This window comes from Streptopelia decaocto, assembly GCF_964273445.1.
Source record: "Streptopelia decaocto genome assembly, chromosome: 7".
Taxonomy (NCBI): Eukaryota; Metazoa; Chordata; class Aves; order Columbiformes; family Columbidae; genus Streptopelia; species Streptopelia decaocto.
The window spans coordinates 41,132,398-41,202,372 of NC_138661.1; the positions used below are offsets into that span (position 1 = coordinate 41,132,398).

Consider the following 69,975-nt stretch of genomic DNA (forward strand, 5'->3'; position numbering starts at 1 on the left):
CCATGTGAGGGGGCATCTGCTGTTAATTCCTGTCAGTGGCATCTTTGTACCTTTGTATATTTGAAAGGCATGAAGGTGTTATCTGGCGATATTTTGGTACCTGACCCCAGCCACATTAGTAAGGGCATATTCCCCTACAGGTAAGTTGATTCTTTAACCCTTTGATTTTCCAGCCGAGGGAATCTCCCCATGGGGAGATGCAGCTGCTCATTTGCAGCAAGAGCCATCACAGAACAGGGAAACTGTGGTTTTCTCTAGTCTATTATCCTTGAAACATGGACCCACCATTAATTAGTGGTAAATTCAGTTGTTTCAGTTAGTTTTCACTTCATCACTCAGGTCCTGAGGCAGGTAATACAGATAGGTACAGTGATCTGCCAGTGCGGAGGCAGCTGGTAACCAGAGGACTCAGAAGGGCAGCAGCGCAGTGCCCAGTGCACCAGGCAGAAGAGAAATCACCATCCCCCACGCTGCAGTCAGCAGGTCTGGCTGGGGTGGCACCTTCCTGTCCTTTCACTATTACTTCTTGGAACCAGCAGTGCCAAGTTACACTCAGAACAAGAATCCTTCCACCTGCCAAGGGAGAATTACACTTCTGTGCCTGCCCTGTACAGTCAGGATGGCCGGCTTGTGTCTGCTGCCAGCACCAGCGCTCCAGAATCAACAAGAGCAGGAAGCTGGGAAGAGACAAGTCTCAAAGGGAGAGAGTCAATGAGTTTCTTCCAGTAGCTCAGCAGTGAGGTTGCTTTTTTTTTTTTCCTCTTTTTGGCCACAAAAACACACAAAAACTAGAACAGCATTATCTGGTAAGGTTTTCCTTTGTTTTTGCTTTTAAAAAATAAAATTAAAAAAGAATCAGTTTGAACTAAGTAACAAAAAAGACCAACACCAAAGTACAGAAGACTAACTTTGTCAGTTTATTACTGGGCACAGCGCAGTACCACTTCATATACATACAAGCCACAGTAATAGAAACAGTCCCTATCCTTTTTTTGTTTTTAATAGTAAAAAAGACATGATATTTGGGAGGAGTCAAATGTCCCAAGGGTCAGCTCTCAAGAGCTATTTTGCTGCGGTTGCAGTAGCAGCAGTTTTCTTACTAAATACTATGGGTTTTCATGCTGTTAATATGTGAAGCTGAAGAGTCTGAGCTTGCAGCAGTGGCTCTGCTTAGTACAATCAAGGCAGGCTTTGCAGTAGCTCAAAGGCTTGCAAATATGCTCAGTCATGGTTCTTTGCAGCCAAATAAAAGCGTGACAGACTCCCAGGTGTGGAACTAGAACCCTCCAACGCTTCTGCAGAAACCCACATCATCCTGAAGCACCAGACATTTGTCCAGCACAGGGCTAGTTAAAGTGCTGCTGCATCCAGACAGCCTCCCTGCAGACAGCACAGGCTGCCCACACAGGCAGGGCCATTTCTTATGGAGTCAGCCGAGTCTGTAGCAGCACAAGGTCAGGGAAGCTCGGAGAAAAGCTTCCATCATTAAAGCAGGCTTAACTCCTCAGAAAACTAATTTAAAACTAGAAGGCACAAATGCAAGGTTGAATATGGGCTACATACCACTGTGGCATGTGAGCAGTTCAGCTACCCCTCCTAAAGGTAAATACAACACATAATAAATACAACATTTTAGAAAATAAGTGCATTACTATGATCCTTCACAACATAAGGAAGTAGGATCTAAAGAGCCCACAGAAACTGGTTCACTTCATATTGCACAGAAGTCCTGAAATTTAGTGTCAGGTTCTACGATTTTATACTCCTTTCAGTCATTGTACTGGAGGTGAGACATGGCAGGGGAAAAAAGGTCTTATTTGGCAGACCCTGCCCAAGTCTCCAGCACCACACAACTTTTTGCCAGTCTGAGGTAGAATTACATACATACTGCTTAAACCCAGTCAAGTCCTGCTCAACTAGCTTTCAAATTATTTAAAAAAAAAAAAAGTGCACAGAATAGATGAGCCTCATTCTTCTCTAAAGAAAATTAGTGCTTCAAGTTTGACCCCTGGAAGCAAGTCTTACAGAGCAAAGTTCCAGTGAAGATCCCCGCTCCCCACCTGGAAAGCGGTGACGGCTATCGTGGTACTACAGGTAAGTAGCGTAACAGGTACTAATCAAGTCCTACAGCAAGTGCATTTTACTCCACTTCCTCCCTCCCCTACTACTTGCTAATTCTCCCTTTATTCGCTCAGTCCAGTATATTTTATCAGGGTTGACTGTCCCCCTTGCTTTCTCCCTTATGTCCCTTCTACTGGGACCCTGCAAAAACAACTTTCTGCTTCAACCCTTAGACTTCTGAGGGACACTTGCAGTTTCTTCTGGAGACTCCTCTGTGCAGTATAGGCATGGAAGGATGGAAATAAGAGCCTCTTCAATGGAGAAGAGATGTTTATCCTCTGCTTGAGGACAAAAGTAACGCATAAAGTCTGCCAGTCTCAGCAAGTACTCAATGTTGTGACCAGCACAACCACTTGAGACAATGATTTGAGCTGCAATGTCTTCTTCAGACGCTGGGCCAAGGTAAGAAGGGTTCTGCGGTGTTGCAATGTAAACAAGAGCCAGGATGGGTTCCTCTACATCTTTCTCCTGAGGGTGGAACTTCACCAATTTGGTGTCGTAGCCTCCCAGGACAGCTTCTCGCATGTTGAGATACTCGAGCGAGGCAGCAATCTGCTCCCCACGGACTTCATAGGCTACACCCCACGTGCATGCCTAAAAATGAAAGAGCAAGGTGGTTACCAGATGCTGTAGCTGCAGGGGACGAGTCCAGTGGTATTTCAAAGCCCACCTGCCCCGCTTTGGGGTCTCTGCACAGCTGGTGCCAGGGCAGAGGGGGGCAACGCGCGCCCCCGCGACCCCGGCGGGCAGCGGAGCACTCGGCTGCTCAGACCCGGGTGCAGCTGCTGATGCGGCCGCCCCCGCCCCGGTCCCGGTACTCACCCCGCGATCCTCCAGCAGCGTCACCACCCGGCCGGGCTGTGCGGGAGACAAGGGGACACCCGTTAGAGGCCGAGCCCGCGCCAGCCCGCGCCCCCCCAGCGGCCGCCCCCGCGCTCACCATCCTCTCGCTGCCGCGGTGGAACGTGTCTCCCTGCCAGAAGCGCCGGCTGTACCCGCGGATGAAGCCCACCTTGCGCGACGTGAACTCGAAGCCCGGCCTCCACACCAGCGAGCCGTACCCGAAGATCCACACCGGCTGCGCCAGCTCCGCGCCGCCCGGCTCCCCCGGGACCATGGCGGAGAGAAGCGGCGCGGGCGGCTCGGGCCGTTCCTCCAGGGGCAGCGGGTCTCGCTTCATGGCGCGCTCGGTGCCGGGCCGGGGGATCGCGGGCCGCTTTAAAGGGCGCCGGCCCGCCGGCCCCGCCCCCGCCCGGCGCGGGGGGCGCGGCTCGCGCCGGGTGATGCAACGCGGACGGGATGTTTCGCCGCGCGTGGGGCAGAGCGGGCGTGGGTTGCGTCAGGCGGGCGCTCGCGGCGTGAGGAGACCCCGGCCCCTGGTCGGGGACAGGGCGGCAGGGCCCGCGGTGGCAGCCGAGGGGTCGGCCGGTCCTGCCAGCGCTCGGGGAAAGCTGCCGGGGGAACTCCGCGGGATTCCCGCCCGGTGACCCCAGGGGACCAGCCGCTGTCAGATCCCTGTGCACGGGGGGCAGCGGCTGCTCGTCCCCGGCCCGGCCAGCGCCGCGGTGCTGGAGTGGACGGAGCAGACCGCACCGTGCCCGAAGCGAGTGGGATGCGCGGGCAGCCCCGCCTCGGGGGCCCCACGCTGCCGGGTTAGGCTTCATCCGAGAACGTGAACTGCTGCGCTTGAAAACCAAGCAGTTAATATTAAACTGGGTGAAGCGGCAGCTCCTGACGTCAACAGGGCTGGGGCGTGAGGCATACAGGCAAAACAGAGCAATAAAAATCCACACAAATGCAAGGAAATGGTGCTGCATCCAGCCAGCTGAGTGAATTTTCCCTGGTACTAAACCCAGGCTGGAGTGCGAGCTTGTAGTACGTAACATGTTTTATGTACATGGGTCCAAGAGCTGTCTGTGTATGAGATGGAAACTCGTCTGTAAATCAGCTTTAAGCAGGTTGTGTCCGCTAAAGAGCCATCTAAAGAGGTGGGCTCAGATTACAAAGTTGTTCATTTTGGTAGCAGAAGAAAGAAGGGTGGAAAGAATGAGAAGCAAAACCATTGAGATATTTTTATAGAAGTATTTCTCATTATTGTTCTTGTCCTCTGCATCTAATCACTCCAAACAATCTATTTACAGTCTTTTCTTTAGTTTCCTGTTGGGTCCCATCCAACCAGCACCCACCTCTCCATTTCACTTGACTGGGCATTCCAGCTGCAATGCACACAGAGTACGGTGGGTGCTCCCTGTACTTTGGCACTATCACCACAGTGATATCAACAGCCTGCATGGCTCTCACTTCTGTCCTGCATGCCTGTCTCTCCTTCCCTGTGTGACGGACTCTCTGACTTGTTGCCTTGGATGACCCTTCGCAAGGTCAAACTTAACAGAGCTCCTTAATTTTCCTCTCCACTTGCGCTTTTCCCAATCACCTTCTCTGTCTTACTCAGGCTCAAAGGTCAGCTCTGCATCCTCCCAGCCCTTCACACCACACACCCATCCTATTACAGGCTCACAGCCTCTTGCTCCTTCCCCACCAGTCCCTTTCCACAGGCGGAATGTGAATCCATCCCCTCTTTGTACAGCTGCCGTACTCGGAGGCCTTAGTCACAGACAAGAAAGTGCTCTAGGAAGTGTTCTTCATAGCAGCTGTCTGTATCAAAGCTCTTCTTGGCAAAACAAGAAATAAATCTCTTGTCTTACATTTTCAGTCTTGCGGATCCTGGCTACTAAGATACAAGACTCCTGCCTTATCTGTGTGGTGTGTCAATGCTAAAATAATGTGGCCTTTCAATCAAATGAAACCAGTTCAATCTGGGAATTAAGCCAGTCCTCTGTGCCTCATTGCAGCAAGCTTACATTTTTCATATTTAGTTCTTTATTTTTTTCCTGCTAAAATCAAGGCCATCTGAACAGAACCCCAGTATGTAGGTGTTAAAAGCATTTAAACATTTGGCTGTAATGGCATCATCTTTATCGGGCAAGGGCACAAACAGTGACGGACAAATCAGTGTCTAAGAAATAAGCTGAAGAAGCCTTTGCTAGGTCCTGGTCTTAGTGATACCAGTAAAGAAATCTACTGTAGCCTCTTTCTTCAGCTTTCCCCAGGATGTGAATTTCCTTCATCTGAGAAATGCACTGGATTATGCATGTCTTACGAATGAAGAACTAGACATCTGCTGGTACAAGCTAAGGAAAACTGGATGAAAAAATAAGGAATAGAGTACTGGAAAGTGGCTGATGGGGGAGAAAAATTGCCCCTTTCTGTTGCAGAGCTGTCTGGGCTGCACATCTTAGCTGGCCAAAGCACTCTGCTACACAGCTTGGCCAGATTTGCAGTGGAGAGCCAATGCCAAAAGCAAAGCCTTAGGGGACCAGCTTCAGATCCCACACCAGTTAAACATGGCAGATCTCTGGTCCCTTCAGTGCTGTTACACCCAGATCAATTAGGTATGAGGTTAGAAGCTCCTTTTGAAGTCAAGCGCCATTTTTCTTATGTAAAGGCATTGGGATGTTGCTCCATCATTAGGAGCACAGCCTGGGGGAAGGCTGTTACTGAAGTTGTGACATACACAGCAAGAGGTTAGGAATTTTTTCAGTTTCAAGCTTTCATTAATCCATTTCTTGTTTCTGACTGTACTTCTATTGTACTTCAGTTAAATAAACCAAAGGGCATGAAGATCACCAGAGGTGAAGGATTGAGCAGAGGAAGTGTCTGATAGATGCCATAGATGTGGCTACACAGGTAAAGCAGGTGGATACCAAGGAGAGGGTTTAGTGTCTGTTAGTGGTGTTGGAGCTGGCGCTCATAAGGCAAGGAGAACAGTCTGCCAACTAAACCGCAGGAAATGTTCAAATAGGTGTGAGGGAGGATGTGGAGCAGCAATGGATTTAACTGTTAAGGAACATGTTGTAGATTCAGGAGTATTACAAAACAAGATTAAAAAGTGAACAAACAAACAAAACAACAAAACAACAAAAAAAACCCCAAACAAACAAACATAGGACTTCAACAGTTTAAAAGTGACAAAAGCAAAAAGGAATGGAAGATAAGGGTCATGCTCTGTTAATTAAAAAAAAAACGCTTAGCAGCAGTAGGAATATTTCTTTTGACCTGGAAACCTTTAGGAAGGAGAAAAGGCTACTGTAGCTTTATTTGTTACATCCTGAAAGTAGTTTTTCCAGGTTCCGGGAAGAAGAGGAGCTAGCTTCTCTCCAGCCGTAGGTGCTCTGCTTCCCCAGATGAGTGTTCCCATTTCAGTGCTGGGTGACTAACCCATTGCCAGAGCTGCCTGTTTTTCAGGATAGTGGTGAATCACCCCAGAGCCATCACTCCGTCACCCCATCACTCCGTCACCCCATCACCAGGCCTGGCATGACACGTAGCAGTGGGTTGAAACTGTCAGTAGCTTCATTGTGTGTTTCAGGCTCTTGCTTCAGTAAGCTGAGGGTACACACTGGCTTTTACCAAAAGTTGTTCTATTCAGAAAATATTGACTGGGGAGAGGAGGATTGCCAGTCCATTTCCAGGTACTGCCACATCTTACTCCAAAAGCTTGGCACTGCTTTCCTCTCTTGATAGTGAGCAGACGGGAGAATCTAAAAAATAAATCTGCCCCTTTTCCCTAAGACTTCAGTAAAAATTACAGCTACTGAAATTGGAGGCGAAGGTCAAACAATGCCACAGATGTTTTAAAGTGATGTAAATCAGTACTATGCCCCTGCTATTCATGATGCCATATCCATGTGCATCACCAAGGGTCTTTCTTACTCATGTTTGGTGAATCCAATTCTTGTGGCATTTACAAATCTCTCATATAAATATGCAGTCACCCTTGTTTCAAACGCGGAATTATAGAAATAGCGTTGTCAAAGCGTGGGGATTGGGAATAATGTGTGGAAGAGTAGGCAGGGATGTATTTGGCATTGTTTGCTACATTCAAAGGGAATGCATTTTGTTGTTAAGCATTTTAATTCATTGGGTTAAATAAAGTCCCAAGCAAACAAAAGAGAGAAAATGCCAAAGGACATTCCGGCAGTTTAAGGAGAATGACCCTAAACACTAATGCTAAGGGTGCAGTGCTGTAAGGACACCAGACTGAAAAACAAAAGCCTGCATATCTAGGACAACATGGAAACTGTGCATACAAAGGACCATTCACATGGAAATCAAACAAAGCAGTGAAAACAGTCTCCATGTTTAGGTGGCCTGCCTGTCAACACTAATAATAGGTTTAATAATTGGGGAGGTCCTTCTGCAAGACAGAACGTTGGCTGCTGCTGCCCCACTGCAGGTTCAGTCTGTTTATCCCTATGGCTGCTGCAGTTCTGAGTGCTGTCAGCTGTGCTGGCAGTTTTTGCAGTGTGCCCAATTCATATCCCAATGACTACTGAGTGCCCACAGATGCGAATGACAAACTTGACTTGAGCCATGACAAATTTGATTTGTATTTGAACTAGTTACTTAAGGGGCAAAAAAGGTAATCATGGATCCAAAGGACATCAATCTCTAGTGGCCTGGGTAGTCAACTGAGAAGTTCTCTGAAGAAAACTCAGCATTATCTTTTTGTCTTTTGAGTCTTGTCCACCAAAGTGATCTGCTGCACTATGCTTTTTGCCAACTTCCCTTCCCATTCTCACTTCAAATGGTTGGGCAGTTTTGATGCTGCTGGCACGAGCTGGTCTCTGGTGCTCTGGTCACCCCACCCCTCTGTCACATTCCATGTTGCTGACTGATACTGAGGCCCCCCCCCGCACTGGCACATAAAAAGTTTCTCCATAAAGGATCAGAACTCAAATTTCAGACTGGATTTTACCTTGGTTAAAGGCAGATACAGTGAGCAGAGACTGAGGAGACAGTGTGGAGGGTTTCAGCAGGAGCTTAGGGAATTTTGTCTTTTCTTCTTTTAGAGTAGGAAAGCTCAAAGACTTCCTACTAGCACAGCCTGAGGGCTAAGCCAATTGGATACTGAATATAAAAGCTGAATACAGACCTGCTGGAAACCCCTTCTGCGTGAGCTCACAGCATCCCAGTGCTAGGAGCTCACCTGTTTGCCAGGCTGTGAGCTGTGAACTGACTTGGCTCATCCTTTGGTGCAGCCTAAGTCTCTGCTCTTCACTCCCCAGGGCCTTACTCTGCTGCCCCAACACTGTGCTGTCATCTGGAAGGGTGTTTTGAGGAGTCATGTGGATGTCCACGTTGGCATCTTCAGGGTGAGACATAGACAGAGGTGGCATGGGCTTCCATGTCTTGGGCTGGGAACCTCAGCCTTCTCTGGCAATGTCAGCACCTTATCTGGGCTGATTTAACATTGTCACTTAGTTTCTCTTCAGGAGGTGATTTAGTTTCACTTCCAGTATAAAGAGAAGAAAAATGGTTTACAGCTAAAATTTTAACAATGTGGATTTGAGAAAAACCTGAAGGAACTGTTTGATGCAAGCAGGTAGGCTGAAGAATCCAAAGATGGAAATGTGGAAGACCTTCAGAATTTTAAGTTGAAGGTAGAAAGCAATCTACAATTTGCTTCCTAAGCACAGAAGGAAAAGTGTTTAGGTAAGTAACCAGCTGATTTCAAAAAGGGTTGAAGAAGTAACAGGGAGCTCATACAGGATAGAAAAGGGATAATGCAACAGAGAAACCTGTTTTGGCACTTTGCTATGCAATGAAGGAAGAGCTGCAGAAGTTAGGAGTAATTTACACATTGCAAAGAGTTGAAAACTCAATACGAAGCTTTCTAGTCAAATAAAAAGAGCATCAAGAAAGAAGTGAGATAACAGGCAGTGACATGACTCAAGAATAAAGATAGCTTAGATGCAAACCAATACAAGGATGGTGATTGTTATGAAGCTTTAAAAAAATTGCCACATCTGAAGCAAAACCACAGTTCTAAAACCTCCTGGTGCTTGTGTCAAGGGAGATGAAAAACCAGACACAAATGAAGAGTTTATTAGCAAGGAATGTAAATATATCTAAGTGGGACAGGTACCACATGACTGGAAAATAGCAAATAGTGCCTGTATTTGAGACATGAAGAATAAAATGCAAGGTAGCAAACTGAGGACCTGTTAGACTGGCCTCAACAACACACAAATCATTCTATTATGTGCTTTCACAGAAAGAATAACTCAGGATGCAAATATAGTTGAAATACGCAATGGGCTTAATAAAACACATCACTGCAGAGTGACTTCAGAGCTGTCTTCAATAGCTGACATTTGCAGAGAAGAGAATGTGCAGTAGATACAGTTTCTCCAGGCTTCAGCGAAATGTTTATTAGTGTAATGTACAACAGTTTATTAGGCAAGATGCAGACAGGAACTGTAAAGGGGACGTGACTGGTACTGTTATTTGGAGACACTCCAGTGTGGCTCTAGGCTTCATGAGGACAACACCTGCCAAATCAACAAGAGTCAATGCTGTTGCACAATTCTGTGCTGAAGGCACAACTGAAAGACTGTTTACAGTTCAAAAGAGAGACAAAAGTATGGACAGAACAGGGAAGAGCCATTAGGCTGATCAAGGGGATGAAGAGCCTTGCCTCCAGGAGGATGCTGGACTTGCTTAGTCTGGACATTTGTAAACATGGAGATAGGACTGGTTTACATCATGGGGTTTATTCTGGTGACTGGGGGAAAGAGAAGGAGAAGGGAACTGTTATTCAAACTGAACTGGCACAAAACCACATGCGCATTAATTGGACGTGAGTGGCATAGCCTGGAGATTGAAAAGAATGTCCTAACTTGCAGGACAGCAAGTTTGTAAAATTGCACCCCTGATTCTTCCAGAGGAAGAACCAACAACAGACAAATAACTACTTTATGTAGACTTAGATGCAACAGAGATTGTGTGATGTAATTATATCTATTACCTACAGTACCTTTCCACGCAATGCTCTTGTTTGAAGAACAGAAAGTTTCCATTTCAAGAGCATCACGGGAAATAACTAGAGAGTAGCCTCAGTCAGCTGGAGCCAAGCCCCAGAATTTCTTCAGATTTGTGGTGTCAGAAAGAGTTCATCAGTTGGCAATGATAACATTTTGTCCTGACTTGCTTGCAGCTGTTCTTGGCCACATCGTCACAGCTTTTTCATACCAAGCATTGCTTCTCCGTGGCCTAGATGTTACAGATTCATTTTCTACTAAGCCCAAGACACAGCTAGCAAGAGAATGACCACAAAGCCCCAAACAGGCACAAAACAAGTGACCTGACATATCTGATTGATGTACTAACAGCAAAGCAAAAGCTGCAGAACCAATGCAAACCCTGAAGCACCGTCTTAACCCTTGTCTCTGAGAAAGCCTAAACACAGTGACATTACAGCATGTTCTGGAATTTTGAAGGGTCGACGGTGGCTGAAATTCACATTCTAGTTGCCAGCAGAGAAATGAGCTACAACAAGATCTGTCACCAAGCTTTAAAAAAGGATGAGAAATAGCTGGAACACTCTGAAGACAAGAAGCAGCAGGTTCCCAAGCGTAATAACAGCACGAGAGGCTTCTCTGTGGGAACAAAGTCCATAAACCACAGATCTAAAAAGACCTGAGAGAGGCCCATAGTGAGAGAGGAAGGGTGAAGTCTGGAATGAGACTGAGCAGCACCAAGAGGAACCAAATTGTCCCTCTCTCAGCCAGCACTGCTGTAAAGAGAGCAGCTGGTCCCCAGCAGCCCCGTCCCTCCTTGCCACAGCCAGAAGGAAGGATTTACCCCTGCAGCAGCCACTGAGAGTCTTCATCTGAGAGAGACCTGCTACACTCTCATCTAAATCCTTAACAAGGCAAAAAGGGAGGGTAGCAGCAGTGCTTCTGTTTAGACTCTTGATTGCCACAGGACAGGAGGATGTGTGTGTTGCCTGTCTCATCAGAGAAATAAACCAACCACTCACCATGTGGGTCTTGAGGATTAGTGTGGTGAAAGAGACATAAGCAGCTACCTTGATGAGAAGCTGCTCCTTCACCAGATCCTTTCTCCCTTACAGTTTCTGATGTGTAACTATGCCTCTCTTATGTTGCACTTCACTCTCTTGAACATTTGATTGTTGCTGTAAGCAACCGAGCTGGTTAACGTGATGCTTAATACAGAGGAAGACAAAACGTTTTATGCTGTTGTATCAGCAAAGGAGATATGCTTATTTCTCAAATTACCAAAAGTCTGGTTGCTGTGAAAAAGCCTCTAAATTGTCCTGAAGTTGTGGCTTATACGAAAGAGTTTATTGTTAGTGACAAATACTGAAAGACTGTGCTTTAAAGATGGCCACACTGGGCAGATTTTTGTGTTCTGATGTTAGAACCGTCCCCCTGTCTGAAGGGAATTTGCAGTCCTGGAGAGAATTCCTACAATAAACAACTGAAAATGTTTGTCTTTAGATTTTAGTACCTCCGGCACCTATATAGAGAACTGTTTGAAGTTTGAAAAATAGATGTGTTTTTGTGTGAGCTAACATGTTTGGTTTTGTAGTATTATTAAGACTTAGGTTTTGGGCCCTTGGTTCTCATCTGTTACAAAATAAACCCCTGCTTTCTTCTCCCTTTAGTTTGGTAACTTAGGTCTGCAGTTTCTGTTGCTGCATCTTTTTGTGATTAGCCAAGCAGATCCGAAGATCTGCTGTTAATAATTCCAGGTGCCCTTCCCAAAGACGAGGAGCAGAATGCACTAATGATCACCACTTTCCTTAAAGCATAATGCTATTTATTTAGAACAAAATGTTATGAAAAAAACACTTAATAAGCCAAAAAATAACTTGCACACCTGCTAAGCATTGCCTGTCTTCCTTGTGGTGCCCTGGCAAATATGATAAGTAAGTTCTGCCAGCTCTTTAATTCAGAGAGAGCATCTGTGTGTCAAATCAGGCTGCCTCTCTGCCCCAGAAGACAAAGCTGAATGCCAGAATAACAGGCATGGAGGACTTGTGTGAATACGTGCAGGTTCCATAGAAATGCTCTCGTTCAGCCAGGAGCACAAATGCACAAGTAATGTGCTGCTCAGCTGTCTGTCCAGACCATCCTTTCCATGCTGTGGGCCAGTGGTCAGTTCTTGAGCATTTCTCCAAAGCTGGATATGCTCCTGCCTGTAACCTGCATGCCAGTCATGCTGTTCCATGTGCTTCAAGTGCCTGCCACCTTCTTGCATGGTGGGACAGCAAGAACTTGTACGGCTGGACAGCTGAGAGTATTCAAAAGTAATCAGTAGTTGTTGAACTTTCTGTATGGCCAGTAATGGGTATTGTCCTCCTACGCTCAACCACATGCAAGATCAAAACAGGAAAAGCATCGGCCTGGGCAGAGCTTTTGCACATGTTGGCTGTGACCCATCCTGGGTGGTCCTGGTGTGTTCCGTGCTTCATAACCTTTGTGGCAGTTCTCTGGAGCAGCATTTGAAAGCTTGGTGTTATCACTTCCATCATGGGCTGTATCATGACACTCAAATACTAAAAAACTATTAAAGATAAAATGATTTCAACAGAAACCTTTTTCAGTTCAGTTTAGGAGATATGTTGCTTCTAAGCCCTCTGGAATGAGAGGTCAGAGAGTGCAGCCCATGTGGGAACAGAATTTTTCTAGTGATATAAAATTTATTTTCTTTTTAAGAGAAGCCATGATTTTTGTGGTTTCTTACCAGATTGGCAATGGCTCTGGTCATAGCCTCTTTGAAGTCTGGGTTTGGCTTTGAAAAGAAAAACAGCCATACTTGTGTCTTACTGTGCTCTTTTTTGGGGAGGAAATGTTTTCTTTCAGTTCTGTATGAAAAACCTGGGCCATGTGGCAGAATGGTTGTGCTGTCCTGCACTAAGATGGAAACAGAAGGCTTGGGAGGGCATATTGCATCAAGTCACAGGCTGTGATGGTAACAGAAGGCAGGTAGGAGGAACACCCATGGCCAGGCTTCAGGCACTTGCCTGCCTGGCCAAGATGGCTGTTGTAGTGGCTGCAAAGAGAGAGGCTGATCAGCAGGGTGAGTCAGAACATTGTCATAAATTGGGGTGAATTCCCTGTGGCCACACTGCACAAGGGGGTGTGTTTCGGGGAAGGTGACTCCAGGCACGTATGAAGACTGGTAGCAGCTGGGCTGTTCCACCTCTACTGCTCGTGACTCACGGCACATTCAGAGCAAAGAGCCTTGGCCTGTGTGGCTGTACCAGCTGGGCTTACTGTGATCACTGGCGTTGCTGCCCTAGCTTTGTGTCATCATGATGTGCCTGCACCTGGAGGCACTGTCTTCCCTTCTCCAGGCAGAAACAAAAAGTCATTACCCAGAGGCAGTGTCCTTTGCCTTTTTAGCCTGGGCATAATAAGGCACAGGTGCATTTTGCATGAAATGGTAGCTGTGTTGCCATGCTGGGTCTGAATGCCTGAGCAAGCAGGGCTCCTGCAGCCCGAGCAGCCAGCCCGTTAATCAGTCACAGCTTCCTGCTCTCAGTGCAAATGGGAGAAGGCCACTGCCAGACTCTTGGTCAAATGCATGATAAGGAATGGTAACTCAACAGCTTTCCTCGGTGCAGCAAACATGTTCCTGCTGCACCTCCTCCCCATGTAAGCTGTGTGTGGGAAGTGTTGACAGTTCAGATCTGTGGTCCGTGCTCCTCATTGGGAGGCAACAGGAAAGTGACGCATGTGACATTGCGCAGGGAACATGGTGACTCAAGGGACAGGCACTGGGCCACAAAGTAGCTGTGAGATTGACAGCAAAATGATATAGGTTGGCAGAGACCAAGCTCTTGGCTTGTTAAGATCACTAGTGAAGGCACTGAGTTCCACCTAGGAGTTCCTCAGCTATCAATAGCCTGTGGGCACCAGCAAATAGAGTTCTGCTCCATCAAGAACTGTCATGCTTTGCCAGTGTTTTAATTCCTGTGACTGAAAACAGCATCCAGTGTTCAGAGAACAAGGTATTTACTGTTAGCCAACTCTCATGTCTGCTTGGGTCACTCCTCCATGCATGTATCTGCAGTGGCATAGTCTGAACTTTTTCCTGCACTAACTGACCATGTCTTGGCGTTGCTCCTCTCTTGGCTGACTCTTATCCATCCATATTCCCTATGAGATTGTTTTTCTTCAGCTGCTCTGGTTTTGCTATTGAACCTGACCTGGCACTAGCCTTTTCCAGCTCTGCCATGACATCTCTCCATTGCAGATTTTAATTCTTCTCATGCTCCTAACTTTATCTTATCTCAGGCTCTGCTACATACTGAGCTTTTTGAAACTGACCTAAGAGCAGAAGCTAAACTTAGCCATGCTGAATTTGGGAGTTCATCTATTCATACTAAGGACAGAGTTTTCCTCGTTTCTCTTCCCCCTCTAAAGTCAGCTCTCAGCAGCTCTTCAGTAGTTTGAGGTGCTGTGGTATCTTCCCATTGCCAAATACCCTGCTTAGTTACATCTGTCTGTGCGTGGTGATAGTGACAATGTCACCAGATTGGAATGTAAGTGCAGTTTATCTGCCTTGTCTGGAGTCAAGGGTAGTGTGGGATACAGACATCTGGTCCTATTGGGCTCTTGAAAGCAACAAGACTTTTTTGAGAGGAGGTGGAGAAGAGGGAGAAGTGAGGTTCATATGGCTTATGTGCTTTTTGCAAGTAATCTGCATAAGTAATTCCACCTGTAGCTCATCTGTAGCACTCATTGCCCAGAGCCACCCAGCAGTCATAACAACACAGGGTGAAATGTGATGTAGTTTGGATGAATCTGCATCCAGATTTTACCAGGGCACCCTCCCTGTTTAATGGCCAGCATGGGATCTGGCAGTGAGGTGTATGGTGCTGACTATGGGGTATCTTCTCCGGTGGCGGGCTGAAGCTGCGGGCACGCTGCTCGCACGGACGCTGGAGGCTGGTGACTGGTGTCAGTGGAATATCAAAGTCATAACCTGAGTGATTGGTACATGATGTAGTGATTGGACTGGAATGTTGTACACAAGCAGAGGCATCGTCACCACCTGTTTACTAACTCCGATGTTACACTTAGCCTGAGGTTACACCAGGCCAAGGGGAGCACTGCCAGATTTTTGTGAGGTGGGAACACTAGACTGGTGCCAGGACAGCAGCTGACAACCTCAGCTTTTTTTTATAGGTATTTTCCTCCTCTCGTTTCAAGGAAAAGCCTTGAAATGTTCCCTTGATGGTATCCTTCATATAAGATTTCAGAACTCTCAGCTAACACATGTATCTCAAACCCTCAAAGATGCATGAACCTCACCTTGGTACAGATTGCACTGTTAGGGAGAGACTCTCTGCCCTGTTACCTGTGTGCATGGGATAGAAGCCAGTTCCTTGAGTCCATGTAAGAATATAAATAAACTCTCACCCCATAGCCCCCAGACAATCATAACAAAGTGGTTGTAGGGCTGCTTGCATTCCGGGTTCTGATGAATGTGAAATTGCTCTCGACAGTGCTGGGACATGCACAACCACTTCTTAATTTTGTGGCATACAACATGTCATGTTGCAGTGCAATGGGGGCTTTCCAATATATGTTAGGTTTCTCTAGTAGAAGTCCCATTTTAGGAAATCAATGCCAGCTAAGATATGAAGGCTATTGCCTTGTAGCCCTTTAAGAGGCTAGTGGTTCTTTAGGATAATTGTTTCCTCTTTTTAAAATTGCTCTCTAATCTCACAGCCTCCAATCCCATAGCGCTTGGCTACCAGACCCCAGGACCTGTCGAGCCCCAGCCTCTGGCAGCAGGTTGCTTGCCATGTCAGCTGGAGCACCTGGGCACTGCCCAGGGAAGAAGGGCTTCGTGTGGAGGTGGATGCAGGGTGAGAGGACAGGACTGTTCTGCTCTTTAGGATCTTGGTGGGTGGAGGCTTATTCCTAAACTCTGTTACTGCATGCTAATGCCAAAATCTTTAGCTTTATTCCATATTCACCTGCTTCCAACAGGAATGGACAGTCACTGTTCTGCCTACTCATGGACTGGCCTTCTGCGCAGATATTGTCAAGATAAGACCCCCTTATGTTTTAAAGCTTACACAAGAAAATAAGTATCTTACCAAAGCAAGACTTGATCAAAATTATCAGTGGTTCCTGGGTGAAGACTGTTAAGAATGTGTTTAAATCAGTTGATGCTGAACTTAATCATGTGCTTAAGATCAAGCAGTTAGTGATTCCTTTAATTTGAGTGAGTCTATGCATAACAGGTGTCTTCAGAGTCAGAGGTATGAAGAATCCCTCCAAATCTGCCAGCACCTTTTCTCGACAATCCTGGAGATGGCCAAGGTGATCAAACTGTTGTCCAGGGACCATTTAATGCTGCATCTCTAGTTTACTCTTTGGCCGCCTACTCCTATCCCCTGCTTCATTACCTTCTGTACTGAAATGGGAGCCTATAATTATGAAATCTCTTTGAACAAAGGCTGTGGATGGCTGTTGTCTTCTAGATGAAGCTGGTGGGAAAGTTCACCACACTCAGTCTGTCTCAGCTTGTACTCACTGCCTCTCCAGACTTGCTGGAAGAGTTGAGCGTATACATTTTGGCCTAAATGAGCAGGGCAAGCAAACTTACCTCCAAGCATTCATCTTGCCCCTTAGCTGCCTCATTAAACTTTCCAAGTTGGTACTGCCACGTAGTGCAAAGCAGCACAGCAGAGCCCTGGGATTTCTTAGCCCTCGGATTTCCATGGGTGAGCAGACAGAGGGGAGGGGAGCAAACAGCTCCTTCATGTCAAGGGTTTGGCTATGAGTAAGTAATTGTGGATGGATATATGGATAGGCAGGTTAAATGCAAGTGCAGGAAGGACTTCGATTTTGCTGCAAGGTGATCAAGTGGCCCAAAGCAGTGGTGGATGTAATTCATCTAATGCAAAGCCTACATACTGCACTTCTTGCAGTCAAGTGATACAAGGAGAGAGCAAATCTAAGCCAAGAACTGGGTCTCTTCCTCCCTTCAAACCAGGGTGATTTTGGTGCATGTTGAACATAAACGTAGTTCTGTCGTGCGTCTTCTTTCAAATATCAGCTGAAGCGAGGTCTTCTAGATCTGTCATGATAATGAGTTCTGCATCAAAGAAGGGTCAAAACTAGACTCCATAGCATCCTCTGTGAAACCTTCTGCCTGAGAAGTAAACTCTCTGTTGAACTTCAGCCACTTTCCCATAACAGAATTTGCCTATTTTCCTTGAGCTATTTTTGGATATTCTTTAGTTATATATGTGGTAGAGGAAGATTATGAGAGCAATTAAAAAGGAATTGCAAGGCGCTGTGCTGGCGGTAATGGAAGAAAGGTGTCATGGTATGGTTGTGCAATAACTTCGTGTTTTCCATATTGCTCATGCTGGAATGCACTGTGAGGCGAGAGGACTCAGTACCTGAGCGGAAGGGTCATTGTGGCATGTTGCAGTATTGGTGATATATGTAGCAAAGGTTGCATCAGATGGCTGAGCATTAGCAGTGAAGAACATTTAAAGAGCCCTAAAGTGGGAGAAATCAATGTGGGAAGGCCAGCTGGTAGCTACATGTGCCTTTTCCCAGAAGGCATTGGATCAAAATAGTTACAAGCCGAATCCCTCTGCTTTTTTGTGCTGTTTGCTGAGAACCTAGTGCAGTAGATGTGAAAACAAATAATTTCATACTCTGTGACCAGGCTAGTCAAAAAAGCAGCTATAAGTGAAAAACTGAGAGACAATGGCAGGGCAGAAAACAGCATTGAGCTCTCAATATGACCCTTTAAACTGAAAAAGCTAAAAAAGGCTGGCATAGATTTCATAAACAAGGGAGCTGGGGACAAACACAGTTTGAGAGCATTGTTGGTTTTCATCAATTTTTTATTGACAAATCTTTTTCCTGGTATGTTGCCTCTATATGAGAGAATTTAAAACAACTGCTCATATACTGTTCTTTGTCAAATGTTGTACCTATGAATCGTTTAAGAAAACTGAGCTGGCAAATTGCTCTGCTTCCCGTGCAGGGTTCTCACTTACCAGTTTTTTTTTTTCCTCTGCTAACCTTTAATTTTCCTCATTCATTTCCAAGGACCCTAAGCAGAACCATTTGCCTCTCAGCAAGTCTAATCTGTGTATGGAGAGATGATGTGAAAGATGCCGATAACCATGACACCTGAAATGATTTTATGCCTTCAGTAGACCACAAGTACCATGGAACCATGGCACCAACCTCGCTGTATTCATTGCCTCTAGCCTGAGCATACCTCTTGCCTGAGCAGGCTCAGACATTGCATCAGTGTCCTCTAGTAATGCGCAGAACTCGTCTTACTCCAGCTAATTGGGGCTAACTATCCCTCTCAGAGGCAGATGAGTGTTAACCCCACTCTGCACCTAGGAAGAGTGGGAGGGGAAAGTGGCTTTGCCAAATTTAAGTGGCAACTGGTGTGAGTGATGTCAGAGTATCCTGTTTGCCTGCATCTGAGCCCTGTGCATGCAGAAATTGTGAAGTTCCTTATGGAACATGGGAGATGAGTTAAGTGTTAGATGTTCCACAGCTTGCTGGGCACTGGGTAATGTATTGAGAAAGGCATGAGGGGAGCAGGCTCAGAGGCACAAGGTGCACTGCCAAGCAGAATGACACTATTAGTGACATGGTGGCAACAGGCCTGCCCTGGCCTGCTGGGCGCTGGCAGGAGAACAGCCTGGGTAGTCTGATGGCAAAAGGCATGCTGGCCTCATTTCAACTGCTCAGTCTGGCTGTATCAGTGCCCTGGTTGGAATTTCCTGCCTTCTTCTCTAGAGAAAAGACAAGATAATTTGAAGTGCAAAACCAAGACTTTGCCCTCTGGAGGGATTCCAGAGTTGCAGATGGACTGGGCTCTTTGCAGTGCTGCGGGAAAGCAATTACATTTGCGGTTCAGGGGAAGGGAAGAGGAGGAGGGAGAGTCACTGAACTGACAGCAGGGATAAGAAGGTAGCTCATTAGCACATCATCTTTTCTGCACCCTTCTGTGTGGGAGCAGATCTCCATATGATGACATTCAGAGTCTGGCAGGAATGTCATCGTGAGCTAGTAGGAATTTCTCTGCAAGAAAGTGACAGTGAGTAGGTTTAAAGAGATCAAAAGTGAACTCCTCTGTGGTCTGAAAAGCGTAAGAGTTCATCCTTCATAGTCGTTCTCAAACTTCACGATCAGCTGCTGACCTGGAATATAAAGAGGAAGCATGGAAGTAATGAAATATTAATTAAAAAGAAAAACAAAACATAAAACAATGACAACCACAAAATATCCTTCTGCTGTGCATCTCATCCACTTTTCTTGCTCTAGCCTTGGAGTGCTCTCCAAGAAATACCTATTTATTGCACCGTGTCCATGGTAAGTTGTAGCTGGGAAAGATGGTGTCTCCCTTTACCCTGTGAACATCCTTTATGGCAGATAAATGTTTAAGTGAACATTGGAAGTAGAGAGCTGATCATGTACCGAGCAGTGACTTGTGCTTGGAGAATCCCAGCAGGAGCTGCGCAGGAGACCTTGCTGTCTCTGTACGGCATTCATAGTGATTTGAAGAGCCTAAGTCCTGTGGCAGTGACAATGGCCTGTTGGAAACCCACAGTACACCAGTAATAAAGATATAATACACTTAATTATGAGCTGAAGAGTGAATTCCTCACAGACTTATTCAAAAGACTCATGTGACGCCTAGCAGTGCTAAGTTGTACATTGTCTCATCCCCTGAGCAGTCCCCACAGCCCCAGAGGAAAATGTCAGTGAAAGCTTAACTGTTTCCTGAAGGAGGTAGTTGTGAGTGGGAAACCTGTGTGTGTCTCACCTGCCAGGCAAGCAGAAATGGCCATGCACTGAAACAGTCCTCCATGGCATGGCTTGTGTCTCTTTTATGAAGATGTCTGTGTTACATGTGAAAATACCTGTGTGAGGATCTTGAGTCCTTTTTTTTGAGATGGAGGGAGGAAGAGGCAAAAAATGAACTCATGCTGAAACCTTTTGAACCCAGTGGAGCACCAGGTAAAGGCCAACCCTTCTTATTTTCTCTTAATTCTTTTGTCTCCTCAGTATAAATGTTTTTCAGCTAGAGTGGGAGAACTGGAGTGCCTATAGGACCCACAGCGCCATGGTGTGGTAGCACCTCTTTGGACAGGCAATCTGCTCTGGCAGTATGGTTTTGCAGCCAGAAGGAGGCTCTCAGTATTTCCTTCAGCTTGTGTCAGTCTAGGAACTGTGCCATTCACTTGGACACATCCTGCAAGGTGACAGTGACAGCAAGGTGGAGGGCAGAACTGAGGAGAGGTGTTTGTCTTTAATGGTAACGTGGCCTCCACTGACAGAGGATCCCAAAGCACTGTACAAACACCTGCTGTAACCCACAGTGATACCTGATAGAGAATGTGAGGGACAGAGGAAGGGCAAGGTTTGCAGAGCCAGAACAGTAGGAGCTGGGAGAGGAGGGAGGGAATAGCTGCCTTACCCTGAATTTCTGTGATCCGGATTTATGCCTATGTAACTCTGTTGGAGTCAGTACAGTTACATTAGTAGGAAAGCTGGCTCAGAAATAAAAAATGAGCTCCAGGTCTCATCAGCACTTGTTCTTTGTACTATTAGCACAAGCTTTCTTCACACTCCAGAACATGCTTCATCCCGGTTATAGGAAAACTGCATGCTGCAACTGTTCAGCAATGCTTTTTATATATTAAAAAAACAGAGAACAAGAGGAAAACACAAGATGTGTGCATCAAATACTGCCCAGGTTACTGCAAAGGCATTTTGGACCTAATCATCCAGCCCTAGAAAATTACAGCTGGGGCTATTCAGCACCCTCAAGACAGGTGTGTGCTTGCATAAAGACATGTTCCCTTTCATTTGGCAACTGCAGCCCTGCGGCATTAACGGCCACAGGACACAGCGGGGTGGCTGGACTAACAGCATTAGGATGAAGGTGGTGTTTATGGAAGTGAACAATTAGGTGAGAAAGGTATAAAGGGTGGCATCCACCTTTCTGTGAAATTGCTGATCTCTGCGAGTCTGGTGTGGGGTCTTTGCCTGTGGTATCCTGTGTGGTTGCACATCCATTCCTTGCATGCCATTTGCCTCTCTGGAAAGTGAAAGCTTGGAGAGCTGCAGTTCATTATTCTCAGGAAGGAGGTGGCAGGGCCTGAAGAAATGAAATGGGAGCTGGAGTGAAAGAAGAGCAGAGGTGGACAGTGAGGAATCCTCTTCAAAGTAAGTGTGCACAATGCAGCTGCTTGCCATGACATGCTGATGCCTTGTATTGTAGACTTGCAAATATCCCTTAAAATACTCTAAATGCCCCTTCACTGGTATAATTTCTAGCGTGAGTGCGAGCCTGAGAAAAATAAATCAAAAGCCAACCAGCCATACTCCAAAACATCAATGCTGCAGAAGTGACCATGCTGGTGTCTCAGGGGACATGGTGACATCTTCAAGCAAACCCAGAGAAGCACATGGCCTGCTTTCCCCACCCACCTTCAAGCTGCCTTGGGAGCCAGGCTTTTGAGCCTGTGGTCCCATTGACACCCGTGCTGCCTCTCCTGGAAACCTGCAAAAGCCCTGGCCCCTCTTCCTTTGTGCCCTGTGGCGGTGATTAAATATTGACATGTTAATGAACAGGAAGAAACCCAAGGCTGCGAGGTGGAGGCTGCCACAGGCAGCTGGAGCTGGGTACCAGGGACCCCACTGATGCTGCTGAGCCACATGGCCACATGTACAGGTGTCTCCTAAACCAATGAGACAACTGAGAAAACCAGAAAGCTTTCTGCCCCCTCAAAGCACAGACCAGAGGGTGGCTGCTCCACAGCCTTCTAGTCCAGCTATTTTCAGTCAGTTTTGTGATAGCAGGCTGGGGAGAGATACAATGTGGTGTCTTCCACACAGGCCTCTTCCTCTGTTATCTTGTTTGTTGCCACCGAAAAGCTCCTCCTGGTGTGACAGCTGCAGCCCAGGAATCCCGCTTGTGACTGGGGGAGCAGAGTGGAGGAGGGTCCTGGGGTGGAAATCTGATACTAAGGGGAAACGATGCTGTTTCCTGCTGCCCCTTGTGCAGAGCCACAGTCTGAAGCTGAAACGTGAACAGTGACTGTCAGAGAGATGCCCTTCCTGGCACTGAACCCTGGCACTGACTTAATGTGTGTTACCTGGTGTGCTGCATCATGTGCCATGCAACAATAAGTCACTGAAGGCCAGGGTATAAATTCCCCGATCTCTGTGGGTTTCTCTAAGGGTGGAGTTTCTTCCATTTCTTACAGCTGCAGGAAAGGGCATTAGGTTACAGTCTCATTGGAAATGCCCAAGTTGCCTCCTTTGGCTGCAGGGGCCCATTCTTGTACCTCACCCACGCTGTGGAGTGGGTTTCAGTGCCATCAACCCTCTTCCGGTGACTCCAACCTGGCTCCAACCTGGCAACTATCCTTCCAGACAGCATTTTGCAATGCCTCAGTGCACTTCCCATGGTGATACAGTTTTCTTATTTACAGGGACACTTGTGACCTTGCTGTTTCTGTCCCAGAGCTGTGCAAAACCTTCTAACTCTGTTAAAAAAGTATTTTGGCCAGACTTCTTCAATCTGTGACCGTGCAAAAATGCACCCATAGTCTCCACATTAGTAAACTTTCCCTGCTGCCACAAAACTTGCTCACAGCAACAGTACAAGCCTGTGGCCATGCAGCACAGGACTATTTACTCTCTGTTTGCCTCACAGCTCTATCCCTCACTAAGCAGAGTGCACGATGACAAAGCACTGCTGTGTCTTCTCTTACAAGACTCTCTGACAGAGCTATTCAGCTAAGATGCCTCTTGTGATGGGCAGACACAGTCTGCCGCCTATCCTGGACCTTCACAGCCTCCGAGCTGTCCTCACAGCCTCTGAGCTGCCGTCTCAGCCTGTGGCTACCCTACAGACCTCTGCTGGCTATGCAGCGTGGGTCAGGGATGCTCAATTCTGGCTCCGAGGGAATGTGTGTGCACATGCGTGTGTGAGGCTTTTGGAACTGGTGCAAATACTTATTCCCCTTTCCTGCTGCTCTCCCTGTCCCCCGGCACAGGTGGACGTACTTGGCTTTCCAAAGATAAAATGCGAGAGCAATAGCTGATGTATGGTAAGAGCTGCTTCAACACCAGAGCTCTCACCCACTCCTACATGTTGCCAGTTTGGATTCGCGTGGTATGATCTGTTCCTCTCCAGCCTGTTGCCAGCATCATGCTCCACAGTTACTCAAGGTAGGGTCCATAACGAAGTTAATGTCCAGAAAATGCCCTGCTACTTTGCTCAGATTTCTGACAAATGCACTCAAATGGAAGTCATAAAGCTGTGTGCTACCATCAGACCACTAATAGTGGTATACTCTCATTTCCTTGTGTTTTAGTAAGAAAACAGCTAGTTCAAAGCATGCATATGTCATGTTCATTTAGGGTCAGATAGGGAAATCAGTTTCCATTGTTTTTTGGTCATAGCTCAGTTATTGCCACTTTGCTGTCTTCATTCTGCAGTTCAGGATGTCCAGGGTCTTTCCTGTGCTGCATCTCAGAAGCACCTGAATATTATGAAAACTGCAGCAAAGGACATTTCCTTCCTCGAATAGTTTACAATTTAAATAGGACAGGCAAAAGGTGAAGGAACGGGGTACGTTTTTTTCTTTTCCTACTGTACGTGAGATGTGAGGAAATAAAGTGCCAGCTCATGGTTTCACTGGCATTCTGCTAAGCTTAAATAGGCACGTGACTCTGGCATATGTCTGGAAAGGCTATTTATTTTTCTCCTTATTTGAAAGGTAGTGACCTGACTCAGTAAGTAACTGGTAATATGTATTAGCTGGGTCAAGCCCTCAAATGGGTACTGGATGCTAAAGAGGATTCACTTAATCTAGCTGTGACAGGTTATTTGGTGGTGACTGATTTGGTGGGAGGAGTGGCTGACACGCCAGAAGGCTGTGCTGCCATCCAGCGGGACCTGGACAGGCTGGAGAGTTGGGCGGGGAATAACCTAATGAAATTTAACAAGGGAAAGTGTAGAGTCCTGCATCTGGGCAGGAACAACCCCAGGTTCCAGTATAGGTTGGGAAATTACATATTAGAGAGCAGTGTAGGGGAAAGGGACCTGGGGGTCCTGGTGGACAACAGGATGACCATGAGCCAGCACTGTGCCCTTGTGGCCAGGAAGGCCAATGGCATCCTGGGGTGTATTGAAGGGGGGTGGTTAGTAGATCGAGAGAGGTCCTCCTTCCCCTCTACTCCGCCCTGGTGAGACCACATCTGGAATATTGTGTCCAGTTCTGGGCCCCTCAGTTCAAGAAGGACAGGGAACTGCTGGAGAGGGTCCAGCATAGGGCAACAAAGATGATTAAGGGAGTGGAGCATCTCCCTTATGAAGAAAGGCTGAGGGAGCTGGGTCTCTTTAGTTTGGAGAAGAGGAGACTAAGGGGGGACCTTATTAATGTTTATAAATATATAAAGGGTGAGTGCCATGAGGATGGAGCCAGGCTCTTCTCAGTGGCAAACAATGATAGGACAAGGGGTAATGGGATCAAGCTGGAACACAAGAGGTTCCACTTAAATTTGAGAAAAAACTTCTTCTCAGTAAGGGTGACAGACACTGGAACAGGCTGCCCAGAGAGATTGTGGAGTCTCCTTCTCTGGAGACATTCAAAACCCGCCTGGACATGTTCCTGTGTGACCTCATTTAGGCGTTCCTGCTCCAGCAGGGGGATTGGACTAGATGATCTTTTGAGGTCCCTTCCAATCCCAAACATATTGTGATACTGTGATACTGTGACTCCAGGAGAGCAGGGAAAAGCAGGGACTGGAGCTACGTAACAGCTCCTAGGAAGCTCCTGCATGCTTTACTGTGAACAACTATTAAATGCAGGTTGCTCTTCCGTGTGTCCTACCCCCCAGCCCTTTAAAAATCGAAATGTAGAGTGTTTGCTTTCTGCCAGCCTTCTCTACAGGATCCTGTTAGGACTTCAGATACACCATCATATGACTGGTAAGAAAACCTCAGTCTTCCAGGGGTTTAGGAAAGGGATCCTTTTGTGGGTCCACATGGTCCTTGAGTGCTTAAACAAGGGTGTAGAGAGTAGGAGGAGAAGTTGTTCCTCCCACCAGAACCAGGCAGCTCACCTCAGAGTTACAGATTCTGATGTTCAGGGAGAGACTGAAACAGCTCAGCTGCCTCAGGTGCTGAAACAGTACAAGTACTGAGAGAAAATACCACATGCTAAAAGGCCCTAAATAGAGCAGAGAAAGACATAACCAGAAGTGGCTGGATGCTGAAAGCAAACTGAGCTATGAAAGTGTCTGCTGTGACGGTGATGAATCACCGGGACTAGCTACTGGATACCACATTAATTCCCTGTACTTTGATGCCTTAATGTGTTTTCCCACTGCATTTGCTTTAGCCAGCACAGCGCTGGGTTGCTGAGTAAATGGAAAGCCCTGTGACATACATGTCCCTCAGATCATCGCCTTCTCTGTCCACCTCCCTCCCATGTTACAGGGCACCATGCTGCCATGTGCTTACTTGTAGTCAAACCCCAGGAGTTGCCAGCACCTCATTTATTTTACAGAGTATGTGAGATTTGCTTGGGACTGAACACCCAAGCATGGAAAGTGCCGGTGGAGGGAGGGAGCTGTGCTTCACGTGGCAGCCAGCAGCACGCCCGCCACCAGGCCTGTGTCCATGGTGGTATTTTTGCGTGAGCCAAAAAGGGGGGTGCTGGGAAGCTGGTTCAGGCTTGGGAAAAACAGTTGGCATGGTCGTAATCGGGCAGGAAGCAGGAAATGGTGTCACGAGGTAACAAACAGGAAGCGATGATGGCAGCACAACGTGGCCGCTTTGAGCGCAAACTCAAGGAAAGCGCTGCTGCCCTGTGAGGGGAGGTGGCGAGGCCATGTCTGCCTCCGTCCTGCCTGCTTTGCCCAGATGCTGTTTATGCTGAGTGGCTATTTAAATAGTAACACCAGGCTGGTAAAGGTTTATTTGCACTTCTGCAGCTGTGAGGACTCTGAAGGAGATGAATGAGCCCTTGCAGCATCCTTCTGAGTCATGTTAGCATTATTAATGCCATCCTGGATTATTAATGGCATCTCCTGTGTCAGGAGAGGGGAACAGGCAGTGGTCAAAGGGGAGGCTTTCTCAAGGAAAAGTAGGGGTTAAGCATCCATGTCTCGCTCCCTTCAGAGGACCATTGCCTGCTCCTCACATTCACACCTAAGGATGCCTCTTGCACAACCCGAACCATCTTAAAGGTAGTTGTCAGGTTTCAGTTAGTGGTGTTGGCCCTTCCAAGAGCCACCCTTTGCTCTCAGTCACTTCAGGTGCCTCTCCACGGGAGAATGCTGGAAGGGCCCACCTTTCTCTGTGAACCCTAGATAAGCTGCATGGTTGGCTTAAACAAGATGCTTCACGCTTGGATGGCTGCGGTGAGGTGAGAGGAACCTGCATCTGCTGAAGATGACTGAGAGCAGTTTGTGGAGCAACTGCCAGAATAGCAAGGAAATCCTTCCTTGCTGCATATGAAAAATGTGTATCTGATGTAAGGGCTTCTTAACTTCGCTGTCTCCATTAAAAAAAAAAAGGCAATTTTCATAATGGTAAGCACATGGGCATTTCTACCTATTCCTGTGTGTGAACTCTGTCTCCAGAAACCTGGCCATGCGCTGTGATTGTATCTGGGGTTTTGGAGAACTTCGAAAACCTCCTCCTAAGCAACTTATGACAAAACTTACATACCATTGACAGAGTGAAAAATCCGTGTAATCTTAATGAAGGGAGGGGGTCTGGAGGAAGAAAAGAGCCTCTGTGCTATAAGGAGACAGAAGAGGAGGAGAAGTTATTGATGAACAAGTAACACCAGGACGCAGTGTGCTGAACTGAAAGAATGGATTAGAGCAAGGCCACTACTTCTGTAATTATCACACTTTTGTCCTGTGTGTGTTCTGCAACCCCCCTCCTCCAATACATTTTGTAGAGATTGTCTTGTGTTTCTTTGCTGACAATCTTCCAGAGAGCAAGTGAGTTTATGGACAGGAACAAAAATGCTTTGGCAATAGTTCGGCATTTTCTGCCAAAGCAGAAAATGTAAGGCAAATATTAAACAGTGAAAAGGAATCTCACATTCACAGTGTTTCATATTTGCATCAGGAATTTTGACACTGCTCACAAACCACGATGGGAGCCATGTGCCCAAGCACAGGGATCATCAGAGCTCTTGCATGTGCCAGGAATGTTCGTCCTGTTCTGGTTGGTGATGGCCTCTCCAGCTATAAACCCAACTCTCAGCAGATCTGTTTGGATGTTAAATAAGAGTTGTTTTAATTTAATTTGTAAAAACAAACATAGTGCCTTTGTGACGTTCTAGGCAGTTAGCTAAAAACATAATCAATAAAACATCGTGAAGCCAGCAACAACTCAATAAGCCATAAAGCACAGATAAAAGATGCCATCATCAAACAGCCTCTTCTCCAACTGCATGCTTTCCTCATTTATCTGTGTATTTGCAAAACATGACTATGGACAAGGTGCTGTTTTGTACCTTGAGACTCTTCCTAGGAATGATCTGGTCCTCCTGCAGAGCAGCCTGCAGGGTGGGTCAGCTGCAGGGGCAGATAGAGCCTGAGCACTGTCTCCATCTTGCTTGGCAGGAGGAAAGGCACGATGCCCACAGAGGTACTGAAGAAGGATTAAGCCTCTCTGTGGTAGTTATGTACTGTACTACTACCTATGTGAGAGGCAAGTCCATCACTATTCTACAGCATATGGAAGAGATAAAGTCATCCTTGGATCACCTGTCTTATGCAGGTCACATAATATCCAGGGTTACGTTAGCTCCAGATGCAGACCACTCAATTTACCTTAGCTGTCAAGTCTTCCCTCTCACATGACATGTGAACCATAAGCCCCAAGTGACCCAGTCAGAGGGGAGGACGATGAGATGGAGACTTGGGGAGCAGCAGTTATTTTCCAGCCCACTCCATGCCCTGCACTTTTCAAATTTACCTGCTTTTCTTCCTGCCCAGGGGTGCAGCCCAGCAGCTTGGAGAGTTGCACAGAGCCTGTCACCACCGAGTCCCTCAGCGACCTGCATGGTGGGTTGCTGGAAGGCAATGAAGACCTCAGGGTGGCAGTGATTGCTGGGTGAGTCTTGTAAGGAGATCAATGTTGTGTGTCTTCTTCTTTGCATTTCCCAAGGGCTGAAGAGCACATTGAAGGAGATGGCTGATCTGTCTGTGGAGAAGGGAGCACCTCATGGCAAAGGTACATGTTGGTCCCCAGAATCAAATGCTGTGCATGGAACAATTGCTCTAACACCTGAAATTATTGCTCTGTACATGATCGTTTACCTGGTGAATCAGAGAGTCCTGTCCTAACCCTGCTGCATGACAGACTACCATGCTGCAGAAATATGCCCCAAAGCTGCACAGGGGAAGAAGAGTGAGGATGGCAGTGGTGGTAAGACCAGGGGAGGGAGGAGAAAGAGAAAGGGTAGTTTTACAGTGCTGAGTCATGCTCTTGCCCAGACAAGGTCTGAGAGCAGAGTGGGCAGAGACAGAGCAGGAGCAAGAGTGACCAAGAAGAAATGTCACTGCTTTGGGTGTTACCATCCAGCAGTCACTGCCTGTGAGCCCTGGGAGCTGAGCTGGCACAACCTAAACAGAGTATGGAGCAGGGGAGGAATCTTGATGTTGACTTTCCAGAGAGGCTGTAAAATTGAAGTTATGAAAACAGTGAAGGGTGGCACAGGGCCGCTGAATTATGTCAGTTCTCCACAACAGGAGTTTGGATTATCAGCAGAATGTGCTGGGAGTGTCGTATCTACTGTGTAAAATCAATATGTATTTGTGGATCAGGTATGTGAGATAAGGGAATGACCGGCAAACATAGATACGTAACTGTCACTTAAGCCACTGCAGTACAGGCTTGTTAGTGACCTGCTGTGCCTTACTCACTTTAGCACGAACTAATAAAAAAAGACTGGGGAGCAATGAAAATACTTGAACTGTGTTTTTACAGAGATAGTTTCATCTGTTGGACTAGATGTTTGCAGTTGCACCGTAACTAATTTAGGCATTCTCATCAGCTCTTTCAACAGTGAGAGCTGTTGCTGGACAAGTATTGTGCATAATAAAATCCATTCTGCATTGTAACCCATTTTAGGCTCGTCCTATATCAAGCTTAATTTCTACAAGCATCCCTCATCAACACTAATTTAACTGAACTCCGTGCCCTTTGCTGTGTTTGCATCAGCACAGTCCTGCTGCATGTTGTCTCAGCACCAGTGGGTGCTGTAGGTACGGGTATATCCCGGCATCGATTCCCCTGATCAGTGGAGTGCTTAAAGAGGTAAGTGATGACGGGCTGAAGCTCTACGTGGAACAACTCCAGCAAAGCACTGCACGGAGCAACACCCCTGTCACTCGATCCAGCTCAGAATTGTTTAGACTGAGGTGCCCTGCATGGCTGTGAAATAGCTTCTGTCAGGTGCTAACACAAGGAAACATCAAAGAGTTTCTCGGGGTCAGGAGTCCATTCTTAAAACTGTTATTTTCTCACATTGCTTTTAAGTGAGTTTGTGCAATCTTTTAAAACTGAAAGCCAAGTTTAGGTGCAGTTCTTGAGCCAAATCTGTAATCTTGCCGTAGCTGGTGCAAATGATGCTGAGAGAAGTCAGTTGTACGGTTGGGTCTGAGAATTCTATAAGCTTGTAATGAGAAAAGTAATGATTTGTGAGTACATTTATGGTCCTGGCATTATCTGTGGTCCTCAAGAGGAATCTATGAAATTCAGTTTGAGTCTTTACAGCCCAGAAGGATCTCAGAGCTCCTCCTAGTGAGTTTGTCCACTGTGGCTCTGAGATGCACTTGCTGGGGAGGTGGGGCAGACCGGTGAGCAGTCAGTGCACAGCAGCCCTCTGTGAGGAAATATTTGGCCAAAGATGTGGGTTAGATCCAGGTCATGTTATGAGTTCAGCTAATTTGCTTGTAGCTTCTTTGGCAAGGACTTGGGGATGTGCACACGTGCACAGATTCACATATGCTTTCCATCTCCTCCTGTGTGGAAGCAGGCACCGCTCCTGTTTTTCCTGTGTAGGATCTGTGATCTATTCTGGTAGCTGCATAGTGCGGTCCTGCCTCCAGTAAATATTCACAGATTTCCTTGTAAGCTGATGCTTTTTTTTTTTTCCTCTCTCCTGTGTGGATACACAAAGGCATGTGTTGTACCTGCTTTACCCTGTGGGATCTACATAATCAGGTCCACGGGTTTTAATGGATTTCAACTCCCTTCTGTCTACCGATACGGTTTCCTGTCTAGTTTTGAGCAGGAAGAGCTGAGTATTTTTTGATCTTAGCATTCCTGCTTGCCTAGGCTTTGGGAAGAGTTCTCTGGCTATTTTCCTGTTTAATTTTTGTGTGTGTTTTGTTTTAAGCAGGACAGAGTGCATGTGTGTATGTAATCCATGTGCTCAATTAAGAGAGGCATCTGTTGGGTTTATTTCACATTGCCGAGGAAGGACTGCAAGCAGGGAGCATCTGCTCGGCTTTTTGTCAATGGCTTGTTTTTCATAATTTGCTCTACAGGGTGAATGTTTGGGGAGGGGGAGGTGGCTTTTTATTTCTGAGTTTCATCTTAAATTTATTTTTATGGTAGCTGGGGAAATTGGCTGGGATTTGAAAGTTAATTTGGCTAAGAAAAGAACTGAAGAGGGAGAAATAAAACCATCTAAAGGAAATAGTCTTTATGTAATCTCTATAATAGACTCGGAAGGACCCTTATAACCCATTATTTGTAGTATTTTAATGACAAAGTAAAAATAATTTGTTACGGTGCATTTTTAATGCCAGTGTTGGTTTTGCGGTTGGTTCGTTGTTTTGCTTTTTTTTTTTTCTTTTTTAAACCAGCAAATTTTGGTTAGATTTCATTTTGGGGAAAGATAGGAAAGGCATCCAACACCAAGATGCTTTTCTGGCGTTTTGTCAGCAACAACAACAACAAAAAGCCTGGGTTTAAAATAGAGCAGCAGTGGTTTCCTGTTCTTATAGTTTTCTGCTTTTGTGCATTCAGATGTTGGTTGTATTGCACCTGACTGATCTAGTGAGAGACTTAATTGTCTGTACATGTATACACTTCAAAGGCTACTAAACCTGCTGGGAGTGTTTTGTGCAAGTGTGCTTTTTACACTTCTTTTGGTGGAGAAGTCCTCCCAAAGGGCTGTGGAGGATAATGACTTTGCGATGTCCTGGGAGCACATGGCTGCTGGTGCAGCATAGGGAACTTGGGAGGAGAAAGCCTGGAACTCCCCCTAATCCCACAAGTGAAAGACAAGTCTTACCCATCGCAATCAAACAAACAAGGACACGATCTTGCAGGCGTTGATGTAGCTGCTGACCTGAGTAGGGCAAAACTGGGTCTTACTGAAAGTATTTAAAGAAATGGGATTACAAAAATAGTAATCATCTACAAGTGAGCCCCAGGCCAGCACATTTATTAAGCCGCAAGCCACTTTGAAATGGTATTAAATCAGTATTTTCCATGTCACAAGTTGCCACGGAAGAGTGAAATGTTAATAAAAATAACTGCCCTGGCAGGTCAGTCCCACTCCATAGCAAGAGAATATATATTTGTATATATACAATTTCAATATTATATAATATATCACTGTAAATATGTATAACTTTTCTGTCAGATGAATGCCACTCATCTGAACAAATTTGTTGACAGCAGTAAATGGTTATAAAAGCAGCCGACAGCAGTTGTCATGCAAAATGTAAGTGTGGGGCTGACTGCAGGGAGCAGGCAGACAAGCTCACTTCTGGGGCTTCACATAACCCTGGCTGTCACAGAATCATGGAACCTGAAGTGTAAAAGGACAAACCACAGTAAACGTTGTAGTAGCAGGAAAGTATTTTCATTGCTTGAAAAAAAAAATAAAATTCAAACTTTGTCATCACATTAAAAACATTACATGAGAAGTAATAAACATATTTACACTTCTGTTTTGATTATAAATATACATTATATACAAAATAATGTTATAAAAAGTAGAAAGTTCAGTGCTTCTGATTTTTTTAAATTACTGAAATACTAGTCTTCAAAATAAACTACAAACAGACAAACTAAAACCCATATTATTGATTTCTGAAGGTCATCTTCACAATGGTCCTACGTGGTCAGAGCAGAAGGTCAGTAGCGGACATTATGAAGGGGTCTTGTCTGCACAGTTCATGGCAGTAGATGGGCTAGTCCAACAACAGGATTTACAAGGGCAGGAATATTGCTGTCTGAGAGAGCACGGTCCAGGTTTCTTCGAAGAGATCTTGTTTCCTCCCTCCTCATTCTGCCCCACGCCACAGTCTCATTTCATCAGTGTCACAGCACTTTCCATTAGGTGTCCGATATTATTGCTGTAAGTCTGTATATAAGAAAAGAGCTTCTGCACACCCCTGGTTTCCAGGGGCGAGCTTCCCCTTCTCCATGTAGTGGTGGATGGGTATGAAAGAAACAGGACGAGCCTTGAACCTTCTAACTCTAATCTCCACCTGTCTTGCCAGAGGGCATCTCAGTGGGTGCTTCGCTATTGGGCATTTGGAACCGAGATGAAGGACAGGAGTTGGAGTTTTGCAAAGAGATGGAGAAATTGGGGGTGTCACTTCTTTAGAAAATAACAGCTGCAACTTTGAGACTACTTGCAGTAGAAGGTGGCACCTAATTCAAAAACATGACATAACCCCCCAAATTTATGTCAAAATAAGGGGTGGGGAGAGAATGAGGAAGGAGAAGAAATAGTAATGTCTATTCACAATCACTGGTAGTGCAAAGGGCATGAAAACAGCTGATGCAGCTCAGCACATATAAATTCTAGGAGCCGATTGATTTTAAACGCATTTGTAAGGCTTTAAACAGAGCTGGGATCATGCCTCTCCTCCTTATCAATGGGGAAGAGGCAGTACACATTCCTCATCACAACTTCTCCTTCTCGAATGTTTAAATCCACAAAAATTCTGTCTCATATTGTGGCTTGGGTCAATCAGTTCTCCAAAGCATCACCAAATGAGATGACACATAAATTCAATATTCCTCTTTCCTTCCTTCTCTTGCCCCTTACACTGTCTCCAGCACATGCAGCAGGACAGAGGAGACCCAAATAGATGTGTGGCAGAAGTATCAACCACCCCTGCCCAATACTGTTCAGGTAACTGCAAAAGGAGCAGTCAAGTCTCTGTTTGGGCTTGTTAGATTCTCTTGACACATTTTAGGCACTTTTAAACCCAGAAAAAAATTCAGACCTCGTTTATACTGTATCCATTATCTGCATAGCAATGTGTCTTTCTTTACACCTTCCATGGCAACATCCGTGATAGTTAAGTGCCTGCTCGTCTACTGGCACATCCCATAACCAGAGTTCTGGAAAGCCAGGGGTCTGTCCATGAGGAACTGGCCTCAGTATCTTTTAAAAATGAATTTAAACAACAACATTTTAACCCCTCTCTCTTCCCTCTGCCTCCCCTCTTCTACAGCCAATCAGATTTCTGGTATCAAACTTCAAACAAGGGCAGTAAGAACAAAAAGGTGTATTGCATCTTTCAGTAAATTCACAGTCTGTCCAGTTCACCCAGTTCCATCCTCCGCCTGAGAGCAGCAAGTTGCATGTAATTAAAAACAGTCCACTCCAGTTCTGAATTGTAAACAATGCAGCAGGAACGTCCATCTACTGGCATTACCAAATCTGAGGTGCAAATGGGCTGATCTTCAGTCTTATACCTGTCAGGAGATAAAATATCAGGAATGAGAAGGAAGCATAACGTACAGAGTACTGCAGAATTAACACATTATGATTCAAGTATGTTAAACCAAAGTAATTTAACCCAGACATTACTGGAGTTTAACTATCAGCATTCTATGCTTTTGGCTGGGTCCAGAGACAGAGAATCACCAGGAAACCCGTCATCTGTATAACGAGTGGCCTTTCTACCTGGCCTGAAGGGAAGAATGCTTAGGGTAAAGCTTACAAATCTGAGTGCTTAACATTAGGTCTCTGAAAAAAGCATATGGCATAGTTAAATGGCTTGTGTTCAGAAGCATTAAGCCTGAATGATGTGCAAAGAGGTTTCAGGAGCTGTCACGATGAAAATAAAAATACTGCTGGACATGCCTGATATAAATCTGGGAGTCTAGCTTTCATCAGCAAGCTCTTCAAAGGAAGATACAGTATCTAGGTCAGTTAATGGGAATGAAGCGTCTAGCTGTCATTTGTATCTTTGAATATCCTTTTAGTTAGTCTTAAACTTCTAATATTGTTGGTTGACTTGTGTTCCAGCTTGCCTTCAAGAGGAAATCTGATATCCACGCTGGCAACGGAGAGAGAATCCTGCAGATCTGACTTCACAGATCACTGCTATATGGTACAGAGAGCTTATCTTTCTTGGAGTCTGAAACTACCTGACGCTAGTCCTACAGATGGCTACACTGAAGAAGGCAGATATTGGATAATGTTAAATTGCCTTTAACTGCCATTAGGCCTTTTTCCAACGGGTCGGTAATTCTTCAGGAACTGGTCAATTCCTCAATAGCTGCTTTTAAAATTCTTTGGATTGTACAATGCTCGGCCCTTCCTTTTTTACATTTTGTCCTCTGACTTTTCGAAATAACATTAAAATCTAGACAGGTTTATCATTAACATATGAAACAGAATTAACTTCTGTTAGAGAATATATAGCTGGAGTGTAAATGCCAAGAAGTTGAAATTAACTTATTATAGACTTCCTAAATTGCTGTTATGCCTGTCCACTAAGACATTCAGCTACCTTCCATCTTCTGCTAGAAATCTATAGCTTTGCTTGTTTTCCCAGAACACAGATTATCCATTGTAGTAATGGGAAAAAACCCATGGCTTTACATCAATGGGCCTATGAATGATTATTATTTCAAGAGGAAATATGTTACAGTGTACTGAATTTTTATGGGCTGATGTTCCATGCTTTCATCTCACAATGACTTATCTAAACTCAAAATCTCTGGTTTAATAAAATCAGAGCTGCTAATTTCTCTATTTTTCCCCACTGAATGCTCTGTTTGCTTAGACACTCCTGTGGGCCACAGAAGAGAAGAGGTGAATGCTGGGAAGTATCTTGGATCCCTGGAAATAGAGTAATCCTCTCAGATGCAATTCTAAAGGAAAATTTGCCCCTTTGTGCATTTAAGCCTGTTCACCTGTGTACCTACTTACCTCCGTGGCTATGATGCACTCATTCCTTTCTTCTGTTATCACAAAGACGGACTGGTACATTGAATCCCTTGGAGAGCATATCGCTGATATTCTACATTCCGGCTTTTCACTATGGCAGAGCAGAGAGGAAAGAATGTTATTTGACTGCTAACAAGCCTGACTCTCAAAACCTACCATGAATATGGAGGAGTGGAATGAGATAGCCATGGAGGTGTGGGAGGGAGTGCAGAGGATGAAGTTTCACATGTTCTATATGATGGCAGGACATTATACTAGAGAAGTGGAGGTAAAGAATAGTTAATGTCTTCCTATGCTTCTGCCATGTCCAGCCTAATAGTGTGCTCCTCAGATCCCTCAGTTAAACAGCCACAAGCAGACCCCAGACAAGACTTTCAGTACACAACATATCAGAAGACTGATGAGCCAGTGAATACCTGCCCTTTACATTTTTTGAAAAGTTATTTTTACTCTATCATTCTTCTCAGTAAGCAAATCATTTTGCCTTCTTAAGAAGCAAAATGCTTATTTTTAATCACTATATGCCTTTATTGTTCTTCTTCCAATATCTGCTGAGGAAGGAAAGACACTTCGTACTTTCACCACCAGACTAGCCACTCATTCTCCTTCACAGTACCCATACGAGCAGCACCCAGCACAAACTATCTAATTGACCTGGCTAAGGATACCATTTGGCCGCCAGATACATAGCACAGCATGAAGATTCCTGGCTTTGCTCTGGTTGGTTCTGTATATTACCTCCTCGAGGTTTTGTTTTTCCCCATATTTTCTCATCTGCTTCTAGACTGGTGTGAAGATGAGGGGCCTTAAGAAAGACTAGAAGGAAGATTGCATTCTCACCTGTGTAGTCTGAGGGGAGACTTTTCTCCTAAACATTTTTCACTTTTGTAATATTTGTCTTCCTGTGTCCCTCTACTTGTCAGGTCTTTTACCAGATTGTAGTCCAGTTTATGATTCTTGGGTTTGTAGTTTGATTTCTCCAGCCCACAGTCCACTTCGAGGTCTTTATTTTTATTGGTGTTTTTGAGCTGGGAAGCTGGGATGAGATTGTCCTTCTGGAAGTCAGACAGGTTGTTCATTGTCTCCAAGTCCTGCTCTGGGTGCATCCTCATCTGCCTGATGACCATTGCTATCATGCAGAACAGTATGAGCAGCGCCACCAGCCCCACCCCCATGGATATAGCAATCCAGGGGACTGGTTTAGGAGGAAGTGTAACAGGCACGGTATACACTGGCAATTCGCAACGGTTGCCCATGAAGCCGGAAGGACAGTAGCAGACAAAGTTGGCACTATAGAGTCCGCTGTAGCACGTGCCTCCATTCTCACATGGCCCAGATGCACATTCATCTCTGGTTTTGATGTCACAGTTCCTGCCACTGTAGCCTGGCAAGCATGTGCAGGTGTAATCATTGATCAGGTCATGACAAGTTCCCCCATTGGAACACGGGTTTCTGGCACAATCATTGATGTTTATCTCACATTTCTGACCAGAGAAACCAGGACGACAACGACACACACGAATCTGGCCAAGGTAAAAGCAATTACCATCTGAGGAAACAAAAGTAAAATAAAAAAAAATTAGGCTGCAATGCACTTCACTCAGAAACCTAAACCTCTCCCTGGTAAACATTTCATACTATATCAAGAAAAGGTAGGTTATTTTACAAAACAACTGCACATCTGAAAGTTACTTCTAGTTTACCTAATTGTACCTTAAAATATGCCCCTTCTAAATACATAATGAAGTTAATTTAATTACTAACTTTTTTCCCCATCACATCATAAACCTCATGCATTGTTGTGTTGCATAGAAAACGCCAGTGAAATCAGCCCTCAGCAGGAGACCAAAATTAGGGTAGATGTGGAATACAGTGGGGGACAGGGACTAATGTATTAGAGGAAGAGTAGAGGTCAGATTGGATTTCTATCACTTCTGCACTGAAAAGCACAAACGAGTCAGACATGAGATTTTTTTTATAAAAAAACTCACCATTTGCACAGGGGTTGCTTGTGCACCTGTCTACTTTCTTTTCACAGTTCGACCCTGTGAAGCCAAAAGGGCAAACACAAGCGTAGCTGGCCCCCTGTTCTTTTTCCAAGCATGTGCCGCCGTTAAAGCACGGAGAATCTATACACGTCAAAGCGCTGTGCTCACAGTGAGTGCCGTAGTAGCCAGGGGGGCACAGGCAGTGATAACCGTTCTCCATATCCTGCAAAACACAACATTAGAGCACTGTTATTTGATGCCACCGAATGATAGCTGCTTGCACCCTTCTTTCTGGTCAGCACTGAGTGCTGTTCTGTCCCTTCTCATACACACTCTGATGTGGCAAAAGCAATATTTGGGGAGTAAATAACTGCAGGCTGGACTGAGAGGGGTAGGAGCTGTGAACCGGCCATACTTGGTGTGTAGCAGTAATCATGCAGCCACACAAGCAGAGCAGATGCAGTTGTAGGGAGCCTACAGGCAACTAGGCAAAAACATTACTAACACCACTACTGTCTAATGGGATCACTGCGGTCCTCCCAGAGCAGAATGGCATTTGTCAACCTACGCAGCTGTGATCAGGCTGTTTATTCTCAGCACGAGAGCTCTTTTTTTTTTACAAGGGCTTACATTGCTTTGCCATGGATAAGTCCCACCACTTAGATCACAACAAAACTGTTACTTCTTTTCAAGTGCTGTACCTCCAAGGCCTTGGGAGAAGGCAGCTAGGGTCTTGCGACATTAGCCTTAATCTAAACATGCATCAGATTACATTTGGTATCTGCATCAGATTACATTTGGTATATATAATCAATCAGTCTTTATCAAGAGACAGAATCAATCATTGACTGGGTCCAAAACCAGCCTGAAACACTAGACTGCAGGAAACTAAAAGTGCAGAACCCTGTTTCGCAGAAAGCTTTTCAGCTGATTGCCCTCATATTGTCTGGCACTACACTCCCATAGCAGAAAGCAGAAGTTTTATTTGTTATTAAAATACAGACTTAGGGCATTCCTGTATGAACCTTGGTTTGAGAAGCTTATTTTTTACAGATCTGCTCCCTCATCAACCTTGGATCTTGCCAAGCTCTCATAATGGCTGCCACAGAAACCCAAGGATCAGTTGACTAATTCTAATCTAGATGATACATCTCCTCCTGTAACAGACTTCCTCCCCTGACACCTCTTGGGAAGGGTTCAGTTTGATAGTGGTGAGCGTCAGTAATGAACCTGTGTACTATCGAATTCCCGTTCTGTTGTTACAGAACCATTTCTGAAAAGGGATACCGGGCCTTGCTTCGCACGATACTTTACATTTAAAATGCCCTTACTGTGCAACTGCCGCCATTCCTACAGGGATTGCTGTCACACTCGCTGATCTCATGTTCGCAGTCAACACCAGTAAAGCCGGGTTTGCAGGCACACGTGTAGCTGCCCTGGCCAGTGTTCATGCAAGTTGCTCCGTTTTTGCATGGTCTGTGGTGAGTGCAGTAGTTCAGATCTGCAAAGATACCAGGAGTTAGAGAAAACATCTTTGACAGCTGTGAGAAGACATTCATGCAAAAATGTTTTAGTCAACAAAATGGCAGAATTTTTGATGAATTAATTTTTCTAGCAATTGGAATATTGGAGATGATCCAGGTTATTATCAGTAATCATCAGACGTTTCAGATTATCATTGATTTTAGATGTTTCGCTACATCTGTTACTGTAATACATGAGCTCTGCATTTTGAGAGACCTGGCAAAAATTTAACTTTCTTAGCACTTTGGTACACTCTCCCTTTTTTGTGTGCATAAACCCGTTAGCTGCAATGGGATTTAGATACTAAATCAGAAAACATACTTGGTAAATATATGTTCTCCAAAAGACTCACCACAGCATTAGACACTTTGTGCACAACATGTCACATACTAAACCGGTGAGCCCCACCTCTAGAAGGTGTGCTTCAAGGCTGTTCTAGGGAGGCAGGGTGGAAATAAAAATGTTTAGGCTTGGAGATTTAAACAAACACTATAAATCTTTTATTGTTTATTTACCATGCTCTCTTGTTATGAAAGTTAGTAGTTTAAACTGTCTAATTGCTCTGCCAAGCTTGACGGTCCTTTTATTTTTTTTCCCATTTAAATTTGAGATAGAGGTTAAGCACACAAGTTCATAGAATATAAGCAGAAAATTTTTATAAACTCTATAAATACCATTGAGTAATTGGAATATAGCTGGTTAATAGATAACTACAAGCAGAAAAAAAAATCTGCAACTTTTCCTGCTTAATTCAGACTTCTTCATCTTAATCCTGTAACTGTCTTGAAAACACTTAGCTTGCTTTGAGCACTTAAGGATTTCAGTGCCAGCATTGCATATATGGCCTTGAGGACATGACTGCTCAGCTGGCTATGGTTCAGTGATTCAATGGGTTGAATAGGTGGAAGTGGTCTGGTGTACCTTAAAATGGAACCTGTACTTTTCATTCTTGCTTACATGATTTTTCTCTCATGCTCCAGACTTATCACATGAGTTAACTTCCTTGTATGCAAAATAAGGAAGGCCCAAATGATAGTGTTTACTGCTGCTGGAAACTGTTTAGTAAATTGTTATAGTTGTACAGGGAATAAGTTAAACTTAGCTGGATCAGGCAGAAAACCTGCCTGTTCAACAATCATACAAGATGTTTTTGGTTTTGTTTATTTGTTTGTTTGTTTATTGTGGGGTTTTGTTGGTTTGTTTTTCAAGATAAAAACTGCAGTTACCAAAAAGGTTTGCTTGTTTGCAACCAAAATTACCATAAATATTGGTAAGACAGCCGTGGTACAAACAGATGCCTACGAACATCTACCTTGTGGAAATTTATTTCTAGATCCGATGGGTCAGATGCCTTAGTCCAGTGCCAACGAATACCCAATCTAGAGCCATAGGCACAACCTTCAAAACTAACCTTGATCACAGAAGAGGCCACCCCATCCTTCATCACATATGCACTGCCATTGTGTTTTACAGGTCCCGTGGCGGCAGCCTATATGAGGAATGCATTCATCACAGTAGCGGCCTTGCCAACCGGGACGACAGCTAGAATAAAAGTCAAATTAAAACATTAATGACATGGAAAAGAGTTTAAGTTTCTATTACAAGGTGACATCTTAACTGAAGTTCAGATTGCAATTTCCGTCTACTCACATGCACTCTCCGGGCTTGTTGCAATATCCATTCTGTTCAGTACATCCAGACAGACAGATGGCTGTAAAGAGAACATAAAAAAGCAGAAATTTTAGGTAAATACACATGGCACTACAGAATACACTTTTAAAAGGGGAAATGCTAGCTTTAACTAAAAATACTTTGAAAACCAGTTTTGAACTTTCAAAGGTTTGTTTTAAAAATTGTCAGTGCGGGGAGCTCTGCGGCAGGAGGAAGTGAACAAGGAGAGCCAACATTTGACAACTTGTCCTTTAGTTTTTCTGTTTATACAACAAACATGAACTCTTGCTCGAAAAGGAACAAGAGGAGGCAGCTTTGCCTTGTGCTAATGAAAGGCTAAAAAAACCCATCAGGACTCCAAGCACACAGCAAAGTTTCCCACTACCACATCACAACACCTGTCTCATCTCCCCTGGCAGCAGGAACAGTGGAAGCGTTTGTGTGGGCAAGGGGCAAGCATTTTAACTTGGAACAGATATCTCTGATTTAGGGTTATTGGCCAAGATCCCTTCTCTGCTAGCCCTTTATTTGCTGCTCACGCTCGCAGGGTGAAGCGCAGCATTGGCAGCTGTAGCCAAACGGGCCAAAGTCCTCAGCGTGGAGCTTTCTCTCTCCAGGCAGGGAGTGGAAAGGTCAGCAAGAAAACACGGCCCCAAGCAGCTCCCAGTACCGTGCACGGTGCTTTGTCACCGCGTTGAAGCCACCGTGTTTTAAGGACTGAGGGCAGCTACAGCCAGGGTCAGACAAGGGGATGTGCTTTTGGGTCCCGGCTCCCTCCGCCAAACAGGCTCCCTGCTGCCTTGGGGGCTGCGTTTGCTCCAAGGCCCCTTGATGGGCACCCACGCCCCAGGAGGGCAGGGGAGGCCTAGGGAAGCCAGAACGGGACACGTTCCTCATGTGCTGATGCCCGCCAAGGCCCCGGCTCTGCCCGGGGGTGCGCAGGGGCCAGCGAGGCGCCCCCCACTCCGCCTCCCGCGGCACCGGTGCCGCCGGAGCCCCGCCGCGCTCCCGCTGCAGCCGCCGCCCGGCGGGGGGCACTTACGGTCGGTGCAGTACTCGCCGGTCCAGCCGGGCAGGCAGGCCAGGCTGCCGTCCGCCTCGCAGACGTAGTGACCGAAGCGGTCGTCGCGGCGCTTGCAGAGGCGAGAGCAGCTCTCGCCGTAGTAGTTCTCGCTGCAGACCACCCGGTAGGAGTAGCGGAGCTGGGTCAGCGGGCCGCTCTGCACGTCCTGCGACCAGTCCTCGCCCACCGAGAGCGACCGCTGGATCGACATCTGGCTGATGAGCCAGTCCTCCGACGGCGGCCGGGAGCCTGCGGAAGAAGCGGCCCCCGCGTCAGCGGCCCCCGGACACCGCCCGCAACGTTTCCCCGCGCCACGAAAACCACCCGCCCCGAGCGGCGAGGCACCCCTTGCCCCGCCGGAGAGGAGCGGAGCGGGGTCACCCGGCTGGCAATTATATACATATATATATATATACACACGTATGTGTGCGTATGTATGTACGTAAGGGTATGCCCCGCGTACAGAGGTGGCCACGGCGGTGTGCGGGGCGGGAGCGCTAACCCCGGCCCAGGGGGGCTCAGCGGAGGGGCCTTTGAAAGCGAGGGCTGCCGTGAAATATCCTTTTCCTCTCTGCTCTGAAAAACATCCCAAAGCCATTATTCCTTTCCAAAGGGCGGAATTCGAGCAAGGTGTAAAATACAGGAAAAGGCGGCCGGGGCTCGCTGGCAGCCTCCCGGCTTTCTCACCGCAGCCCGCCTCGCTTTCCCACGCCAAAAATAAACCGGAGGAAACGCAATTGTGTTGGAGATTAGGCCGGGGCAGAATCAAAGCGGCCCCTGATGGATATCGTGGGGGGACCGGCTCCTGATGGTGGGATAAAGCCGGCCTTGCAGTTATAGTATAAACAGCTGAGCCGGGGCGGCCGTTAACCGTTTCGGGATGGGGGGCGGGACGGGGGGGACAGAGGGACCGCGAGGGGCGCTCCCGCCGCGCGGGCGCCCCCTGCCGGCGGCGCGCGGCTGTAGTCACCTTCCGGCAGGTAGTTGGCGGGCGCGTGCCAGGCCTCGATGATGAGCGAGAAGGTGCCCTGCGGAGGGGAGAAACCAGCGTCAGCCCGGCCCCCCGGGGCTCTCCCGCCGCCCCCCGGCCCGGCCCAGCCCCCCGGCACCCGCTCCGGCCCGCCGGGCCCCGCACCGGCGCTCCCCCCGCGGCTACGCGCTTCCCCCTCGCCCTCCGGCAGACCGCGGGTCCCCCCGCCCTTTGCTGTTAGTTCTCTTAACAAATAACACTTATTATCCCCAGTGCTTGTGCGCTGGATGCGCTTTTTTCATCGCATCTTTTTTCCCTTTCCCTCCCCACCCCCCTCCTTTTTTTTTTTTTCTTCTTTAAAGGAAGTTCTGGAACTAAGTCTAAAGGCGAAAGTAGTTTGTTTACATTACAGATTAACAGCGCGCTGCGATTAGCCTTCCCTTGCCGCCCTCCTGCCCCACCATCGCAATCGGGTTTAAAGTGGAATCTCACCGGCCACGTGAAGTTAAAGGGCAACTTAATGGGGCTGTCAAATCTCTCTGTATCCTTGATGCTGAAGGAGTTTATTCCCAGGACCGGGGTGATGATGCTGCCGAAAGTGCAGGAGCCCGGGGAGACCACTGCCTGAAAATGCTTCAAACAAACGCGAAAGAAGGTCCTGCAGTGGGGAGAGCAGGGCTTCCCGCTGGCCAGAGACCCGTGGCTGTTCACGAATTCGTGCAGCTCCAGCTGGAAGACGCCAGAGCTGGACACCCTCTACACAAAGGGGAGACACACAAAATAGCCAAATCAGACCTTACCCCGGCTTTGCCATGCAAACTTGTTTCCATCACCCACTTTACATTTCGCGAACCCTTTTTTTTTTTTTTCGATGTGCGATTACCTGCTGCAAAATCATTAACAGAAACGTCAAGCCAAAGATGTGCAAGGCTGTCATCCTTGTGTAATTCAAGCTTCCAGTTCTTAATAGGTTTAGTTTTCCTCCTGTATTCCTCAAATGGTCCAAGCAACCGCTTCTCGGTCGAAGGAGAAAAGAGAGGCGTCACGGCGATTCTTCTTGAGCAACCTGCTCTTTCAAATATTCCCCGAGCACCAGCAGAAATCGGAAGGTAAAATCCAGGTGTCGATCCGTCCCCTTCTGGGAATTAATCCTGCAGCCAACCGCCGACCTCTGGTCGCTGTCGTCGCCTTTATAAACTCCAAAGCCGGGTGGGTTTGGTGAGAGACGCGGAGGGGAGTGCTTAGTGTGGAACCGCTCCTCCTTTAACCGGTGCTAGCAGCGCTCAGTAAATGGAAAACTTGCTTCCCTTCGAGCTGTTTATATAGTTGCCTCGCATCCTCACAAGCTCATTATGTAAACTGTCAGTCAGACTCACGGCCGATCCCTCCCCTTTTCCATCTTTCCTTTCTGGAAAAAAAGAACCAAATGTTGCGGAGAGCCCTCATATCCAGAATTAATACCCTGCTGCCGCCGCCGCCGCTGCCGCTCTGACCGCCGAGGAGCCGAGCTGATTACGAACAAGCCAAGCATCTGTTGAGATATTTACGGCGCCCACACTGGGAGAGTTCCCTCGAAAATCAGACGCCTCTCCACAGAGCGGCTTTTTCCACAGCGCCCGAACAAAAGAGGATGAAATGTTTAAAAAACACGCTTGTTAGTTAGTTAGTTTGTTTGTTTGCTCCTTCCCCCCCGATAGCTACGTGTGTGTGCGCCCCTCACGGCCCCCCCCGCCCACCCTCTCTCCGGCCGCTTCCCGGGGCGGTGGGACGGGGCAGCGCTGCGCCCCGCAGCCGCCGGGCCGGCGGGCATGACCTGCTCTGCCTGGCGGGAGCTGGCCCCAGGTGGAAAGTAAAAGTAACACGGTGCTTGCCCGACAGGCGGGCACCCGGGACGGCCCCGCCGCCGCCTCCGGGGCGCAGCAGCTTGCTTTGGGGGCCGCCCCTGCCGCAGGCCCGGCGCTGTTCCCGACCCCGGCTAATGGCGAGGCGCCCAAACCCACCGGGGAAGGGGGCAAACAGGGGCGGGTGGTGGCAGGGAGACGGGCACGGCGGGGATCTGCAGTCGCCCTGCCGAAATCGGCGGCAAACGAGCGCTGAAGCGAGGTGGCCGAGGCTGGCTGGCGGGCCGGCGGCGGGGAGGGAGCCTGACTTTCCTGCTGCTGCCCCGGCCCCACAAAAAGACGAGCAAGGGGGAGCTTCGGGCACTTGCAGGCAAGCGGGGCGGGCGCGGGGGCCGTGTCAAGCTGCTTGGCGGTGGCCGGTGCCGGGCTGCGGTCTGGCGTGTGCCAGTAAAGCCCTTGGCCTGATTGCAGCGTGCGCTTATTGTTGGGTCGCGTGTCCCTCATTAAAGCCAAGCACAGAGAAGGCCTTTCATGTGGCTTTTTATTTCAGCTTGTTAAATGGATGGGAGGCCGGAGTGGGGGGGAGGGAGAGATAAACCCTCAGCTGTATGATAATGAGGTCTTGTCACCTTTATGCCAGCGCCCGGCTCGCAAGGCTGTGGACCTTTCCGCCGTGGATCACCTGGGGAGCAGCACCGAGGCGCAGAGCGACGCAGGCCGCCCTTGAGCTCCTGTGCTCTCCCGAAGAGTCTTTTCTTGCGGCGTTAATTCCCCAGTCCAGACTATTTTAGGGAGAAATAAAGAAGGAAAGCAGGGGATCTGGCTTATTTGGAGGCAGCGTGGGGAGGGTGCAGCTCAGCTAAACTTCCCCTGCAGTCCCGCTTCCCCGTACACTTCCAACAAAGCGGCGGCTTTTCCTGGAAACCAGCTGTGGTCCGGGATGCGGCCCATGTGCAGCCAAACGCCCGGGGTCGGGCCGGGAGGGCAGGGAGGGCACGTCACGACTTCCGCGGAGAAATAGCTGAGCTTCCCGCTGGGAAAAGCCACGGACACAGCCGCGACCGGCAGCCACCGTGAATGGTGCCATCCCACCAACGCGGGTGGGTGTGGAAGGGTTGGCGGGCCAACGGGGGGCAGGCCAGGAATCGGGGTCGTCGCCAAAGGGGGATTAAAACTTCTCCTGGTCCCGGCTGCGCCAGGCAAAGCCGGAGCCGGAGGGCACAAGCGCTGGCAATGTCGGGGGGCTGCACAAGGGGCCGGGCGCCCTGGTCTTGGCTCCGTCCGGAGCGGCCCGACTGTCGCCTGGGGGGTCCGTGGCCACAGCGGGCACGGACGTGTGCCGTGTCCGTGATGGAGATAAACCGCAAGGCAGAGGCACAGGCGAGAAGCTCTTTTGTCTCGGCCTCGTAAACAAATGAGAAGGAGGAATGTGTCGCCACCGATGAACTCGGAATTTTGCAGCGATCCGCCCGGCCAGATCCCGGCTTTACCAGCAGCAGCGTCAACTGTCAAAATCAAATCTGATGCTAATAGCTTCGGTACTAAATAAAATGAGAGGCCAGATAACATCAGTGCTTGATAAATGGTAATGAGTGTCTAACCTAGGGGAACAGAAGGGCTGTGGGGCTCTTTAATTCAGTATTGAAAGGCTAGCTGGGTACTGCAGGCTCTAGCAGATGTTAGTATGTGTGTGTTTTGATTTTTGACTTGTATTGGACGTTTATTAGGCTAACCAGAGCCACCCCACGCATGGCCACTTGGTCCAGGCACCATCTGGCACAAGCAGGGCGGCGTGCAAGAATAGGGCCTCGCTTTGGTGCTGAGGATCCACAGGCAGCATCTACCATATGGACCCGGAGCTAATGTAGGTTAAAGCAAGACAAGCTGATCTCTGCTTTTCACAGCTCCGCCAAACCTCTCTGCCATCCTGGCAGCATTCACCTTGGTGGTTGGGGAAGTGCTCCCACCTCCGCCTTCCCCAAAACCTGGCAAGAGGGGTGCAAGCCCCCCAAGTGCTCCCCAGCCCGCTCAGCCACCCTTAGGGGGCCGCTATTTTTTCGAGTCAAACTTTGCACCTAGTTTCGCTCGTTCCCGGCAGGAGCAGAAGTCGCTCTCGTTCCCCACGTGTCCCCCTCCCAAAACAAATATTTTCAGAAGCTCGAGTGAGTGGTGCAAAACAGATGTAAAATCCTCCTCGAAACTCCAGGGCATTATTATGATTGCATCTATAAAAAGAGCTAGTAATAAAATAATAACCGGGGTATATAATAAACCACCTGCTGCATGTTGACACACACGCACACGAAGTTCAGATTAAAAAAAAAAAAAATTGCATTAATAGTATCAAACAACTGAGCCTGAAAGTCGATCGAAAGCAGATTAGAAGCACAACTCCTGCAAACCCTTTCCTGTCCCCAGCGCCCCATGTCGGATCACTTTGGAGAGCAACAGCCCAGTGACCTCTCTGAAGGGCCTCGGCTCATTTCAGGGGGTGCACGTCCTCGGGGCAGGGGAAGCCCCTGGCTTTGCCAGCAGCCCCTGCCCAGGATGCTGGGCAGTGGCCGGACTCGCCCTGCGATCATCATCGCCGCCTCCCCAGTCTTTCCACCCTGCTCCCCATCCGTCCAGCTCACTTTCTGTAGGTCAGGGCGCTTCCCCCCGGCCTGTGGCGCCCCATTTGCTGCCGGTTTATCTCCAGGCTGGCCCGTCTAAGCATACGCGTGGCCAGGCCAAACGCATCTCGCTAACGAGACAACGTTAATTAATTCCGGGCGGGTGAAAGTTGCCAGCCTGCCCAAGCCTTCCCTCCCCCTCCAGACCCATGCCAGCCAGTCCGTCTCCGTCCAAGTGGGAGGTTGTCCAGCGCTCCCCACCCGGGACGTGCCCGAGCTCCCACGGCTCCTTTCTCCCACCCGTGTCCTGCCGCTCCCAGGCTGCAGACCTCAGGAAAGGGGTGCGGGTGTAGTGCGAAGGGCTTGGTATCGCCAGAACAAACCCAGCCATGAGCACCTGTGTCGCGCCCCCCTCCATCAGCCCCGCTTTTCTCTCTTTCTGATTGCTGCGTGCTTTCTAATCTGCCCGACCGCCTCACGGGGGAAGCTCCCGCGGGGGTGAGTCCATGCATGAGGTAATGCCGCGGCCACCGGGGGCTTTCTACATGGCTTCTGCTGGGCTGCTTTCAAGGTCCTACAGATACAGAGCACCTGTACCTAGGTGCGGCGGGGGCAGGACCTGCAAGGTGCTCCGGCCATGCCATGGTGCCACCCGGGGCTTTTGGAAGGGGATACTGGAGCTGGAGGCTGCCCCTGCCTTCCCCGTCCCGCACGGTCGGGCACACGAGGTGTCCTAGGCTGTCCCCTAAAGCTGGCATGGCTTCCCGGCCGGGTCAAACTGCGTTGGGGGCGTCTTGTGTCTTCCCCTTCCCCCTAACCTGGCGGGGCCAGAGCCTCCGGCGCCAGCCCTTCCCTGTGTCGGGGGAGCGGTGCGGATGCCGCGGTCCCGCGGGGGCGCCGCCGCTCACCCCCCCACCCGGCCCCCAGAGCCAGCCGCTCGCTGCCCGCCCGCCCTCCTCTTCTCCGCACTGATTTCGGAGCGGGTCGGGGGGCCGCAGGAGCGGGGAGCAGCGCACCAGCACCTCCGTGCCCTGCAGCCGCCTTTCCTCCAGGAGCCACCCCCGCCTCCCCCCCGGGGCCGTGGGGCTCTGAGATGCCCCTCGCAAAGCGGCTGCTGGCAATCCCAGAGCCCCGCGGGCTGCCCCGCGTTTGGTCAAATTTGTCGAAATGATTTTGTCGCTCAGTACAGCATCCCCAGTGCCTGTTCTGTGAGATGTTTTGTTATGCACCTTGCGCGCTTTTCTCGGTAACGTTTCTGCTTGCTGGCTCTGCGTTTTGGGGCTGGCTCCGCTGGTCGCCTCTTTCATCCCCGAGTTCGCAACTCGCCCGTTTATTCAGCGCTCGCCAGCCCTTCCATGTCACAGCCTCACTTTGTAAGCCGGATTCCCCGATGGCTTTTAAACCCTTTAGCTAGAAAGTTGCGCATCGATTCAGCGCTGACACACACCGAGAAGCCTATAAGAAAAAAAAAAAAAAGAGAAGAAGAGAAAAGAAAAAAATCCCCCTTGCTTGTTTTGTTTCTGCCTAAATGTCCATAGCGCAGAGCATCTCTCCAGGGAGCGCCGCTCCGAGGGGTGTTAATGTGGTCGATTTGGGGTACAAATGTTTGGAAATGTTTCCCGATTTGCACAGAAGGAGGGGGGATTTGCAAACTGTTGCTGCCACATGGCTCCTCCAGCCTGCCCATTCTCATTGTAATGAGGCCGGCGCGTGCCTCATCTGCCGCGCGGGCGCTGCCACGAGCCGCCCGGCCACGCCGCGTGGCCAGGGGCGCGGCGCCCACGAGGGGCCACGCGGCGCCACGCACCCGCCCCGCGCCGGGCCCGGCCCCAACGCCCCCCCCCCCCGCCATCCCCGCACTGGCCCCGCTCCGCTCCCGCCACCCGCTCTGCCCGCGCGGCCCCGCGCCCGGGCCCTGGAAATGGGAACATTTCTGTTCAAGGCTGTAACGATCACTATTGAGTCTCCCTCTACAAATCGATGGCTTCTTTTCCATACAAATGCCCGCTTATGCCTTTATGTTCTCCATCTGTTTGTAGCTAACACCTGCCATTCAATAAATCGATTTGGCCATTTAATGTAACAGCTTCCCGGGACATTTTTTCGTGCCAGATGCCACAGCAGCTCCAAACCTCTACCCCAGCCCAGCGCCCCACCAGCACAGCCGCCCAGCTTGAGGCTTCACCTCGGCAGAAACCCTCTGCTGGGGCACAGAGCAAGAGCTGGAAAGTAAATAAAACACTAAAAAGCGCTTCCTTATTTATTTATTTATTTATTTGGACACTAACTGCACCAATCTCGCCTCCTTCTTTACTGCCACAGTTTCTGAACATCCTGGGGAATGACATCCTGGCTGACCCTCAGCCCCACTGGCAGCTGTACATGTGGTCCTGAGATTCCTGTTTGTGGCATTTTTTGATTCCTTTTATTTTACCCACTAACAGATACTTTGCGTGTTTTAAGGGATTTTGTCTTTTTAAGGACACAAAGGCACCGCCTGCATGGTTTATCACTGCAGGGCATGGGGCAAGGCTGGCTTGGGCCTCTCTCATAGGGACCTTGTGAGATGAGGGGCCCCATCCTTCTACTTTCCTGTTGGGGGGGACAGCCCTCCTTGTGGGGGCACTTTGCCGGGCATTGGGGCCAACTCCCCTCGGCCTCTGAGCTGCAGCAGTGCGGCGGTCCCTGGCAGCAAGAGCAAAGCAATGTGGGTGCTTGCCCGTATGCTGCTCTGCCCCACGCCAGGGCAAACCGTGGGTTTCCCTCTGGCCACCCCACAACATGCCGAGCCAAGCTGAGGGAGAACAGTGGATCTCTCTCGATATTACCTCGCAGGTCTCAGGGAGGGAAAATGGCATCACTGGGGATATGAGAAAATTGAATGAGTAATACAGCATGAGGAAGTTACGGGGCAGTTCTCTCACGGAGGAAGGGAGCAGTGTCGGGCTGGCCCCGTTCCTGCGGGGCAGGCAGTTTCAGTACTTTTGGGATTTTGTTTGACTGCATTTGTTGTATAATTTATTGTGCTGGGAGTGCCTTTGAAAGGCACCTTTATTGCTTTAAATCCAAATAAATACATAAAAGGAAACATGTAATACCAAAAAAAGTTATAGATATGTACATATTTTAGCTATGGATCTGTTTCTTTCTTAATTCAGTGCAGGCCATGGATACCATTTGCAAATGCACCTGGCTGTAAAAGCCTAATTTCCTTTGAAAATCAGCAAGAAAGTCATGCAGTCATTTGGCATTTTTACCTAAGATAGCTGGATAATATCGGGATTTCTCATAGAAAGAACCCCTGGAAGCTATGGCTGGAACTGAGTAGGTACGTGGGAGATGACCAAATCTTTCTCTTTTTTTGAACCTCAGAGTTTTGGTTGAGAATGGCAGGTGGGAGTTGATGTAGATGTCTCACTTGGATCAGAGGTTCTCAGGTTTTTGTTCATATAAATGTCATGTATGTGTTGACGTTCATGGATGGGATGCTGTCCTGAAGCAGCATAACAAAACAAGTACAGCCTGGCTTCAGTTAAAGGGGAAAAATTTCCTTTGCAGGCTCCCATGGGCTGGGTTTTGGGAACTCCTGCCTCAGAAGGTCTGTGTCTTCAGACAGATGGCTGGACAGCCTTTGGCTACTTAGAATATGTTTGGGGCTATATTATATAGCACTGAGTAAAGAGATCTGTCACAGAAAAACAGCAAAAGGCAGCTTTAACCCTTCCCTGGGGAAGTGGTGTGGATCAACGCTCCGTCTGTGTGACCAGTCCCTCCTCTCCCGTCCCCGACACCGAGCCCGCAGGATGTTTGGTAGGGGCCCAGCATTGTGGTGCTCGCTTCAGACAGTCAGAGGAAAAAGCCTCAGGACTCCAGCATGTGCGATTTGGCAGAGCAAGCCCTGCAGTCAGACGCGTTCGGCCTCGGCACAGCCCCGTGCAGGGTGTCCCAGCAGGGCAGGACTGAGTGCTGAGTGAGCAGGGTGCCAGAGGTGCATGGCATCCAACCCTGCACCCAACCAGAGGTCAGTGACACACTGTCACCCACCCCGAGGGTATCTACCTCCACCAGGCTGGTCCCTTTGTAGCACGGGGTGTGTTGCCATCAGACATGGTGGCTGCACCAGGTTCCTGCTGAGCTCTTCTGGTTTCCTCACTCTCCTGGTAGCCTGGTGTTGGGCAGAAGCTGTTGAAAGCCCAGGACTGAGTTTCTGGAGAGATGTGGAGGCCAGCGCTAGCAGAAGGTCTGTGGGACTCAGTGGAGTTGCACCTGCTGATGTACCAGGATAAGCTGCAGCAAGGCAGTTGTAACTTCTGAGGCTGCATGCTGGTAAAGGTTAAAAGTATTTAAAATACAGCTGGCCACTTAAGTAAGAAAATCCATTTTAAAATCCCTTCACTGGAGGTAAAACTTGCTAATGACTGAAGAGAGAGAAAGACCATATTGACTTTTTATCCGCAGCATTTATATTTATTCCTAGTAAAAAAGATTTTAACCGGGAGCAGCTGCTTCCACAGCCCATCAAAAGCAATCCTAGATTGTCCAGATGGAGTCACTCAAGACAGAGTCATGAGCAAGGGCTGCCACCGGCTCCAGGATTTCTGAGTTTGTCCTATTTTAAGAAGGTCTCACATTCTGCAAACACTGCTTATGGGAAATGATTGGATGCAGAAATCCTAGTGGGGGCCCATGAGGCAGCCTCATGTGGAGCTGTGGCGATGTGGCATGCTGACATTTTGACATAACGTGGTGATTATTTTATGCCAGTATCAGCCCTCCAAGAGGAAAGTAAATATGTGACATATTGTTCAGGGAAACAAAACAAACCAGACAATGAAGTCCTGTGCCCAGTGACTGATGTAGCCTCTGCAGGCCCAAGCAAGACCTCTTTTTCTTTGTGATCTGGGGATGCTAGGAGAATGAGTGCATCAGGGTATCCAATACCCGTCCCTGGCCCATCCAGCCCTCCTCGCTTTTTGTCTTTGTGTGCGGCCATGCAGGGAGCAAACACAGAGCACCCGCTGCGTTTCTATTGTTTCTTCTGTCTAATGGCCCTACTTAGCCATGGAGGAGCGGGATGGATTTGCGCCTTGCGCACATTGTTCTTGGGGTTCAAAAGAATACTTAAACTAGAGCAGTAGTTAGTATGACAATGGAACAGAAATGAACATTCACTCCAGTGGTTGTGGATGGCACAGAGGCTTAGATAATGGGACAAGGGAGAAGAAAATTAATGAATCTGTCTCTCTGTCTGTTTACCCATCAGCATAAATATCTTGTCAGTCATATGTGACAGCAGATCTAGCTGGCTGGCAAGAGCTGCGCCTGCCTGGGCTCCCGGCTGTATTCTTTAAATCAAAAGTTTCATCAGGTAATTTAGCAGACGGTACTTGACCACAAAGTGAGCCCCAAATGGATGAGCAATAAACGCTTCATCATTGAGTGTTAAATGATGCAAAACAATGGTACACTGAGGGTACCAACTCCTTCTTCCTGCTCTGTGCCCGTGGTTGGTCAGGGAGATGCTCCTTCGCAGCCTACACAGAAGGCTTTATTGAGCTGAGAAACTGTGAGGACTCCCCATCAGGCTCTTTTCTGCTCTTAGGTAGGGCTGTGCTGGCACCCTTTGCTGGCAGGGAGGAATGGGGGAGTCTGTCACAGGGTGCCTGTTGCCAGAGGCTGTTTATGGGGGGCAACCACTGAAGTCTTCCAGGGTGACCGTTTCCCCTGTGGGAGGGCAGACAGCAACATCCACCCTGGAGGCGATGTAGCTGCCAGGATGGACAGATCAAACAGCTGGGTAAGGCTGATGTACTGTTTTTTTTAAAAGCCTGGGGTGAGGCATAGGCCCATTCTGTGTGGCTCTTCCTGTATGTACACACACAAATCCAGGGTGGAAAACCCTTTTTCTCAGAGCGTGGGACGGGGTTTGCATTACCTTACTTTAGCTGTGTAATAGTCGTATAGGCTATGTGAATTATCTACGTTTCCTCTTGAGTCAACAGAGAGAGACAGGACCATATTGCTCATTCTAGGAGGGGACTCTGTGCAACACAGGATGAATCATCACCTTCAGAAACCCTTCTCTCCATTGGCTCCAGAGGAACCTGCATGACTAGATCATGTGAGACCCCTAATTTTTAGAAAGCTAAAGTGAGGTGAAATTAATCTGTTCCTTCATGCCTGAGTAGAGCAGGGGTGGTGTGTTTTGCCCTGACGCACAGCAGCCTGTGACAGAGCTGGGAGCAAAGGGTGGCATTTCCGAGCATCAGCCGCTGACCAGTGCTCAAGATGGCTGGCTGAGATTAGGGTCAGGGTGTCCCAGTTCTGCTAGCAGCACAATCCTTATGATCAAAACTTGCAGAACTAGCTACAAGGCATAAAGAAATACAGCCTCATAGGTTGCTTGCATTTTGACACTCTTTCTATTGAAACCTTCCTTAAGCCACAGCAGGACACCTGAGTAAAAGGCATCGCTACAACCCAGAAAAGGTGCAAGCTGGGATATCTGGATTAAGCCAGGGATCTGCACCACAATCATGATGCTGAATGGATAAATTGGTAAAATCAGGTTGTGCACTGAGGATTTGAGCACGTTTTCAACTGTGGGAGAAGCAGAGTCTAATGCAAAATTCTGTTTTAGGCCTATTCCTAACAAAATCTGGAGTATTGCAGCATAAGTAGAGGAAGGAATGTTTAAAATGACATATGCCACAACTAAAAAACTCTTTGTAGATTACAAAACATTTCCATCTTATTCTTTATACATCCAAAATGCTCCAAAATAGATATTGTGATGAATCAGTGGTTTTTAATAGCTGGGTTTTGTTAATTCATTAGGGTAGCTGATAGTTAACCCTTGAATAACCAGCTTTAAAAGCAGAAGGCAGATTTACTGGCAAATGGTTTTACGTGGACATTTTGCTGGTCAAATGCCAAGACATATAATAATTTAGATGTCCAGTGTGTTTATTATCTAGGATCTAGCAGAGGCTTTAGACTTCAGTCTCGAAATGTATAAGTGGCAGCTCAAGTCTTTGGAGAATATCACCAAGCTGGGATGCTTTATCTCATGTACTGGGAAATGTTTTATTCTGTTCATGATGAATTGCCCAGTGAAGGCACTTTACACAATATATTGTACAACTGCTTATTTTGGTGCCTGCTTGTTTTCCCATTTCAGAGTTTTGGCCACAGTTTTATGTTGTATTTCATTTCACTCCACGCTTGCTGCAACCCCCCTGCAGATGAGTGCTGCTTCTTGTCTCATTTTAGAAACAATTCACAGCTGATCAATTTTTGCTGAGTCTTCAAACTGATGAAAACAGTGAGCATTTATTTGCAAGAGCTAATTCCAGCTTTAAGGTATTCCTAGATGTAGCTTTTATATTTGAGATTTTTGGCAAGGCCTTTGAGTCTTTTTTCTCATTATTTGCCGTTCCTTCTCCCATCAGACATGGTAGCAGCAGTTGGAATGGAGGGGCAGTCTATGTTTTGTCACCTTGAATTTTAACCACGATGATATCTACTTTTTCTCAGATCAAGTGCAGATGACAGGGCAGAAAAATCACCAGGGACAGCTTTCCTTGTGTTAGCTCTCCAGCAGTGATTGCCACCAGTGGAGCTCTAGCAGGGAAGGAATGACAGAAGATGCTGGAGAGAAAAGTCTGGCAGGGATATGACTGCTAGTGCAAATTCTGCTTGTTCCCTCCTGCCTGTTCTTCTTGCTTGGGGGGACACAGTTCACTGGTACACTTGGGGTAGGTGGCACAGGAGCTCTGTAATTTCTCAAAATATCCTCTATGATGGACCTGTTTCAAAATATCTCTTCATCCTGCAAACAGTGGGGAAATCGTTAAAGGTAGGAAATACATCCATCTGCTAATGTACTTCTGTGTTTCTCGCGAGGTTGTTAATGAAGGAGGCATCACTATGCTCACTCAAGGCAAGACAGTCCTGCCAAGAAGCTCTTCCTAAACCTAGGTGCAGGTGTTCCTCGTGATGGAAAATACTGCACTGGCCTGAGTTCTGTTGTTAGCCAGCACTATAACAGGATAAGAGCAGTGAGTTGGAGAGAAATGAACTGCGTGAGAGGGAAGAAGCTTATCCTTGGTCTGCTGCTGGTACAGTTTTGCTTGGAGTTTGCAGCTTGGGTCAGAGATTGTGGGATATGCTGGATGTCTAAGGGGAGAAGAAGTGCTGGACAGGTAAGGTGCTGTTGACTGTAAATATTTCAGCACAAAGAATGAAGAAAAGCTGACAAAGGACATAAGAACAGTGGGAAAGGAGAAAAAGTGTGGAGGTACTTTCTTTGTGTGGTGTAGAGCAGGGGGCTGGTTCTAAAGAGGTGTCCAGGAAGCCTGCTTGAGCACACAGACCTATAATATCCCAGACATGGGTATATCTGCTCTTCTGAAAGCAACAGTTTGGGGAAAAAAACAACCAACAACTACATGCCTTTGCTGTGTGTTGGTTGTCATCAGCTCCTAGAACAGGTTCTCAGCTCTGACTTTTGTTTCTCTTCTTATTTACCTGATAGGCAAACTGGTGAAATAGGGCTCCATCTTAAAAGCGCTAGTCATGTTACTTTTGTTGACATCACTTCTAACTGAGCAATCATTCAACAGCCAACAAGGATGGTTAGAAAAGTGATTCATACAGGTCTTCATACTCTGTGTGACTGTAGCCTGAATGAGGAAATACCAGCGAAAGCTGCTGTACAAGTAGAATACTTAAAGAACAGGACCTTTCTTAGCAAAACATAGAGATAATCCCAACAAGTTTGGTGTTTGTGGTGTACCAACAACAAAGTGGTTTCAATTCACTCTTAAAATAACAGAGGTTGATAAGTTTTGTTGCTTAGAAATCTGCTGAAGAGTTCAAGCCTTATACTGCTGTGGACTCCAAAGCACCTCTAACAACAGACTCGGTACAGATTTATTTCTTTTTTTAGTGCTTTGTGTAGAGCTTAGCTAGCCTGGAAATGTGCTGTCTGTAATCCTATCAGATACTGTAAAAGCAATGAAAGGGGCCACCGAATTCTGTGCCAGTGGGTTGCAATTCAGGCCAGGTTCCTGCAGTGCTCCAAGCTTATTTTCCATGATTTCCACATTGCTGGGAGATTTTGGGCACACAGATTTACAGGCTGATACCTTCTCTTACTAACAGATTTACTACAGCACAAGAAGCAGCAGTGAAAGCTATTCTGTACTGCTCTTCTAATATTCATTCATGCCAATGCGGAGGGGTAGCCAGTAGTGCTAGAAAGTTTGTACTACACCCATCAGAAAAGATGCTTGCAGGCTTTGCATGTGGATTGATATCCATTGGCAGGGGCGCAGAAACCATCCAATTCATTGTAGATGAGATGGGTGGTATGTATAGATGGCAGTGACTTTTGGTCACTAACATGTGTGGTGACCCGGAGAGATGACACAAGTCACAACCAGTTCACCGAGCCAGAGGCTCTGCTGGTGATTCTGCCAGAGACTGCCGAGTTGTTGGTTTCTAGCAGCCATTAGGCATGGGGGTTGTACTCCAGAAGGCCTCAGGGGTGGGTGAAACATGGAGCTCTCAGCTGATAACAGATGAAAATGAATTTACTTTCATTGACCTAAAGGTTAGTAAATGACATAAGTCATTGCCATGTTAGAAGTCCTTGAAACTGGAGTGCCAAGGTTGTGTCTATACCTGGTAAAGTCATGTAGGGATAATCAGAAGGTCCCTGACTTCTTTTCCTGTGTTGTTGTCTCTATTCTATCCTAATGTAGTGCCACACTAATGGGAACACATCCCTTGGCCAAGCTCAGGGCACCATTCTCCGTCAGGATTTGCCCTGTTAGATCCTATTTTCCTCCCCTCCATCTGAGTGAGATCTTACTGCATTTGGGGTGCTGAATGGCCTTTGCCACGGGATATTTGCAAAGATAAGGCATTAGGGGAACAGAGCAGCACCAAGCGGAGTGTAAGCCTAATTAAAACATGCAAATGTGCATTAATGTTCTGCATCAATCAGAGTTTTTTGGGGTTTTTTTTGAGGCTTGAAAGAGGTTTTCCGTAGTGACCTAGCTCTCCAGTGTCTGTGAGCAATTGCTGATAACTAGTCTGGTGAAGGAAGCTGTTTCTGTGGAGATGAGATAATGGTTGGCTGCTTGTGCCAGCTCCTTATCAGGAAAGCAGCTCACAAATCAGAGGAAACTGAAGTATGAAAACTTGGGGGAGCAATGACTTCTTTGCTGTGGTCACTTCCCTGGAAATTGGGTGTGAGGACATGTGGGAGAATGTGTGCTAGTTGTTCAGATGAGCTTTCTTGATTAGACCTATCATTAGCATATGCTTTCTCTCTCCCCAAACCTGAGTTGCTTTAATAAGTTGTCAGAAATTCATAGATATATGATGATTCCTGTGGAGTTTGGTTGTGAGCCTACTGGTAACAGCTAACACTTAGAATCTGTTCCTGATGATCTCTTGCTCCAAACTCATGCAAAGACCAACACCACACCAATGCCATATACATATCCATGCTGAAAACTTACTGGTCTTCCAGGATACCTACTGGACATTGCATGGTTATAAAAATTCTTCCCTTGCTACATGCACAGGCAGGGACTGAATCTCAAGTGACATTTGATGGCCCCATGTTATGCAGGAGGTGGTCATTTCTGCCTGCTGAATCTGTGAAGTTCTCAATAGACTAAGCTTTCTTATGCTTGTTCTTATTTTTATGCCTTCCTTTATGAATGGATGGGTGGAGTGTCAGAAGATTTTAGGACAGGAACTGGGGATGAAACTCATGTGCCTGCAATTCAGGTCTGCAATATTGTAATCTCTGGAGCTCTGCACAGGCTTCTAATCCCTTCATCCATAGGAAAGTGACAGGAAAGGGCCACAAAACGTTTGAGGACATGGAGTGGTGACTGGGTGAGGGACCTGTGAGAACATGCACTCTACCAAATCCAGATGACCTTGGACTGACACAATGAGAAGAGGCTGGTTAGCTTAGTGGTGTATTTTCGAAATAGACACTAAATAAATGTTTAACCAGAATTACATCTTTATTGCTTCTGTCTATCCAGACATGAAAAATGTAGGAAACAATTGGAATAAACAAGAGCCACCCACTCCTTTGGTACATTGCCACCCACATGTCTCTATACTCACAAGCAGTCATAGGCTATTCATCTTCACAGTGAGTTTCCTTTCACTCCCCAGATATTAGCCTTGTCACTCAGCCCATTAACCTGATTTCTTTGAATCACTCTTGTGGCATTAAATTAGCTGTAGCTGTAGAGAACTGATATTACCTTGAGATTATGGATGTGTTCTTGCCACCTGGTGAGCCCAAGGCAGAGTTAAACTGGAGTGTGACTTAGAGGAACTGAAAGCAGGCTGTACACTCTCATTTACGGTAAACGAGAAGTCAGCTGGAAAAAGGTGAGTCAACACCTTTACCTGCTGTCCTGGTGTGTCATATGCTAGTATCTGCCTGGCTGTGCAGGATGGGCTGCATCCTTGCTCCCCTTATAACCAGGAGAGCTGCCAGCAGGCAGGGTGGCACTGAAATATGTCCTGCACTTGGCTGTGGTTTTCACCCATGTCCCTATCTATGGTAGGTTGCAGGAGCCAAGTGAGGGTCTTGCAGTTCCCTGCTCCCTGCAGGGCTGCTGGGGTCTGGTTTCTCCAGTGTGTCAGACTTCCCTGCTTCACCTGAGATCAGGAGTGTTAACCTGGAGGTACCTTCCTGAAAATTGCCTGGGGAAATAGCCCAGTGCATAAGCAGGATTGCACAATGTGTGTCCTCTAACGCAGTCCTGTGGCCAAAGAAAAGCCACGTTGTGCAGCTTTCTCTAGTCTCTGGGAACAGTTACGTGTCCTCCAGCCAGAGAGGCTGGGTGCTGCCACCTGATGCATCCTCAGCCCAGGCCATGATGGAGCTTCTGAGGGAGATGAGTGGCTGCACATCAGCTACACAGAGAGAGTCATCCTGATGTAGCTTTGCTAGGAGCTCAGAAATGGTGACACAAGTACAGCAAATCAACCGATGCATGATAGCTCTACCTCCCATGAGAAAATACATACTTTTGTTTTGCACTCACACAAACCCAGCCAGCTCGGCCAGGGCCCATCAGAATGTAGTTTTGTTGGCTCAGGATTATTAATTTGGCAGATTTCCGTTGAAGGTGCTCACAAATGTGGGAATTGCTGGGTTAATCTTCATAAACGAAAAAAATTGGCAGCAGAAGGATTTTTTGAAAAAGCAAATTAAAGTAAAGGAAAGAAGCGGGTGTGAAGTAAATTATTTGCAGTGGAGTGTTTTCCTTTCTGAGCTAGCAGAGAATGTAAGGGTATTTCCTGGGGAGAAGAATGTCACATTTAGAGGTGTCCCTCCTTTGCTAATAGAGAGGTGAAAATCCCTAACAGTTAAACATTTCCAGCTCAGACATGTCCATTACTGGTAGAAGAGGCTCTGTGATTAGTATTCACTGGCCCTTTGGGCTTTTTGTTTAGTTCCCACATACACTTAATTTGCCACAAAGAACAAAGTTGTAGTACAAATGATCAAGGACATTCTTCCAAATTGTGTTATTGTTTCATATGTGCCTGAGTAATTGCTGTGATGAACATGAACTAATATAACATATTTATCACATGGCTCAGAGAATGCCGTGGCCGTTGCCAGAGGAGATTTCTGTTCATAAGCCTGCCTATTGGATTCTTCATGTGAGAAAACATTTTACAGGTGGCAACTGAGCTCAGAACCCTGCCCTGTAGGCATCGCTTTGACAGCAGCTGAGCTCTGGTGAGCCCTGGGGAATAGAGTGTGCTGTGCTGCTCTTGGGGCATCCTGAGGATCTTCATGCTGCGGCTGGAGCTTTGGATCCAAAAATTGATGCAATACTTCTTCTGAAGGGGTCAACAACAAATGAAATTAAAACAAATCTGTGGATCTCTGTCATCTCCCAAGTCCGGACAACTCAGTCAGGGCATAGCCTCTTTGGTAGACCCTTTGAGTCTGGTAGACCCCTGGCTATTTGCTGTGTATTGTCATCCCTTATAACCTGATCTCGTAGAAGATCTCCATGCCCATTGCAGAGGGGTTGGACTAGATGACCTCTTTTAAAAGTCCCGTCCAATGCAAACTATTCTATGATTCTACAATGCAAGCAGAAACAATTATTTTTTCTGTCATTATAACAACATTTGTGTCAGGACTATCTTCAAGATCTGGAGGAAGAGATGCAAGGAGGTTCTTTGGGTGTCTATCAGATGTAACTGATATGTTTATTTGAAGAGGGCAGACACATACCTGAGGAGGGGGTTTAGAAATTTTGGCTTTCACTGCTGCAGCCAGCTGCTCTTTCTGGTGGGCTTGGACAAATCTACTCTCAGCTTAGTTTCAAGTCTAATTTGCATAGAAAGGGCAAAATACTTATTGTTTTCCTTAATAAGAAGGTTCTGTATGTTCCTAGCTTCCTCATGTCTTGCAGCAGATCTGGCTTTGTTAGTATCAGGAGTCTTGAAATATGGCTTTACACAACCTGGAATGACACTGCTTGAGAAAGGTCTCCTATGCAAAGTCTCCAGTACTTCTGACTCCCTTTTTAGTGAAGAGCATCATGAGAGCAGATTTTGCCTCAGACCTGGAAAGTGGCATGAGTGAGCCTTGCATTGTGAACATGATTGTGTATATCTGTGTGCATGTAGGGGAGCAATTGCATGAAGTGTAGGAGGTCTCTTATTGAAAATCACCCTTGCAATTGAATAGTTCAGCAAGGTGCTGCAAAACTTCTGTCCCAGTCTGGGCATCCCTCTGACTGAGGTGCTTTAGCAGCTGAACTTATGATTGTGCCCATGACAGGAAAATCATCAGCTGAGTCGTCAGGGCTGGAGCCAAATGGTGATGTGTTTGAGCAATGTTGATATTAGAAGGCAGGACCAATTCAGATTCCATGTTTCAAACAATGGATATAGAATGTGCAAGACAGTTTTTAATCAACCTTCAGTCCATTGTATTTCTCTCATTAATCCTGCAGTGCAACTAACCTTTGCAGTAGGTGAACTTTTTCCTTTTTCCCTTGTCACACATCTAGGTTCCACTTCATGTCAATTCTAATTATTAGCGAAATACAGCATCTTTATGATGCCCTGGTAGCCCAGAGATTCCAGTCTGGGGCAGGAAATTCCCATCATTAAGGGTCTGTTGAGCTCTCTCTCTCCAGAAAATGACATGTACTAATTACATCATTTTGATGTATATGATACCCAAACCAAACATGTTATAAATTAGCAAAAGCTCATTTGTTTAATGAAAAGTATTGTTCTTCTTTTATTCAATGACCTTTTTGTTCCTCTACATCCTGGACCAATCAAGTGCCGGTGCAGTCGCTGACTTCTGAGCACAGACAATAGCTTATTCCGTCTATTCTGTTTAGATGACTGTAGGAATAGGCAGTCACTTTGTCATGTGGAGACTGGAGGTTGTGTAAAACCCTTTTTCCCACCATTTAGAGAGAGTCTGAATCCTGAGAGGAAAACCCTGTCATAATAATAATAATAATAATCCAGAAGCTGGAGCCCATTGAAGTTTTCTCAGCTTTATGATTTGGGTGGGGTTGGAATGCAGCCCTCCCCAGCCAAGGCTCACTTGAATTTTTGGAGCTATAGCATGGATTTGATTTCTCTATGTTTCTAGCAGCAGGTTGCCTTTTTTTTTTTTTTTTTTTTTTTCCTCCAATGAGCTTTATATGCCATTTCCACAGCGAAACTCCAGCACTTGCGAATATAGCAGGTCCAGGGGCTGACTGGTGCAAGCCTGTTGTTTTTTCCTCCAAACCTTCTGGGACACAGAGTGCCTTTCTCCTGTCTGCTTGTTGAGGGGCCCAGCATGATGGTCCTGGGCTGAACTGCATGCCCTCTGAGCAGCTGTCATTCAGTTGTTGGCCACCTTCTTGATGCTGTGGTCCCTGATACTGAGGCAGAGCAGAGGGCTCTGCTGCACATAAAGCATCCCGTGGGAAATTCCTCTGGGAAGGCTCTGGGCTGGAGAACGGATTGAGCAAGTTGGTGGGAGAGCTGACACTGTAGCAAAATCCTCAGTTGTCTTCTGCGAGTGGCCTCAGCAAATGCCACCCTGGGACAGGGTGAGGAGAGTCGGGATGCTGGGGAAGTGCAGGTGGATGGTGGCAGAGGCTGCTGCTGTGCCAGGAGGCTCTGACTGGCATGGTTTCATACCATCCTTGCACTGAGGCACCACGTCCATGAGTTCCCCGTGGCTAGCCAGAGAGGAGAAGTATCTGGTGGCACCTCCGCGGCAAGGTCAGAGCTCATGGCTGCCCCATACCCACAGCCTGAGTCTGCAGCAGCCCCTCGTCGTGCCGCAGGGTCCTGGGAGCAGGCAGGGACAGAGGCAGGAGGAGGACTAAGACCTCTGTAAATTCCCGGAATGGCAGCAGCTCTCCAGTGCCACTGGTATCAACAGGGGAAGCACCGAGACATGAGCTGAGAGGCGTAACGTGTGTTTGGTGGGGCCAGGAGGGGGCTGAGAGACCTCATTAGCATCATTCATATATTTCTGAGTGGTCATTTAATACTGTTCTTCTTCCTATCAGCCCTTCTGGAAGCCAGCATGTACCATTCACAACAAGTGTTTATCTCCCAGCTTTAAAGACAGACGTCAGAATATTTCCCTCCTTATTCATGCTCCATCTTTTCTCACAGCCCAGTTATTCATGACATCACCACCTTTTCCTCCTCAGCCCCAGACACAGTGTTTCTGTGGCTACAATTTCCTGGACAAGAATTTCAAGTTTGCATTGTTGGGGGGGGAAACAGGAGAGGGAAAAAAAAAAAAAGGCTTGTTTCATGTGGAAACATTAAATGAGAAACACAGCCATGGAAAACTCAGATGCGCACATACACACACATGCACACATGCAGTGCAACAACAACAACCACCACCAAGGTTATTATAATTAATTTAAAATCTGTTTAGAAAAGGGTTCCTTTTATGTTGGACGGGCTCTTTAAGCAGCTCAAGAAGTACGAAAAACAGGAAATCAAACTGCCTCATTAGGAATTGACTCTGCTCAGTAATTAGAGGCTAGAAAACAAAACAAGGAAAAACAGGTGGTGAGTGAGCTCCGAGCAGGCAGCTATTGTATCATTTCAATGTTCTGCATGCTAACAACATTATTTTTTCAGAAAAGTGTTACTTCCATAGAGAAATGATTATGAGAATCATCCAAAGTTTAATGGGAAAGTGCTGCTTGCTCAAACTCAATACGGAGGCGGCTAGCTTGCCTCAGCCTGGAGTTTAATTCATAATTAGGCGGTATTTTGCTGTGTTTAAAAAGACAACTGTTCTCCAGCATTGACTGCTCTCCCATGAAAATCATGTTAAAAGTAATTACCCAGTGATGCCATATTTTGCTGATACAATCAGATGAAATAACCCTAGACATTAATATCAATTATACTGTCTAACAATAACCTTTTCTGAGCAAATGCTGCCAACGATTCCCAGCAAGTATCTGTTGATGTTTTAGTCATGCTGGAGTAAGGCTTTGCCTGCTGTACCCCCTTACTCCTTCAGTTTTGCAGGAATTAATTTTTGCAGAAAGCTCACTTCCAAATGCCACCCACAGTTATTTGCCAAAACCAAATCTGAGCTGTGCGAGCACTGGTCATGCCAGGGGTTGGTGCCTGCTCTGTACTTTGGTGATGGTCACGGGTCTTCCTGACTCATTTCACTGCACCCACTGAAGGCGCACGTTGCAAAAGGCAAAAACTGGTGGGGAACAGGGACAGTTCTTTATTGATCTGTAAAATATGTTTGTAAATAAATCAAATATTTTCCCAAGAATTAAGTAGATGGATGCAAAAGATCTAAAAAGCCAGCACAAACATCGTCGAACCTTTTTGTGGGGGCAATAATGATGAAGGAAATGGCTTTCTTTGTATGGCTCTCCCATAGGCAGAAAATAGAAGCTACTTTTGTCATACATATTTTTTTTTTTTTTTTTTAGTGGGAATTTTAGTCCAGGTCTCTAAAAACAACAAATACCGACCGATGATGAAGCATGAGTATTTACCTACTGTTTGCTGCTGACATCCTGTCAGGATATGGTGCAGCTGAGTGAGTGCATTTTGGCTCAAGAGGGGCCTGGTGACTTTTCAGGATGAAGCCCTTGATTGGGAATGTGGAGTGAACAGAGGCAGCAGAGCTGGGGGATTTATCTCCTTGCTGTCCAGGTGCTTCATGGCTCCATGGTGGCCTGTCCCGGTGGGCAGGGGAGAGGGCAGTGCTTCCCGCAGTGAATAGAAGGAGGGGTTATGTGCTGTGCTGGACAGGGCTGGCAGGGAGAAGCAAAAAGCCAGCTGCAATCAAAGCAGGTTCCCTGGTGTAAACAGGGTGTCAGTCACATTAAAAATTAGCTTTCCTGTGGCTGAGCCACGTGGACAGGGAAGACTTGCAGTCAGCACCAGGCTGGCTTACACCGAGAATGGCACCGCAGAAGGGATTGCGGCCAATATGGAGATTTGTGGCCTCTGGCATGTTTCTTATCCTGTACCAAAACTTAGGTGGACAAAGATGGAGGCATCCACTGGCTGTTCAGGTTTATGTGGAGAGCAACTTCCAGCCCAGTCCCCGCACGGACTGTGTGAGTGTGGCCATGCTCTGGTGCCCCCTGGGTGGGCTTGAGGTAGATCTGTGCTCTGGGAATGGGCCCCGAGGGCAGGATACGTGTACCAGGTCTACAAAATCCATAAAATAAAAAAAAGAAATTATATAATTTTTTACTAATGATGACTCCTTATATAACTTATTCCTTCAGGCAGAGGATTCCAGCAGCTAGGAGGGGATATGGCTGAGCCTCCTCAGTTGAGATGGAAGCTCCCTGTAGCTTGGCTCCTCTGCTACCAGCAGTGAGTGAGTGTCCATTTTCGGCACAGGAGTCCCCAGTTTTGGGCTGTACCCTGCCCTGGACAGGCTGCTTAGGGAGGGAGAGGTTAGAGAGAGGATGAAGCAGTTCACAGGCAGCCCAGAGCTGCTTTGGGCTGCACATTGCTGCCTGTGCCCTGCCTTGGGAGGGATCTCTGTGCCAGGCAGCTTTTGAAATCAAACCCTGGGCTGCTTTTCTGTCCTGAAGACAGTTTTCTTGTAAGAGGTAGTAGGGGTGAACTCTGGTTTGCATGCCTGGAGCGTGGCATTAGAATGGTGTGCAGCACAGACATGCCATATTTTGCTTGATTTATCCATTGAGGAGTTTCTTGCTCCTGGCCAGCAGGCTGGTGTGATGGATCGGTCTGTTGGTAGAACATGGGCAAGTCCTGTGTCTGGTGGAGGAGGAAAGGTGTGGGAGTGTCACCTTGCCAAAGGGTGCAGGTGAGCATTAGGCACATTCTCAGACCCACGTGCTGCGTGTCCAGAAGGGAAATGTGCCCCTTTCACCTGGTGGCTGGTGGATGCTGCGGGGGCTGGTTCTAGGCTGCCAGGAACCACCCTGCCGAACAAAGCAACCTCGTGCTGGCAAGGGGGATCAGATACGCTGAAAGCACCACAGATTGCCAATGTTGCCTTGGCAGAATGGCACCAGAAAATGTGGATCTGGATTTGACTGCGGTTTTCTCTCCCTTTGCCCCCTTTTTGGGGTTTCCTTCAGTCAGCAGGTTTGAATTTTTTTCCTGTTGTGATACATGTGTTTGCTGCAAGGCTCGACGTTTCCTTACCAGCAAGTTGAACCCTATTCCTAGATCTATTGACATTTACTATAAGTGCTTGAGCTGGGGAAATAATCCATGAATATATGTTGACATTTCTAAATCAGTTTGCTTTGGCTAGCACTACACCTGTCTAGGGATTACTCTTTGCAAACATTCAATAGACTGACTTCTCCTGCCGTAACTATTCACAGAAAGTGTCTTTCAGCATCTCAGATACTGCGTTCGAAACTGGGTCATAAATGTGCTAGGGTTGGACCTGCTTCTCTGTGTATTTATTAGGGAGCAGATGTAATTTCCTGACTTAATTGCCTGATTGCATCCAAGCATGCTACTTAAAACTGGGGTAACTGTAACACAGGAGGCCTTCGAACTCTGCGTTGCTAAGCTATATCTACAGGGCCAAACATTAGAAACTGCATAACTCGGCATCACAAACAAACCTGTGGAAACCACAAATCACTTTATACAACCGAAAAAAGCCCTGAGTACATCAAATGTGAATAATTTTGGGGGATCCAGAAGTTCTTAGTAGGCACAGCTAATGATTTCCTGTGGTTTCACAGCGCAGTGGCCGAGAGAGAGGGACATGGGGGAGAAAGCCACGCCGCCTCCCGTATTGTTTTAATCAGGCTCTTGTAGGTGGAATTTGTGAAATCATGAGAATGAAAGTTTCCCAGTCCTGGCGGGGATCCAGGCAGAGTTTGGGCAGACATCGTGCAAACTTCCCCGCGCATCTCCAGGGGCTGATTTACCACAGGATGAATGGGGTCCCCCAGCCTCCCCGCTAGCATGGCCCAGCATTGCCCACACCTCCCAGCCGCAGGGCAGGCGAGCGGCTGGGCTGCCCATCATGGGGCTCTGCCTCCTTCCATCCCCCCTTCTGCCAGAGGAGGAGGTCTCGCTCCCTCCTGCAAACCAGCCTCAATCCTGATTTGCATCAGGCTTGCTATTTCAGTCCTGGGAACCCCAAAGTTGCCAGATTAGGTTCTTTTGTTGTTTTTACACATGTCCCTTTGGGGCTGAGCTGAGCTGTTAAAAATAAGGCATTAGAAAGACAAATGGTTTCCGGGGGGGGGAGGGGAGAAAGGAAGAGGCTTAGGACAGCTGTAAAATGCTGCAAGGTTAAATAAAACATTCGACTGCTTGTGTAGTTCTTCCTCATGTTCCTGAAACCACTGACGACCTGAAGAAGCTGGAGGAATCATTCTGCTTGCTGCGTATGTTTTTTTTTTTTTTTTTTAAACTTGTTACACAAAACATTGTTTTTTCAATTTCAGGAAGTCTCTTGATGCCCTTTGGTTGATTTTGTTTTGCTTGTTATCTGGACAACTAATATTTTTTCCTGTTAGGGGGAAAAAAAGATTTTCCCAAGCAGATTAAAGATGTTTTTTAAGTGTATGAATGGTGACATGGTTCACTTTCATTGCTTTGTTTATTTTTAATAATGAAAAACACCTTAATTTATCGTAGCAAGACGTCCATCCTGGAGTAAACCTTGAATTGAGTTTTGGCTTGTTGTTTCTGATTTGTTTGTGGCTTCTTATCTAAGAGAAGGCTGTGAATGTTTTCTCATGCTTTTGTGAAACCGTGGCTCATGACAGCGTTTTCTTCACAGCACATCAATGTCTGCTGGACAACGACAGCCACATTGGTGAGAGGGGCTGACTTTATTTGGTAGTTTTGAAGAATTTTGCCTATTCTAAGTGGGTCACAATTACCTTTAAGAAGGTAGGTCCGTCCAGCCCCAATATTAGGAAGATTGTTCAAGATGACCACAGTTCTTTTTTTAAAAGAATGGGAGCGAAATGGGCTCTGTGAGTCAGGTGCAGAACTGTAAAAGGGCAGCTGAGGTATAGCTGACCAGGCTCACTTTTGGGAGTGTTAACCCTGATTATCCCCTTCTCCTTGGCAGCTGAGATTGCTATTCAGTTCTCTTCGATGGCAGCAACACTCTCAGTGCCTTCAGGCTGGTGGTCTATTTCACACCTACATGGGTATGAGCAAGGCAAGGGGAAATTGGCTTGTTGGGCTTTAAAGGAGAAAGGCCAGAATGATGAAGATGATGGGGAGGGGGGGAAGTAATAACTATATATTCTGGGTATAAACCCCAGAGGCTGTCCTGTGCACCACCGGTGAGCGGGTGCCAGAGGAGCCTACCAGCCTGTGGGGCAGATCTGTGGGGAAAAAATGATCAGAGGGCTGGAACACCTCTGCTGTGGGCTGGGTTTGTTCAGCCTGGAGAGGGCTCCAGGAAGACCTTATTGTGGCCTCTCAGTACTTAAAAGGGGCCTATAAGAAAGATGGGGACAGACTTCAGCATGGCTTGTTGCAACAGGACAAGGGGTAACAGTTTTAAACTAAAGGAAGGGAGATTCAGGCTAGACATGAGGAAGAAATTGTTTACAGTGGGGGTGATGAAACACCAGGTTGCCCAGAGACACGGTAGATGCCCCATCCCTGGAAAAATTCAAGGTCAGGCTGGATGTGGTTCTGAGCAACCTGATCTAGTTGAAGATGTCCCTCCTCATTGCAGGGGTGTTGGACTAGATGACCTTTGAAGGTCCCTGGTAAGCACGAGCACCGCTGGTGAGCATGATGGCTGCTGCTCGGCCAACGCCCACAGAGCTCTGTCCTGTGAGGTGGGTGCTGGTGGGCAGGTGGCTGCCTCCAAGCACAACAAATGTCCCCATTTGTCCCACCAGTCCACAGGAAACCAGTGGGGCTGTCCTGCCCACCAACCGCACAGAGGAAGCATGGCTGAGATATTTTTCTTGGCGCTGGGAGCTCCAGCGTTACGGGCCTGCACGTGCCGCCTGACCCCAGCCAGCTGCCTCCTCCGGCGGCTGCCGTGCGTTTCCTCCCACTCCAGAGAGGAGGCCCGGCTGCTCCCATGTGACGATGGTTGCATCAGGATTGTCTGCATATAGGTTGTTTTCATGCTGAATGACAGTGTTATCCTTCCCAAATTGCACTGCTCCTGTCCATGATGGAGTCACCGGGTTTTACCTCCTTCACGCGCTTTTAACAACCTGTGCAAATAATTACTTGAACTTGTACTATGGATCAAGACCACAGAGATGATGAGAAAAATCTCATTTTCTGAAGAGAAGCGCATCCTGTCCCTTTCTGGTCTATCTGAGTTACTTGCCAAAGCTCTTACAGATATCTACCTTGCACTCACTGCTTCAGTGATCTTCATTTTCTTAAGCCAGCCTATATGCATGAGACAGGTTAATTCGTACTATTTCAAATGTACTGTGGGTAGAAAGCAAGTCTGGCGAGCAGACATAGATGCATTTCTTTGCAGAACTTGCAAGAGAGGGGCTTCCAGCGTGAGAGCTGGCCTTACTCCACGAAATGCCTGCAAGCAGAATTCAGCTTTTGCCTTTCCTGACTATCTAACAATTAAACCAGTCATGCATCTCGAGCAGGTGCTTTCAAGGAAGAAAAACAAAATCTGTAAGCAGGATTATGGCACGATTTCAGCAATAACTAAATGGATCTGGGTCTGTTGGTGAGAACAGCTGCACCTAGAGACCTCTTGGACAAACACCTGGACCAGACCCAAAGGAGGGCTGTAATTGCTGCATTATTATGTTAGCTACTGAAACATGCAAGTTGTTGCGCACAAACCCTTTTCCAAATGATGGTGGTATGGCTATTACTATTTTTATAAGCACTTATTGCAGCACTGATGGAAAAGTCCTGGTCAAGACTGGAAACCTAGGGTATTAATTTCTGCACAAACCTGGGGAAAAATGTTGACAGAAGGGGATTATGGAAAATGAAGAGGGGCAAATACTGAAATCATGCCGTGCCTGTCTGTGTGCATAGATGTGTGTTTCCCTTGCACAAGGAAGATGCACCACTCCTGTCCAAAGAAGGATCCAGCTGGTGACCATGCCAGGCCCTGAGGACACCACCAGGCTGTGGTGACCATGACCAGCCTCACCTGGAGCCTTGCTGTGGCCAGGGGCTCTGTGTAAGATCAGCCCAGGGTCCTCAGCCTCTTAACCTCTCAGCCTCTTAACCTTTGTGTCTTAACTGCTCCATCAAATGCATTTGAAAGCTCATTGCCCTGTTTTCTACTGCTGACTCATCCGGCTTTCATTTGTTTGATCCTGTAGTGAGTGTGGGAAAATGCTGAGAAAGGAGTGATGGAGCCTTGGTGGATGGGGAGAGGGACAGAGAGGACATGAAAGACATGTCCCATGCAACAAACACCCCACTGGAGTCTCAAAGTTAATGCAAGTGGTTAATTAATGGGTTTGCTTCACAGTGCTACTCATCCTCCAAAAAAATGTACCGCTTTTTTAATAACAG

At 47.3% G+C, this 69,975-nt stretch overlaps 3 protein-coding genes across 14 annotated transcripts; 1 reads left to right on the top strand and 2 right to left on the bottom strand.

Annotated features, from left to right (window-relative positions):
* Window positions 1–894: 894 nt before the first annotated feature.
* Window positions 895–3,324, bottom strand: CHAC1 (ChaC glutathione specific gamma-glutamylcyclotransferase 1). Its single transcript, XM_082057928.1, has 3 exons — window positions 3,062–3,324; window positions 2,944–2,979; window positions 895–2,715 (listed from the first exon to the last, which is right to left on the bottom strand). The coding sequence occupies exons 1-3, from the start codon at window positions 3,299–3,301 to the stop codon at window positions 2,284–2,286; spliced, it is 708 nt and encodes a 235-aa protein (XP_081914054.1). The 5' UTR covers window positions 3,302–3,324; the 3' UTR covers window positions 895–2,283.
* Window positions 3,325–13,846: 10,522 nt separating this feature from the next.
* On the top strand, window positions 13,847–40,358 carry LOC309442260 (uncharacterized protein). 11 transcript variants are annotated; one of them, XR_014184568.1, is made up of 5 exons: window positions 13,847–14,005; window positions 28,041–28,109; window positions 28,213–28,278; window positions 34,337–34,421; window positions 40,249–40,358. XR_014184568.1 is itself a non-coding variant. In XM_082057931.1 (5 exons), the coding sequence occupies exons 2-5, from the start codon at window positions 23,120–23,122 to the stop codon at window positions 40,270–40,272; spliced, it is 351 nt and encodes a 116-aa protein (XP_081914057.1). In that variant the 5' UTR covers window positions 13,847–14,005; window positions 23,069–23,119; the 3' UTR covers window positions 40,273–40,358. The 11 variants fall into 11 exon arrangements, 2 of the variants coding, with proteins under 2 accessions (XP_081914057.1, XP_081914056.1); XR_014184569.1 differs by lacking the exons at window positions 28,213–28,278; window positions 40,249–40,358 and adding exons at window positions 21,146–21,230; window positions 23,069–23,243 and having other exon boundaries at window positions 28,041–28,158; window positions 34,337–35,084; XR_014184572.1 differs by lacking the exon at window positions 40,249–40,358 and adding an exon at window positions 23,069–23,243 and having other exon boundaries at window positions 34,337–35,084.
* On the bottom strand, window positions 31,912–45,087 carry DLL4 (delta like canonical Notch ligand 4; the record flags this gene model as incomplete). 2 transcript variants are annotated; one of them, XM_082057926.1, is made up of 12 exons in its annotated part: window positions 44,950–45,087; window positions 43,363–43,887; window positions 42,972–43,235; window positions 42,480–42,537; window positions 41,489–41,758; window positions 40,426–40,486; window positions 40,187–40,317; window positions 38,583–38,752; window positions 37,255–37,474; window positions 36,104–36,812; window positions 35,246–35,354; window positions 31,912–33,780 (listed from the first exon to the last, which is right to left on the bottom strand). In XM_082057926.1, exons 2-12 carry the CDS (start codon window positions 43,414–43,416, stop codon window positions 33,775–33,777), a joined length of 2,052 nt encoding a protein of 683 aa, XP_081914052.1. In that variant the 5' UTR covers window positions 43,417–43,887; window positions 44,950–45,087. The 2 variants fall into 2 exon arrangements, with proteins under 2 accessions (XP_081914052.1, XP_081914051.1); XM_082057925.1 differs by lacking the exon at window positions 31,912–33,780 and having other exon boundaries at window positions 35,216–35,354.
* Between the last annotated feature and the right edge of the window lie 24,888 nt (window positions 45,088–69,975).

Excerpts from the sequence above, each read along its gene's own strand:
- CHAC1 (XM_082057928.1), bottom strand. The coding sequence starts at position 3,301 with ATGAAGCGAGACCCGCTGCCCCTGGAGGAACGGCCCGAGCCGCCCGCG. Across the intron at positions 2,980-3,061 it reads ACCGCGGCAGCGAGAGGATG|CCCGGCCGGGTGGTGACGCT; the intron begins GTGAGCGCGGGG and ends TCTCCCGCACAG. Across the intron at positions 2,716-2,943 it reads CGCTGCTGGAGGATCGCGGG|GCATGCACGTGGGGTGTAGC; the intron begins GTGAGTACCGGG and ends TTTCATTTTTAG.
- LOC309442260 (XM_082057930.1), top strand. The coding sequence starts at position 23,120 with ATGGTAAGAGCTGCTTCAACACCAGAGCTCTCACCCACTCCTACATGT. Across the intron at positions 28,159-34,336 it reads AGGGTGGCAGTGATTGCTGG|CTTGCCTTCAAGAGGAAATC; the intron begins GTGAGTCTTGTA and ends CTTGTGTTCCAG. Across the intron at positions 34,422-35,099 it reads TCACAGATCACTGCTATATG|ACACTCCTGTGGGCCACAGA; the intron begins GTACAGAGAGCT and ends CTGTTTGCTTAG.